Source organism: Mya arenaria, chromosome 17 (assembly GCF_026914265.1).
Source record: "Mya arenaria isolate MELC-2E11 chromosome 17, ASM2691426v1".
Classification (NCBI taxonomy): Eukaryota; Metazoa; Mollusca; class Bivalvia; order Myida; family Myidae; genus Mya; species Mya arenaria.
Genome location: NC_069138.1, coordinates 36,280,643 through 36,352,731, shown reverse-complemented (window position 1 = coordinate 36,352,731; position 72,089 = coordinate 36,280,643). Strand labels below are relative to the sequence as shown.

The 72,089-nt window shown below is 35.2% G+C and overlaps 5 protein-coding genes across 8 annotated transcripts in view; 2 read left to right on the top strand and 3 right to left on the bottom strand.

The window, feature by feature from the left end:
* Positions 1-4,710: 4,710 nt before the first annotated feature.
* Positions 4,711-10,162, bottom strand: LOC128222827 (uncharacterized). 3 transcript variants are annotated; one of them, XM_052931960.1, is made up of 3 exons: positions 10,055-10,162; positions 7,914-9,010; positions 4,711-6,522 (listed from the first exon to the last, which is right to left on the bottom strand). In XM_052931960.1, the coding sequence occupies exons 2-3, from the start codon at positions 8,958-8,960 to the stop codon at positions 6,505-6,507; spliced, it is 1,065 nt and encodes a 354-aa protein (XP_052787920.1). In that variant the 5' UTR covers positions 8,961-9,010; positions 10,055-10,162; the 3' UTR covers positions 4,711-6,504. The 3 variants fall into 3 exon arrangements, with proteins under 3 accessions (XP_052787920.1, XP_052787918.1, XP_052787919.1); XM_052931958.1 differs by having other exon boundaries at positions 10,007-10,150; XM_052931959.1 differs by lacking the exon at positions 10,055-10,162 and having other exon boundaries at positions 7,914-9,127.
* A 4,751-nt stretch (positions 10,163-14,913) lies between these two features.
* On the bottom strand, positions 14,914-23,600 carry LOC128224886 (6-phosphogluconolactonase-like). Its single transcript, XM_052934976.1, has 5 exons — positions 23,468-23,600; positions 20,135-20,335; positions 18,301-18,443; positions 17,556-17,696; positions 14,914-17,001 (listed from the first exon to the last, which is right to left on the bottom strand). Exons 1-5 carry the CDS (start codon positions 23,592-23,594, stop codon positions 16,882-16,884), a joined length of 732 nt encoding a protein of 243 aa, XP_052790936.1. The 5' UTR covers positions 23,595-23,600; the 3' UTR covers positions 14,914-16,881.
* Positions 23,601-23,771: 171 nt separating this feature from the next.
* Positions 23,772-53,726, top strand: LOC128224108 (parafibromin-like). The gene is made up of 15 exons (XM_052933784.1): positions 23,772-23,911; positions 39,629-39,734; positions 40,422-40,554; positions 41,020-41,078; positions 42,532-42,617; positions 43,157-43,245; positions 43,598-43,731; positions 44,211-44,309; positions 45,026-45,092; positions 45,425-45,598; positions 46,070-46,157; positions 46,685-46,822; positions 50,238-50,329; positions 51,654-51,795; positions 52,315-53,726. Exons 1-15 carry the CDS (start codon positions 23,781-23,783, stop codon positions 52,349-52,351), a joined length of 1,575 nt encoding a protein of 524 aa, XP_052789744.1. The 5' UTR covers positions 23,772-23,780; the 3' UTR covers positions 52,352-53,726.
* LOC128224109 (zinc finger protein 862-like) lies at positions 28,471-30,269 on the top strand. The gene has a single exon (XM_052933786.1). The coding sequence runs from the start codon at positions 28,487-28,489 to the stop codon at positions 29,978-29,980; it is 1,494 nt and encodes a 497-aa protein (XP_052789746.1). The 5' UTR covers positions 28,471-28,486; the 3' UTR covers positions 29,981-30,269.
* Positions 53,727-66,060: 12,334 nt separating the features above from the next.
* The window catches only part of LOC128222762 (uncharacterized), an 18,747-nt gene continuing 12,718 nt past the window's right edge, over positions 66,061-72,089 (bottom strand). For both annotated transcript variants that reach the window (XM_052931873.1, XM_052931874.1), the window contains 6 exons: positions 69,626-69,748; positions 69,058-69,177; positions 68,717-68,774; positions 68,258-68,364; positions 67,325-67,434; positions 66,061-66,757 (listed from right to left, as the gene is read on the bottom strand). In XM_052931873.1, coding sequence (XP_052787833.1) covers positions 66,365-66,757; positions 67,325-67,434; positions 68,258-68,364; positions 68,717-68,774; positions 69,058-69,177; positions 69,626-69,748 — 911 coding nt within the window. In that variant the 3' untranslated portion in view covers positions 66,061-66,364. The remainder of the gene's footprint in view (positions 66,758-67,324; positions 67,435-68,257; positions 68,365-68,716; positions 68,775-69,057; positions 69,178-69,625; positions 69,749-72,089) is intronic.

Here is a 72,089-nt window from a genome sequence, read left to right as displayed (position 1 = left end):
CATAGACAATAAATATGCTGTTTTCTTTGCAAAGAGTTAATATATTGCGTATCAAAAACAATATATTCGTTAACTATTCAGTGGGTACGTGGGCATATCAATATTACGGTCAAGATAAGTATTTTGGATTAAATCACCCGTGGGCAGTATATCACCTTATTGGCTGCATTATCTGATGTCATCCGACAAATGTTCAAAAACATCAAATTCATATAGTTCGGAATCCCTACTCCTATACACATTCGATCCTTCAGATGCAATATAAAATGAGCAAACATAAATATCATTATCGGTACTAAAATATTATTTGTCCAATTTAAACCAGATCAAACCTTTGCTATCATTAGAGACTACTTTGTTTTATCACAATATTTCTCTTGGAAGTAATCAATCACACCGCCATTGTGGCGTTTCGCCTTAAAGCTGCACTCTCACAGATTACCATTTTCACAACTTTTTTTATTTTTTGTCTTGGAAAGAGCAAATTTTTGCGTACATATCTGCAAACCAATAATAAAAGATTGCTGACAAAACATCAGTTCGTAGATTTTCATATTTTCATTCGAAAATGAGTGTTTTATGGCTTAAACCGTTACTAGAAAATGCATAAAACATTAACTTTTTAACTAAAATAACAAATCTTCGATCTATTTTTTGTCAGCAGTCTTATATAATGGTTTCCGTGAATTTTCGCAAAATTTGGCTCGATTCAAGACAAAAAATAAAAAAAGTTGTCGAAACGTTCAATCTGTGAAAGTGCAGCTTTAAGGTGTATTTAGGTCTAGGACAAGAAAATAAATAATTCAATATCAGTACTTGATATTTTAGAATGCAATGTGTCTGTAAAAATCAAAATGTCATAGTTATTTATAATTACAAAATTCAAAAAACAGAAAAGCTTAGCTAAGACGGAACACCATGGACATTCTAAAATATGATTCGCAGCTGCTTCTGCTCGCGTTCCTATGACCGGGCCGGCTGCTGGGTCGTCTGATTAGAGCCCCTCTCGGGAAGTGGTCGTGGACGCCATGGCGAGAGTTCGGGTAGGGGGTTATCACAAGTATATCACACCCTTACTATATTTATTTAATGACTACAAGTACTAACTTCATTACACAGTCCAAATATTGGCCAGGCTATATATGATATACTAGAAGTACTTCTTAATTGAATAACGTTTCATCACAAATTACATTTCTACGAAATGTCCTCTATGAATATAAAGTCTTTACCAATTTGTTAGAACTCAATTTTTTAGTAAAATGGTAAAAATAATGCCAGTGATTAGCGGTGATCTACATCGAAAACCCGTTAAAAGTTTGAAGCATCAGAGGTGAAAAAAAATAAAAATACTTCATTAAGCGGACTCTTTTACAACAAAAAAGCCTCGTTCGGGAGAACGATAAAATTTTGTTAAAGTGATTGTGATGTGAACATACTAGACCTGTCGGCAGGAAGCTAGACCACAAAAAACATACCAAAGGTTGATCTTGGTCTGCCGATTCAACGACAGCACTGATAATATAGTGTCATGTATTGCCATTCTGATGACTGAATATCTCGTCTAAAAAACGCCCGAAAATTGTTGAAGTGTAATCAAAGATACATTTAACAAAGTTGTAAATGAGAAAGTCGAGAGAAATTATAAATTCGATGTTATTCAATGAATTCTGGCCAACCAAAGTAAAATACTTAACCAGTTGTATACAACTTGCTGCACAGCCCCTTTTCAATAAAGATAGTAAGGCCTAAGGGCGGAACTACTTTTTTGACGTAAACTACGGTTTTAATAAAACTATCGCAAGGACTGTTATAGCAAAGATCCTGCCCGTAACTTTACGGGTGACCCCGAGCTCTCTTAAAGGCCTAGTTTAATCCTTCTATAAGTGACCCCCCCCCCCCCAAAAAAAAAAAAAACCGTGTATTTGTACACAACCTCTGTGTATTGATCTTAATCTAATTGCCTAATTGTCTTATCAGATCTCTGATCTGAATATATTGCTGTGCAGTTTAAGAGCATATATCTAGCATGGTTAAATTATTGGATCTACTTATCTGAGGTGGGAGAAAAGTAGATCCATTAATTTAACCATGCTAGAAATTCTTATCTTGCCCACGGGCGAAGATAAAATGCCCGTATGGAACTTCTTTTAATGGTCACCACATTGTAATTATCTCCCTTGTTGAAGAATGTCGTGTGTAGCGCATCATGGAAACCTTGTCTTGTAGCAATATTTAGAACACTAGTTAATTATTTCTCGCTTCAAAAGTCACCAGAAAACAGTTTTCACGCACCTTTCAAGAAATAATGCTTCAATCTTCTTAGAACTATTTAAAGACCGATCAGACCATGTACATACTCTGAATCACTGCGCGAATATCCATGACAACCACGAATTATCGCATATCCGTACGCAATTGTTTTCACAAAGCACAAAAGAGTTCCAGCAAAAAAAATACATTTTTACTTAATTTTGTTTAACTGAGGTGGGAGAAAAAGCATCTACCATAGCCGCTCGTGTAAGATAGGTTCTCGGTAAACCTCGTTTCCGTAAAACACCCTACGCTCGGGTCGGAATGAAGCTATCTTACACTCTCGGCCATGGACGATACTTATACTCTTAACCTTTTTGTACATTTTAACCCCTAAAATGCATTTATCGCAATAAGAAAATGCAACAATTTTAATATAATCTACATTTAGCGCTCACAACGTTATTACAAAATGTGCATATCACGTGACTTTCTGAAAACCTAAATTTCTATGTTACTTTATATACAAAATTTGCCGTTTACGCATCTGAAAAACTTATATAATCATTATATTACTGTATGGTATCAAAATTGCAATTTTAGTTTGGTGCCAACCCCGGTCAGTAAAGTCCAGATAAATTGACCTTAGGTTAACGTAACCTGATCCACTCGACCAGCAGGACTTTCTTAAAACCAATTGCTATTTTGACATGTTAACCATGTATTGATTAAATCGCATGATAATGTTAATCAGCCAATTACGCATCACCAAAGCTGTTTACACTCAATGAAAGTTGTAATCTTTAACTAGAACTCCGCGAGTCGGATGTGCCGCCTGATGAATTATTTACCGTCGACATTATAGCTGTTAGATTGGCATTTTATTCATTTATAGACAATGATGTTGCCATTTAACTTTCAAGTGTAGGTGGAACTGAAGGTAACAACGTTAAGCCGGACAAAAATTAACAACGAAAATAAACAAAGGGCAATAACTCTAATTATATAGATGCAAGAGTAACGGTTCTTGTGCACTGCACTTGCCCTAAATGAGATATATTTAGCTATGAAGTTTCAAGTTGATACCTCTTATATTCTTCAAGATATGCCCCGGACAAAACTTTAAGCATGAAAATTAACAAAGTGCAATTACTCTAAAACTAAGAAAGCAAGAGTTACTGTTATTGTGCACTGCACTTGTCCTCCATGAGATCTATCTAAATACGAAATTTGAAGTTGATACGGTTCTTGAGCATTGCACTTGCCCTCAATGAGATCTATATACATATGAAGTTTCAAGTTGATACTTCTTATATTCTTCAAGATATGCCCCGGAAAAAAAAATATTTAAGCATGAAAATTAACAAAGGGCAATTTCTCTAAAACTAAGAAAGCAAGAGTTACTGTGATTGTGCACTGCACTTGCCCTCCATGAGATCTACCTACATATGAAGTTTCAAGTTGATAACTCTTATATTCTACAAGATATGCCCCGGACAAAACTTTAAGTATGAAAATTAACAAAGAGCAATAACTCTGAAAATATGGTAGCAAGAGTAACAGTTCCTGTGCACTGCACTTGCCCTCAATGAGATCTATTTACATATAAAATTTCAAGTTGATACCACTTATAGTTTACGAGATATGCCCCGGACAAGTGAAAATGGGACGCGACCGCCGCCGCCATATGTAACCCCTATATGTCGCCTAGTCAGACGACACAAAAACGATATTTGAACAATTATCAACATTTGCTGAACGGTTCCGGCTTCTGGTATCTTAGTATTAACACTCCTTATGGTGTACTACTCTTTATTTCGTAATACACAAAAAAATGCAATTTAAAAAAAGATTATCGAGTACCATTCTGCCATTGTTCACTACTGTAAACAACATTGATAATTATTCATGCAAAAATACTTGCATTTCATTTATTTTAGGAATAGGAGCTTAATTTAATTCTTTACGTGAAATTTGATTCGACAATGTTTATTATTCTTTGGTTATTTTTTCAGTCCATTCCGGCAAATTCTCAGGTACTGTTTGCAAAGCACTATGCTCCGCCTTCTTATCTACCTAATTAGCATAGAGAGTCTGTGATCCAGTTTGGAATTTTGTTTGTGTTTCCAAAACATTTTATTACTGAAGTATAGTGTGGACCTCAGGTATATTTTTTTTATCAGACATTAATGAGACTCTATCAGTCATCTGCTCAATTTTTTCTCTAAATAAAATATTTAATGTGGCACTGGGGCTTAAAAGGACTTTCCATCGGTGTTTGTTAAAGTTGTGGACTATCATAAGGACTTCGGTAGAAAATTACAGTTTTAAGGGCAAAAGACCCCAATGTGTTTATATTCCTCATGATAAAACATGATTCATGTCAAGCTTTTGGTGATCGCTCGGTGAAATATATTGCGATCTTACACCAGAACAAACAATAACCCTTTATGTCCATTTAATAAAAAACAGAAGGTTTTTCATTTTGATAACAAATGACACTAAATATATGTATAATACGTGAGGCTTTGTCAACAATGTACCTTTTGAAGCTACCCAATTATTTAAAAAACGAGATTAGTCAATGTAAGTAGACTAAAGAATTGATCACCATATGGAAAAAAATATATAATTCAAAATTTACATATTTCGAAAAGGTTTTACATGCTTAATAATAGACGCAGTATTTTTGTACATATGTCCATTTGTCATGTATGAACAAACGGTGGACGATGGACAGGTAGTCTTTTACGATAATTGACCGTACAAGAAAACGTCAATCCTCGGATACTCGTTCTCATATAAGATTGAAATATATGTCACTCTCGGTTCTGATGTAACACATTAAGTAATATAAACTAGAAAGACACGAAAAAACCTATACATGTATGCTTGCTTTAAAAAGAAATCATAAATGTTCGTGTAGTTAATGTTCTAAAAAGATATTATCAAAACAGCAGAGGCAAGCTCATGTTAAACCATAAGTATGTTTAAAGGCACACGAATCAGTACGGCCAAACGATACAAACTACAGGGACATGCCAAGTACCTTAAAGGAATACCACAATCACGTTTAAATTCACACGGATGAAGGCCAACAACTACAGCGAGAAACCAAGAATCTTAAAATATTACAATGATTCTATTTAAAAGGCACACGGATGAAGGCAAAACAATACAAACTACAGCGACATCTCAAATGAGTGATCATTTCATATTTGCAATTAAATGAGTTTGAAACAATTCGTATTAAATGACAAGGAATTTGAGATTCTATTCATATCATAAATACTTATGTGCCATTTTACAGCTTTAAAGACATAAAATGTCGCTGTGTAGGGCGGATTTTTTCAATGCTATTTTAATGGCCAAGCTGACGTCACACTTTTTGGCTAGTTATAACACTAGTGGTATACCAAAAAACGCATAATGACATTATTTCATGATGCTGACGTCAATTATGATAACCAAAATAAATGGTATAGCAAATCGATGACATGTTATCAACATCCAGGAATTAGTGTGTGTATACCACGTGATAAATTGCGTCATAAATGCTACGTCGGAAGGCAATATCTTGCTTCGAATGAAGGCTTTTAACAAAGATAACTTTACTATTTCTTCACCATTTTAAATGAAACATAGTGCAGTCTACGCCGCTTACGGCCCCCACCTTCGTTTTTTTACCATAGTTTGATTGAGAACTTAGTTTCTTAAAACCTTTCGACAAACCTTTTCATAATACGGCCGTCTGACGGAGCACTGTCAAAACATTATTTTGGTAACAGGTTTGCCATGTGTTTGATGAAACTCATCACCCTATCAAACTTCGGCAATAAAACGATGGCGGGGCTCTTTAAGCGGCATAGACTGCTCTTTGTTTTATTTAAAATGGTGTAGTAAAAGAAAAGTTATCCTTGATTTAAGTCTTTATTTTAAGCAAAATGTTGCCTTTCGAATTAGCTACAGACACGATGACGAGAGAAACATACAATGCGCAAAGACAACACATATTACACCAATATTGATGTATCGCTATGAATAAATTCTAAGGTTACCACCTTGGCACCGTCAATACAAATCTCTTGCCACGGAGGTTTATTTACACAACAATCATCAAGTACTTAATATTTTCATTGATCTTCACTTGCAACGAATCCCGATATGTACAGCTATAACCACAGTAATAAATGGTCGTTCTCCCGTCATGTCCCCTCGTAGCGCGTCCCTTTGAGCGTTCCGTTTCCCGTGCTATTGAACCTCCGGCATCTGGAAAAAAAATATTAAGATCAACCAATGATATTGCATATTAAATACTAGGCTGGATCATTAAGAATTTCATCTTTCGCGGGTGTTTAAAGTTCCGCCTACTGCCACGCAATCTGATACACAACCCTGCGTCAGATTTTGCATTGACAATGTGTCAGCCAATGAGGTACGCTACGCTCATTCCGCACATATTTAATCATTAGGATTTTACTTCATGTCATCTTACTATGACATATCTTAGTTTCTAGCACACAGGCATTTCCGGTGACGTCAGCCGTGCTGGAAAATCCCATCTGGCATCCCCCCATGCCAGATGAGTCACGCGCTGTGACGTAATACTTTCATTTCTTTTATTATATACTTTAAGTAACCATAATTATGAGATTTCAATAGATGAGTTTCATAAACATTAACTTTGCAAAAATATATCTTTACAACAAATCGAAATAACCCTTCAACGACTTGATATCGAAGGAACTTATTGACGTTGACAGTGAATAAAAATTACTGCGCGTCATGACGTCAGTAAATATTATCGCACGCTTTTTGGTGAAATGTACAAAAATGAGCTTTTTTATGCAGTTTCTTCACAAAAAAAATTAAGGTATGCTAGAAAAAATATCTATCATGTGTATCCGTTCCGGATAGAAAAATCCGACCCTCGGGTACGCTGCGTAGCCGGTGCCCTCGGGTCGGATTTTTCTATCCGGAACGGGAACACATGACAGATATTATTAATCGGGTGGAATTTATAGATGCGTTATTAATATTTTGTAACTGATGTTCATCTCATCTAATTCGATATTGGTCATATTGATCACATATATCGTTCAATATATATAGATGTATATCTATAAAATTGCACCAAATAGTAATTCTGAAGAAATCATTTTTAAAGATAACTATTAAAACATATTAAATGTTACATATTTAGTCTTACTTCAGTTATAAAGAAATCAACTCTCAAGTGTTAGATTTAACTATCACTACTCTTAAAGCTGCACTCTCACAGATATACCAGTTTTACAACATTTTTATTTATTGTCTTGTAAAGAGCAAATTTTTGGGTTAATATCTGCAAACCAATGATATAAGATTGCTGACAAAATAACAGATCGTAGATTTTCATATTTCCGTTCGAAAATTAATGTTTTATGGCATAAACCCTTACTTACGGTTTAAGAAATACACATAAAACTCAATTTTTGAAATTAAATATAAAAATCTGCAATCTTATTTTTTGTCAGCAGTCTTATATAACAGGTTTCCATGGATTTTCGCAAAAATTGCTCGTTTCAAGAAAAAATATAAAAAAGTTGTCAAAACGTTCAATCTGTGAGAGTGCAGCTTTAAAAAAAATACTTAATAAGGTTTAAACAATCAAGTCGTACCGCTAAGCATGATGACAATGCGGACCGTATTCGATTTCCAAGCCACACACCAACAAGCATTCCAATAACGAGACCGAAGAAGCCTCCTATGACGCTTCCAATGAAGGACGAAAACAGTACTCCAAACAAATAACTGAATCCGGCACCTAGGCCGGCACGACAGATGAATTCTACTATTCTTCCAACGATCTGTATGGCTTTGTCCTTCACATCAACACTTTCTTTTCCTTTTACAATATGATATACATCATATAAACAAAGAATAAACTCAGTTATCACAACAGCTACAGCTCCAACTACATTGGAAGCTTTTAGCGTTAGTTCTATTAGTTCTGCTACGCTGACCTCGCCAACATACTGAAAGAAACAGCGAATCGCTGACCCCCACCCGAAACCTTTCAGTTTTTGCTTCAGCAATTTCCACTGGTAGCTTATGCTAAGCCCTGTCTTGCAATAAGTGACGAAGTTTTCACAGTTGTTAAGAAAAAAATTGTAGCAGTACTTTCCACGTTTCGAAAGCGAGCAATAATTCTTGGCCCTGGCTAACACTATCTCTACCGTGTTGGCGGATGGAATGTCTCCATAATTAATTCGGTATAATGGTCCTTCTCCCTGGAGAACATCAAAGTCTGCTTGATATACTACTTTTACTTTATTTCCGCCACTTTCTTTATCCGATTGGAAATGGTAAACGGAAAAGGTCCTATTTTCCCTATTCACCCCAGCTATAAGAGCATGGTGCCAGATCCCCATTTTCCTCAGCCATGCTATGTTATCTCCTTTCTTCAGTATTGACAGATTCTCGGCTGTTATCACGTCGCGATCTGGTTTTGTTTGGAATATTGGTGTTTGATCCGGGTCCTTAAAGGTGTACTTATACAGTGTTTTGGCCTCAAACACAATGCTCTGTTCCCGTTGGTCACCAGTTGTTAACCACTCATGTCCATATTTTTTCTTAGTACAGCGAACACCTATCAACTCATTGTCTTCGTCCCGGTATTTATAAAACTTAAATTTGTTACACCTTGAACATTCTGTCTGTGCCATTTTGAAACATTTAACCGTGTAGATACGCGTTGAATGTTCTCACATCTTATCTGAAAACAACCAATTTCCATAAAAAAACACTCTAGACTTTTATTTCATTCAACTAGCATTTTAAGAAACTTTTCCCAACCTGGACATCGAATAGTACTGTCAGTACTAAATAACCAATAGTATAAAACAGTGTGTATTTCAACACGCCAGCACTGGAATCCCGCCTTAACACGCACTGCACCTGTCAGCACTGGAATCCCGCCTAAACAATGATAGTATTAAACACACAATCACTGGGAACCCCGCCGTAACAATATACTCATAAGATTACAACCTACATTTACGGCAAAAGAAATTGCAGAAAGGCAATAATTAAGTACTAGGCTTAGCCATTAAGGATTTAATCCCAGATCTTCAGGTTTGGCGTTGACAATGTATTAAAAATATAAAAATTAGCCAATGAGGTTGTTTTTCAAGTCATTTAGATGATCTGAATTACAATCGTAATCATTCACTCCGCCCATTCTTAGTTATTTAAATTTTGTTCATATCGTCTATTACTTGTACACCCCATCACTTGAAACCCTTCCTTCAATATCAGCAAAATGCATTTATCAGCATTTAAGTATCTTCCATGATCGGGATGAACTTGCCTATCTTACACGAGCGGCCATGGAAGATACTCAAATGATAAAAAAAAATATATAACAATATATTATAATGGTTCGACCTTTACCCCTAACAAACACGCCTTGCTCGCAAACAAATAATATCAAACAATTAAACAAGAACAAAATAAAAGTAGGCCGTTTTGTCGGTGATAAAATAAGTCCGTCGTGTTGGATCAGTGTCCGCCATGTTTTTTTTCAAAATGAATTAGTTTTCAAATAGTACGAACGGACAAAACCACCGCCAAAACGTCCCTTCCTCTAGGCCCTTAATAATTCCTGGTATACGTTTGGCAATACTTTGTATACCATATTCAATATTTTAAAATTCCTTTTTACCTAAAACGAAATTTAGTATTTACCAAAACATCGCGTAAATATTTTAACCTTGCTTGCATGAACATCGTTGAGTTTCCTCTCGCTAGATATACATACAATCTGTCAATATATTATACACGGTAATTATAGCTTTAACAGTGTATAAACTGTATCCGTCTACCACAAATCAAATCTCAATCACCGACTGTTTTCCAAAATTTCGTGTTTTTCCAGAATGCTATATTTAAATCAGTAAAATTTCCCGAAAATTTGATGACCTTGCGTTATTTGTTTCTAAATATAGAACAAAGCATGCGCTTTTAACCTCAAAAACCAAATTTGTATTACGCAGTTTGATCATGTTGATATTGATTTGAAAAAAACAATAGAAAACAATGAGATAATAAACAAGAATTGTTGCAGACCCAGCTTGACTTTAAAGTTAATGTAGATCTACCTTTGATTCACAGTTGCAAACTCACTGAATCGATATATGGGGCGGTATAACTAAAATACGCTATTTTCGCAAAAATAACTTGGTTTTAGCCAAAAACTAACTATATATTGGTCAAAAATGGTATTAAGTGCCAAAATTAACCCAATTTTCAGATTTTTATCAAAATCGTATTTTCGCGAAAATAACTTTATTTTCGATACCTTATTTTCGTATTTTAGTCAAAAAATGTTATTTTCGGGGCAGGTCTGATTTTTGTTTTGTAAAAATATTAAATTGCAATTTCTTTTCAAAACATGATTAGGTCATCTAACATTATCTGTAGATTCTCTTTTTGAACTTATGCAGTATGTCGAATCTGATTTGAAATTTTCAAAAAATTCTTTCCGCATGGAATTAAATGCATAGGATATACAAAAAGTCGCAATATCTTTCGGCAATGTCAAATGTACTTAAACAAATCATTACTTTATTTGTTTAAGTACTTTGCATATTATAAATATTGCATTTCGACGATCATGTTTGGTGTGCCTGTAATGTATATGTGTGCGTATGTGTTGTTTTTAAACCCGTGATGATTATATATAGCTGCTGTCTTTGTCTTTCGTTTGGCTATAGTTTATGTAATTGTTAAATGACATGAAGATAATTCTTAATGAATAATAATGGGCGGAGTGAGCGTAGAATGTCCCCATGATCGGGTGTCAACCCCTTGTAAAAGTGAGTCACATGGGGTAAAAACTTGGTCACTATAGGTCAAATCTTGGATTGGTCAAATTTTGTTCATTTTGGCCAAATTTTACCTGAAACATTACGTTAGGAGATAGCAATAAAGAAACTCCCAAATGTGCGCTGTTTTTTTACAAATAGGGGAGGGGGAGGGGCTGTTAGATGAACGGCATCGGTTTATAAACCAATATTTCCCTTCAAATGTAATGTTTGCGAATAAAATAAACTCAAAATGTACTAGTAAAAAAGCGCGCAGTGACAGTTTGAGCCAGAGACGGTCTATTTGTATCACATTAAACCCCTGTCACACTAGGACCGAGTTCCCACGTCATCCAAAACATTATCCAGAACGCGGATCTGGGCGCGATAGAATCGCAAGCATCGCCGCAGCAATGCAATGGCATCGCCAGTGAACGTGGTGGGGTTGCAAAGAACGCCCAGCGCCGGCGCTTACTTTGACTGTGTTTGAGCATGCCCAAAACAAACGCCGTCGTTCAGCGTTCTGACAAGAGCACAGAAGGGTTGCCTTAGCAGGGCAGTAAAGTCTCCTACAACGCCACAAGATCGCCGCAGTTGCGCACAGAGGTCGTAGTGCGAACGCAATGGTTATCGGTAGCACCTGCACCGCGATCATAGGGCGTTCTCCAAGATGACACTGCGTCTCTACCGTTCATATGTGAACAGAACAGAACAGAACAGATATTTTATTAGACTTATACAATTGTACATCGTCTTAATACATATAGTTATACATAAGTTCATGTCATTTCTCTAAACAAACTAAGAGGATTTTTTAATAAATTTAAGGCATGTTGTCAAGCAAAAGTCAAGAATTGATTTCTAAGTAACTAACCTTATAGTATGTATTACTTGATAACATTGGCAGTGAGGACAATTATCTTTAGTAGTGTACTTATGTCATGTTATTAATTATTGAGTTGCGTATAACAAATGCTTGTTTCATATATTTACAGACATTCATAATTTCAGTCTTGTCATACGAAGTCAGTAATTTATGAAACTTAAAAACAGATGGGTTTACATAATACAGTGGTTTTATAAAAAGTTTACGTATTTGCGAATAGCACCTACAAACACAAATGAAATGAAATTCATCTTCAATATCTAAGTCATTACAACATAGGCAATAACGTTCATTGCGAGATATATTGTTGCGTGCATATCTTCCGGTTTGTATTCTCAACGGATGTACAGAAACTCTAAGCTTGACAAAGTATAAACGTAAATTTTTAGGCGCTAAATCTAGATATTTTTTCATACTCGAATGAGGTTTTAAATAGTCTATACATGTCTAAAACAGTACTCTTACTTATATTTCCGTACCACTCTTGTTTAAAAGTATCTATCACTCTACACTTAAATTCGCATATGAATGTGTTAACACATATAGCACTTGGGTTATCAAAAACATATGCAAATCCATAATCGTTTAACAATTTTTTAACATTAGAGACCCAGTTTACACACCCTTTATTACAATCATTAATAGCCTGGGTGTAAACATATTGGATAATAATATTAGTACTACGATTAAGTTTGAAAAAGTATTTTATAATTCTGACATACCTATTGATATATAAGGGATATCTCCCGAGTTCTCCATATACTGTAGCATTACATGTGTTTATTTTAACTTGCATCAATCGCTTACAGAATTTTAAATGTATACGTTCTATTTCTTTTGACTTAGTATAACCCCATATTTCACATGCATAATTCAATATCGAACCAACAAAAGCATCAAATAATTGACAAAACAGTTTAGGACTTAGGTCATATTCTTTGCATTTATATAATAATATATTCATAGCTTTAAGGGCTTTCCCAACCAAATGCTCTTGGTTAAATGTATAACTTCCAGTATAATTTATTACAGTTCCTAAATAGTTAAAGTTATCAACTACTTCGATAGTATGACCATTATATAACCAATTCTCATCTTGACGTAGTCCACCGCGTTTACGAAAAACCATTATCTTAGTCTTAGATGTATTTACTTTTAGACCCCATGCATTGCAATACAAATAGAGGTTATCTAAATGGGATTGGACTTCCTGTGGAGACTTGCCTAAAATGGCCATATCATCTGCAAATAGCAACATAATCAATACAATATCATCAATATTTAAACCAGAATTATTGTTATCTTGCATGAATAGTTCTAGGTCCTCCACGAACAAAGAAAAAAGTATCGGGGACATAACCTCCCCTTGACGCAGGCCTACAGCGTAACTAAAATAGTCAGAGTAAGATGCACATGATTTAACACCTGACTTAACATTTTCGTACATATCTTTAACTACTCTAAGTAGTTTACCTTTTATACCAGTATTATATAGTTTTAGCCATAATGCATTGCGATAAATACTATCAAAGCATTTAAGCAAATCAACATAAATTACATATAGTCGTTTATTTTCATTAATATACTTTTGCACAATAGAAATAAGAATATAAATAGCATCAACAGTTGAGCAACCTTTTCGAAATCCGAATTGCGCATCCGAAATAGTGGCATTAGCTTCGCAAAATGATTCGATGCGTTTGTTTAAAATTGTTGTAAATACTTTTGAAAAACAGCTTACAAGTGTAATTCCTCTATAAATGTTAACGTCATCAATAGATCCTTTTTTATGTAAAGGAATAATTACACCTTCTGTCCACTTTTCCGGATAGAAACCCGTTGATAAAATGCTATTAAATATGTCACAACAGTGGCTAGATAATATATCAACACATTCAATAAAATACTCATTTAAAATACAATCGCTACCAGTCGATTTATTACGTTTCAAATGTTTAATTGCGCAATTTACTTCGTTGACTGAAATAGGTTCATCTAACTCTGGAAATGTTAAGTTACTTTCGTCAAAGTCGTGATTCGAACAAAAATGTTCAGCCTCAGCATTATTACAATCAGACGTATTGTTACTAAGATTTTCAAAAAAAATCTTGAAATCTTCCAGAGAAATATTACAATTATTTAATTTATTTTTTGATTTAAAGAATTTCCAAAATTCTTTAGGCTTACTTCTTCTTAAGTTTTCAATTTCTTTCATTTTGATTCGAAAGGCACAACTTTTCTTTTTACGAATTAAATCTTTGTAATATTTCTTTCGTGAACACAGTGCAGACCTATTTACCTCAGTCTTATTTGTATTAAAATTACATAAAGATTCTTGGTACAAATTCCTTGCATTAACACAATCATTATCAAACCAATCAGCACTTTTAATGCAACTTTCCGTTTCAAAACACGGTTTATTACTGTAATTGCATTGCTTTGAAAACAACGGATCCGCGACACAACGGATTGTAGCGGTAAATCTATCTAATGTGTCATTTATTGATACTCTATTTAAACAGTCTATATTCTCAACAATGTCATTGAAAACAGGTAGTTTTGTGATTATACCTGAGCGAAATTGTTCGCGTAGCGAACTGTTCCATTTATATTTAACATCGGTGTATGTTTCATACTGAGGCGTGAAATTGTTACAATACAATACATATGTGGCGCGTCTACAGTGCTTACATGAGGTTTTATTTTTTCTTGATCTCCTTACCCAATCTCGTGACCGAATCACAAACATACGCACCAAATTTGGTTTTAGCCTTTAATATTCATTTATTTTTATTTGTTCATTTCGGTAAAAATAACTAGCTAACAAACTACCATACATACCTCCCTACATACACCTTAATATGTGGGTATGAAAACGCCAAACAAAAATTAATTATCTGCGGACCAAGACAAAAAACAACAACTAACTCCCAGCGCATGTTGTATTATGGTGAAACAGTAAAATATAAAATTAAACATTTTCTTTTATATATAACTATCAAATACGTAGCTGCTACAGAATAGTGCAACTATGTTGGTAAGTTGACTTTGCCTATAGAACTAGCTGTCCTACATTGGCACATGCCAAGTACACACATTTGAATTTAACAACCAAAAACATTGATAAGTTTACGTTTAACAACATTAAACATATAATGAAATCTTAACTTCCTCTAGATGGGCTAACTTTTGTATTAGCTTAGTAAAATGAATCAATATAATAAATGGGCACATACTTTTGCATGAGATAAGACATTGTTCCAATATATATATATATATATATATATATATACACTGACAACAAAGGTGGCATTTTTTCATTACTTCCACATTTAGCTAAACTACTACCAATGAGGGAAATTACTATGAAAACAAAATGTTTTAATTTCCCATAAGATCTGAAATCTATTAAGTTCACAGAAAGTATGGATAGCACAGCATTATTTTGCACCAATATGCCAATGTCATATTGACATTTTTCCATGTTTATTGGAATGATTGTATTGTATTCATATACTAATATATGACATGAATTAAACATGAATGATGCAACACCATAAGTCCCGAACTGGTCGACCTGTGACCCCATAGTTTTCCATATTGGGTCTCCAATATTTATATTGTACAAAAATTGTGACTACTTGTGACATAAAAAGACCAATGCAAACAGGTTGTTGACATGATATATTTGTAATAGGGTATTAAAGTTGATAACCGATATGGTATATACAGGGAAGAGGAAACCATATTCAATTTTTAGCTTTGCTCTCACCCGATATGGTTCCCTTTGCCCCATATATACCATATCGGGTCACCTACTAGCCCCGTTACTTATAATACGTATACATATAGAGTTGATGCCTTAATACCAGATTTCTTTTATGCCGAAATACAAGACTCTAGCACAGCGCATAGGCAATTCCGGTGAATTCAGCCGTGCTGGAAAATTCCATCTGGCACCCCCCCATGCCAGATGAGTCACACGCGGTGACGTAATACTTTTATTTCTTTTATTATACACCTTATTTATAATTAATAATTGTGATTTCCATAGATGAGTTCCTTAAAGTTTAACATTAGTTTTACAAAAACATACCTTCAAAACAAAACAGAATAACCCTTAAAAAGACGTGATTCTGGAGGAACTTCTTGACGTATGCTGTGAATAAAAATCAGCATGACGTCAGTAAACATCATCACACGCACTTTTTGGTGAAATGTACAAAAATGCGCTTTTCTAGGATTTTGTTCACAAAATATGTGGTTAAAAGTTTTATTCTAGAAAAATAACTGTCATTTGTTTCCATTCCGGATACAAAAATCCGACCCTCAGGCACGCTGTGTAGCCGGTAACTCGGCAAGCCTCGTTACCTGGCAACAAAGGTGCCCTTGGTTCGGATTTTTCTATCCAGAACGGGAACACATGACAGATATTATTAATCTTTATTTAAAGTCGGATATATGATAACAAGAAGCATTAGCTCAATGAGCTATTTTCCAACAAGAATAACAAACATACATAACATATCTAAACATAACAAAGAGCTGGTGACCTGTTAAGAAAAGCATATAGCTTTAAATAGGTACAATATTGGAAAAATTATATACAAAAGCTGTTTCTTAATATACTCATGCATTGAATTACAAAAAGTATGATGGATTAGAATTTGAAACAAACATGAATAGAGTTTAGCACTTGTTTTTTAATTTGATAATTATTACTCATATTAGAAATTGCCCACTGAAATCTTTTCTGGTATTTGAATTCCACATCTTGTCAAGTGGGTGTAAGCAAGTAAAGAAACACTAGCAAGCTTTTTGGTGGCTCCAGATCATGTTTATTGAACTGACAGGGTTGTTTCCCCATTTCCAATAGTTCGGTATGTAGAATATATATCACATCTTATGTTTGAGTTTGCTTGCAGCACCAGCATCCAGGAACCAGTGCAGCTCTCCATCTATGGGCCTCACCCGGGCTGCTGGCAGGGGCGGGCTCTCACCTCCCTCTAACACACGCTGTAACCAACAAAATTAGTTTGGTTAAAGTATCATTTGAATATAGCAAGGTTATGATAGAGTTGTCTGCTTGGTTATGATAAGAGCGTATTTCTTATATAATGATCATACTTCAGTTTGATTCCTGCATTGGGCCAAATACTGGTGTTGCTTAAAGAAGTCATAAACCAATGGCGACCACTAAACACTTGAACCACTATACTAATTATGTAATAAAGTTAATTTAAAAAAAAATATCATGTTACAAGAAACATATGATATATACCATGATACTGTAGACTGAAATATTTTCGTATTGTGTGCAAAGCATGGCAGACATATAGATATTATATGTATGTTGCTGTGGTTGCTGGCGTTGGTGGCTTTGGTTCTAGACAGGCCACACATCTGACTTACGGAATGCTTGGTTCTGGCCAATTTTACCATGTTAGAAATTATCTAACCTATAAAAAGGAACCGTGAATAAAAAATTAAATTTGACCCAAAAAGAATTCTGAAAAATGGTGAAAATAAGAACCACATGAAATGAAAACAGAATACTGTGTTACACACACCTGAACCATATCAGCCTTGCCCTCACCACAGGAGGCAAACACAGCACAACGACAGTTGTTAACCACAGGCAAGGTCATGGTCACCCTGGCTGGAGGTGGCTTAGGGCTGTCCGATATCGGCGCTACTATTTTCTCCTTCTCCTGTTGAAATAGACAAAATGTTTGAAGTTGTAATACAATCCAGATAAAGGGATTAAAAGGCAAATGACACTTAGTATGTATTTTGATTCAGAATAATTTTAAGTCAATGCGTTCCAAAGATCACCAGTCCCTATCCTCTCCTCAACTTACACAAATAGTCAAACCACAATTACAGTCTACCTCCATGAGTGGTTGTCCAGGGGAGATAGAGCTGGTTTGGCCCAAGCAAGGAGCAGCATGCCAAACTTGGGCCAACCATCTCCTCTTGTCTACTTACAGAGAGGGACAGCATATAACATAAGCCTACCTGCAGGACAGGGTTTCCACAGAAGAGGGAGCAGGTGTGGCCATCTGGATCCATCCTAAGGAGCAGCATGTCAAATAGGGGCAGACTCTCATTTCCTCTCCTGACCACACCTCAACTTACAGAGATGGACAACACAAAACACCAGCCGACCTACAGGAGTGGGTGTCCAGGAAAAAGGGAGCAGGTGTGGCCATCTGGATCCATCCTAAGGAGCAGCATGTCAAATAGGGGCAGACTTTCCTTTTCTCTTCTGACCTCATCTCAATTTACAGAGGACAACACATAACACAAACCTACCTCCAGGAGTGGGTGTCCAGGAAAGAGAGAGCAGGTGTGGCCATCTGGACCCATTCCAAGGAGCAGCATATCAAACTGTGGCAGACCATCTCCCGGGAAAACCTTCCTTATTTTGTTTGCATAGTCATCCGCACATTCTGAAACTGTATAATCATGATAATGACAATCTGTCAAACACTGGTATCTACCTACTATTGAAAGAATATTAGAAGAAGTGAAATAGAAGAATATTGTTTCATGTTTAGGTTTAGAAAATCCATTGTCAATAGAATTTGAATATATAGATAATTATTGTAGCAATTTTTCTTTAAGGGACTAGACAACAGATGATACAATTGCAAGAAAATAGAAAATGGAAAACAAGAGCTGTCACAGAGACAGCGCGCTTGACTATTCCGCCACTTTTCGGTGTATGGATTGAAAAGTTTTGGGGAAACATGCATGGATCACTGTTAGATTAGATTTCAATGCAATACATGATGTGCTGAGATATTTACATAAATTGAATTGGAAATTATTTGAGGTGGTACGCAAACTTTAACCTAAATTCTAAGTCGAAAAAGGGGCATAATTTTGTCAAAATGCTTGATACAGTGACCTCCTCCTGTGTACAGGTTGGTGGCATGATGGTGAACAAGCGTGCAAAGTTTCAAAGCCATATATGAATGGACTTAAACCTAAATTCTAAGTAGAAAAAGGGGCATAACTTTGTCAAAATGCTTGATCGAGTTACCTCCTCCTCCTATGTACAGGTCAGGAGCATGATGGTGAACAAGCGTCCACAGTTTCAAAGCCATATGTCAATAGACTTTGAAAATATTTGAGGTGGTACTCAAACTTTGACATATAGTCTAAGTAGAAAAAGGCGCATAATTTTGTCAAAATGCTTGATAGAGTTACCTCCTCCAGTGTAAAGATTGGAGGCATGATGGTGAACAAGTGTGCAAAGTTTCAAAGCCATATGTCAATGGACTTTGAAAATTATTTGAGGTGGTACTCAAACTTAAAAGTAAATTCTAAGTAGTAAAAGGGGCAATATTTTTTCAAAATTCTTGATAGATTTACCTCCTCCTGTGTATAGGTTGGGGGCATGTTGGTGAACAAGTGTGCAAAGTTTCAAAGCCATATGTCAATGGACTTTGAAAATTATTTGAGGTGGTACTCAAACTTAAAAGTAAATTCTAAGTAGTAAAAGGGGCAATATTTTTTCAAAATTCTTGATAGATTTACCTCCTCCTGTGTATAGGTTGGGGGCATGATGGTGAACAAGTGCGCAAAGTTTCAAAGCCATATGTCAATGGACTTTGAAAATATTTTAGGTGGTACTCAAACTTTAACCTAAATTCTAAGTAGAAAAATGGGCATAATTTTGTCAAAATGCTTGATCGAGTTACCTCCTCCTGTGTACAGGTTGGGGGCATGATGGTGAACAAGTGTGCGAAGTTTCAAAGCCAGATGTCAATGGACATTGAAAATATTTGAGTAGGTTCGCAAACTTTAACGTAAATTCTAAGTAAAAAAAGGGGCATAATTCTGTCAAAATGCTTGATAGAGTTACCTCCTCCTGTGCACAGGTTGGGGGCATGATAGTGAACAGGCGTCTGAAGTTTGAGGTGGTACCCAAACTTTAACATAAGTGGTTACGCCGACGCCGACACTCGGGTGACTAGGATAGCTCTCCTTATTCTTCGAATAGTCGAGCTAAAAACTGACAATTCTAGGCTTGATTTGTGGAAATTATATATTTGCCACTTTTTGGACCATCTGGTGTCTAGCCCCTTTAATAAATTACTATTATTTTAAATGTCAAAAAGGAAAATTAATGCACACAAACCTGACAGGGAAGGATCAATTGGGAAAATGTTATCAGGGTTCATGTTCACCTTGTCCACTAGGCCTTCTTTGTAGGGTGTGTAGGTACAATCGGCACTGTCATATTGGACGTGCCTCTCATCACAGAAGAATACCCGCCACTTTGACCAGTCTGTGCTTCTTCCAGGTAGACCGCCACATAGGTATTTTACCAGACTTCCACCTGAAAAGTGAAAAGAGGCATAATAGGCAGGGGCATAACCAGACAGAATTAGATTTCTCTTCTTGCTTGCCAGTCACAAGTTTGTTCCCCTATGGTTTTTTTCTTCTATAATGCCCCTAAAAGCTATTTCAGTAATGTCCACACAATTTGAAGTATACTTTTATATCTTTACCTAAAATAAGCCAGGGTGCCAGAGGAAAGAGGGCAGATAAGCAGGGTCTGAGGGGCCGTGGCAGCCCCATGAGGACAATCGTAATAAGCTTTTTGGGCACAGGAGTGAGAATTGCCATGATGTTCAATGCTTCACCCTTTTTCAATGCCTATAAGGCTGGCTTTACTGATTTAATCTGTCAAGCTTTAAATATAAAAAAACATCTTCTGATATAATTATAAACATTGAAAGTACATGATGCATAATTATTTTATTTTATAAATTAGTATTGTATGATATTTGATCTCAAACTAAAACAGATATAAAAATTATTTTATACTGAATATACATTTCCATTTTATCTGATACGTTCAAAAATGAATCATTTGTTTTGTTCAAGTAAATACTCATGCTTGTGCAATATATCAGGAAGTATATAATGTATTTGTGATAAAATTATATATGCATGAAAAAAACTTCTGAAGTTTGGATCAAATTTCATTTTGGATGATCTGATGCATAGTTTCTTTAAACAAACAACAAATTCCACAATACATTTACATAATTAATGCAATAAAATATATAAAAACAACAACAATGAAAGGCCAACTTGGACCATCTGAAATTTACCAGTCTGATATGGTAACTGGGCCAAATTGATGCAATACCAAGCTTTAACCATCCTTCCTCAGCACAGCCCTTGATATACATGTGTGTAATCTTTATGCTGCTATAATCATTAAATAATGCTAATTTTAATCTATCAGTAGATAATAAATATTTTGACTTACTTTAAATAAACAGTACTTGTTTTTAAGACAAACATGTTGTTAACTAAGCATTTATTTAATCATGATTCCCATTAAAGACTAAACCATGAATGAATCTATATAATACTGCCAATACTATAAAACTTAATTCAAAATTTCAAAATAATGCCCTCAGTGTAAATGATGCGGAATTAATAACCATTCTTCCTTATAAATGTATACAAAATAGTTAAATATGTGTAAAGAAAAGAATGGGACAAATTTAGAACTTGAATTTATTTTGATCTACTGAGTAAGTTATATACTGTGTTGAACAACCAGATGTTGAACAACCAAAATTAAGAGTTTGCATTACATCCTTTTTATCTGACTATTTTATTTGTTTTCTACATTATGTTTATAAATATAACAATTACTTGGAGTTATGAAACCTTACTGTGTCATAACCGTGAACAACTGTGTAAAGTATTAAGTCGATTAAATGAACGTAATTGGAGATGTGAGTGAAAAATTCAAGCTCCCCTAAAACTTTAACCAAACTTCCTAAGTTGATCAGTGGCCATAATTTGTTTATAGGATAATATGGAGTAATGCAACCTAATTGTGTGATGGTCCATAACAACTGTTATAAGTATGAAGTGAAATGAATGAAGGGTATTGAAGTTATAAGTGAAAATCCCAACATGCCCTAAAACTTTAATGGCACACAATTTGCCCAAAATCTTTAACCTAAGTTCCTAACTCAATCAAGGGCCATAAATTGTATTTAAGATAATATGGAGTAATGAAACCTATTTATGTGATGGTCCTGAACAACTGTTTGAAGTATTAATTGAACTGAATGAAGTGTATTGATGTTATTAGTGAAAATCCCAACTTTAACAACACACAATGTGCCCTAAAACTTATGTTCCTAAGTCAATTAGGGGCTATAACTTGTATCTAGGATGGTATGGAGTTATGCAACCTAATTGTGTGATGGTATTCACTTCAGAACAACTGTTTGAAATTTGAAGTGAATTGAATGAAGGGTATTGAAATTATAAAGTGTAAACCCAGACTTGCACTAAAGCTTTAACTGGATGCTGACGCTGGGGTGAGAAATATTATAGCCCTCCTTATACTTCGAAATAGTCGAGCTAAAAACATTTCAAACTCTATCATATTTTATCCATTCATACTTTTGTATTTTAATTTAACTAACATTTTGTGGGAAATGAAGTTATTGCAATTTTACCAGGCCAAAAAAAAAAGTCTTCAACATTTTTACGCTCAAAAGTTGTACTCCTCTACAAAAATGTTAACATAAGGACAAGGGGTCACCAGACAAATAAATCAATTTAATGTAGAAAAATCAGATACCTTTAGAATTTGTGTTGAGTGTGGATTTTTTTGTTTTAGCATAAGAACAAACATTCTCAATTATAAAAATATAATATGTACATTATAAGTTTTTGAAAGAATGTTGAAAGACAATGTTGACTGCATCCCCAAAACTAATTGTATAGTACAATTTACAGCACAACAAATATCCATATTTTTCAATTAATTACTTTTTTCTGAAAAGTTTTAATTTTTAACTTACTCTTACATACGAAAAACAACTTTGGGTGGATACATCTTTATCATATATGCATTTAATGTTAACTAGAATTGTGAAAGAACAATATGCATACGGTAATTAAAACATGCAACATGATTGAAACTTTTGCAATAGTCATGATTCAACTTTTTTAAAAATGTATTTTATTATTTTTATTCTTGATTAATTCTTCGTTAATATGAAAATATATTATGAAATAAATTATTGTTGGTTTTGTTTTATTATCTTTCCAAAGGTAAGTAATCATTGGTCATTTATTGTTAAACTTTTTTTTATTGTTTTTATTCTGATATATTATTCATTTTGAAAATAAATTATGAAATAAAATGTTATTCTTTCATTTATTACTATGTGTCATTTATTTGATTTGAAATGTCTTCGTTTAAGGGGAGGCCTAGGCTTTTTAGAAGTTGAAATGACAAAGTGGTTGGAAAGTCTTCAAATTTCAAAAAGAGAAAGTGGTTGAAATGTCTTGTGGTTGAAAAACCATGCCCCCCTAAATGGTTTAGAGTAAGCACAACAACAAAATTATAACGACTGGTCAAGAGTACGAATAACTAATCGGCAAATTGACATATTTGCATTGCTGTGAGCTTTCAAAAATTTACCAGAAAATCCAACTGTAAATATACCACGTTGTTCTATTGCTTTGTTAGCCTTTTCAACGACAAAAGAACACAGTTTTTCTGCTACAAGTTTATCTGTTTCGGATACCGAAATAATGGGCGCCGCCATGTTGAAAAATAGTCTTTAATCAAAGCGACTACAGATTTTAAATATTCAATTAAACATTATTACAGAAAAAGAAAGACACATAGGATAAAGAAAATATCAAACATCTCTAATTATATAAAATACCGTTCTATTTAAGGAGTATTTCCTAAAAAATTATTAGATTATAGACTATTTTGACCTGCCAAGATGGCTGATGTTTTGAGTATTTTGAGACAATACAATATCAACAAAAAGGAGATAATTGAAACGGATGGACAAATTATATTTGGAGAGTTTGCATGGCCAAAAGATGTCCGGACAAATTACCTTGTTTGGGGGTAAGATCGCTGGCATGTTTTTTTCAAAATCAACGATTTTTCACGGTCATGCTGCTTGCATCTTGGATTTTTTACCCAGTTTTTGTCTGAAATGATATTTAAGTCATATTAAATCCAAATACTGACAACAATAACGAAACTTCAAAACAAGCCTAGTCACAAATACTATCTTAAAATAAGGACTTGCACTACAGACATTTCAAAGTCAAGTTATTATATTTTGATCTCTGTTTATTTTTAACAAACAGAAACATGGTACATGTACCACACCAAGAGTATACAGTTGAATGATGCTGCCTTTAACTAAATCTTACAATGATATGAGCTATACATGTCTTTTTCGTGGTATCCCGAACCTCTCCTCAAGCCTATTTGGCTAGTTCTACGTCTAGTCCAAATAATTGTCTAAAATAATAGATGTGTTTTGGATTCTTCCAATCCCTAACGTCTAAACGGGAATGTGCAAAAAACGGGGGTGTTTTAAAAATATTGAAATTCTTTTAAGTGAAGTATTTTATGGTTGAAATTGATCATAAAGATTTATATTCTTATTTTACCATGTAAGTGAAAAGGTCGACTGATCACCCTCGGAGGGCCTTAAATTCAAACTCCGAGGAACGCGGACAGTCGATAAAATCATTGTGTTGTCCGCGATAGCGAAAATCTGCGGAGGGAAATGGAAAGTGGGTCTAACTCATTGAGTGTACTGTACATTTTTAGCCTACACTCTGTTATCAGCAGTGACATCTCAAATTGTGAGAGCGTCAACATAACAGACATATCCAGTATTTCCAGGTCAACTAACAGCACCTCCTGTATTGAAACCATCCATTCATCATGCTCAAGTCAAATTCTTCCATCTGACAGCAACTACACCAATCACCGTAAGGATAGACCTGACAGCTATGGGGGGAGCCTGACATTCTTATTAAGGAGAACATAGTGAACCAGTTGAGGTCAACACTCCATGTGAGATCCCATTCCTGAAAATTAAATGTATCAATAAAGAGACTCCTATCAAAGGCTCAGCTTTTAGAATGCTACTATCTGGATTGCAGGTGGCTTCATCTACCAGATTTTGATTGGTCAAACAACTCCTCCAATGGACACCAATACAGAAAGGCCATAAGTGAAAAAAATGTAGAACCTGAACTAGGCCGCACACAAATTGTTGACCACCCTACTAGTGGCGACAACTCTCTCGACCTGTTCCTCAAAATGACCAAAAGAAAACAGTGTTCAAAATTGACCTACCAGATTTTACATCTGTAGTGCCTGTCATTTTTAGCTCATCTTAGCACAAAGTGCTGAAGGTGAGCTATTGTGATTGGTCTATGTCTGACAGGTGTCCTTTGTCTAGTGTCTGGCGTCCAGCATCAATAATTGTTTATAGACATGATCCAGGTTTGTCATTAAGAGCCGGCCGCCGGCCAAATTGACCGTTTCAATCAAGATTTGCGCCGGCTCAAATCTTGGGGGATTTTTTTTTTTTTTTTTAAATATCGTGACGACGAGGATATTTTTCATATTTTCATTCGTTTTTGTAAGGACTGTACCGGATGTATTGTAACCTAAGAACCGGTATGTAAAGTATCTTCTGATTGGTTGACTAGTTTCGCTTGCCCAATGGAGAACTCGGTAACATAATACGGAACTGCGGCAGATAACAGACGACGATACAAACATGAAAAAAATACAAACATGAAAAAGAGAAAGATTGACGATTTTTTCGCCCGTGTGTCCAGTAAGAACATACTTTACAGTGTTACACTATGTTCAGTTTGGATCCGTGTGGTTTTTTTAACTATTTATGTTGAAAGCGTGCTTTGACTTTGCATGTTCATGATGTTCATATTATTTTCAGTGAACTGTTGAAGTTGATATCGTTCGGTTTTTTAACTATTCGTTGTTCCTGCGATGATATTTTATGAAAGTCAGCAAGGTAAGTACAATTCTTTTGCAACATTTCTCTGCACAGGAGGGTCAGAGTTTCATTAGGATAAATGGAACTCTGGAGCCCCAAACTCTCCTGATTTTTAACTTGTATCCCCCCTCCACTTATAGTCATTGTATAATGTTATATAGCCATAAGAAAAATGCCTCGGCTAGGGGAACCTATGCTCAAATTTTTAATCAAACGGCCTAGGCTAGGGGAACCTATGCTCGAATTTTTAATGAAACTGCCTAGGCTAGGGGAACTTGTGCCATTTTTTTCAGAATGAATTGGCTTTTGTTAGGGTTCAGGTTATTAAGTATAAGGTTTAAATAGATACATTGTTGTGACTGAAACATTGTTGAAAACAGGTGACAACCAAACCAAGACGTATAATATACTAGATATATATTTTCTTTTTGCTTATCTGGCAATAACCATACATTATTTATAATGCCTGCCCTGATGTATTTCAGATGCATCCAGTCATGATGCAGGTAGTGGCGGATCAACACCCACATGCTCATCCGAGACCACAAAGTCTTCCAAGTCAACTGAAGAATCATTGGGTACATAATTTATGTTTTAATCTGCATGCAGACTATTTCTTCTTTCCAATACCTCATCAAAAAATCTGCACGGAAGACATAACTGATTAGGAAGGCGAGTGGGTTGTTTATTTGTGTGGTATCAGGTGCTCCAATAAACAACTATCTCTTTAATAATAAAGTATGTAAAGCAACGGAAATGCATTTGTACTTTATAACACAGGTGGAAGGAACATACCTTTGTGTTTTTTTTCTCTTAAAACTGATATCTTAATAGATCTCTAAATTAAATTCTATGGTAAACCGCTAAGAATATATTGTTATTTTAATTTTATTATGAAATCAGTTTTAAGAGAAAAAAACACAAAGATATGTCCCTTCCACCTGTGCTTTATAAATGCGTTCTAGAATGGCTAAAGCTGCTGGATTGTTTTGTTTTTAAAATAAGCTTTTAATAATATGAAATTTCTTTGTAGTTATGTTGGTTGTTTTGCATATGGTATCGGTTTAAATAGTGATATAAACACTACTTTTAATTAATTTTATAACACGATGGAAATGGAAGAAAACATGAAACACAAATGATAATTACAATATCTATATATTATTTGTATTATGTTTATTTCCTTTTGGAAGTAAGATACCCTTTGAAGCATTTCACTTTCAAGTGCTGCTGCATGAAGAATGCTCTTGCTGTGAGATTATTTGTTACAAAGGAAGCTTCAAGCTTATTGTGTCACTTTCGGTCTACTACCTGGAACAAAAAAATAGTACAGAACATTACTTGTGTCTGTTTTAAGTTATGACATGGTACAATTTAATATTGCCTTAACCCTTTCGGACCAAATTTAAAATTGTCGGTTGTAACTGGTTTTGGATCAAATATTTTAACGAAATAAATAACAGAAATAATTAAATAAACTTTGGCTTTTCCAAAACCCTATATAAAGACTAAATTTTGTTGCAAAACAGTGAAGTCCCTGATCAGACGCCGCCTTCTAAGGCGGCGTCTGATCTGGGACTTCACTGTTTTGCAATGTCGATTCAAGTCGCCTATGGCGGTGAAAAGGTTAATGGGTTTAAACTTCTCTTTCAGACAATGTCAAAAGGCAGTCACCTATCACCCAGACAGATGTTGCCAGCAGCACAGAACCAGGTGGTTCTTGTCCTGTCAGAGAGAATGATGCCAAACCAGCTTGTAAACCCTCATGTGGACCTTGGACTGGTGATGAATGTAGAGAAGCCATAGAAAACCTTTTTGACTCCTCCAAAACAATACACAATGTATTCCTGTGCAGTAAGATAGACTGCACTAGTGTAAATTTACATGAGCAGCAGAGACTTAAGCCAAAGAAATTTCAGCACAGTTGGCTGAATAAAGAACACTGGTGGCTTTGCTACATTGAAGGCGAAGGAATGTTCTGCCTTGCTTGTCGTAAACATGATATGAAACACCCACAGAATCTTAAGGAGGTTTTTGCAGCTGCCCCAAGTGTCCGTTTGAAAGGAGATGCCATTAAATCCCACAGCAAGAGCATTCTTCATGCAGCAGCACTTGAAAGTGAAATGCTTCAAAGGGCATCTTACTTCCAAAAGGAAATAAACAAACGGTCGGACACACAAAATGTAATTCTAGAACAGGCATTCAGTAGTGCTTATTTTATGATGAGTACATTCATAGCAAACAGACAGTTTGTTCCATTGCTGAATCATATAGAAAAGGTATATGATGTAGACAGTTTGAAATACTTTGGGCATAGATCCAGGGGAGCCCAACAGGAAATCTTTGAAACTCTAGGTCAGACTATGAAGAATGAAGTACTGCGTAAGGTGAGAGCAGCATCAGCATTTGGTATACTTACTGATGAAGTATCAGATGTATCAGTAGCTGAAAATCTTGTAACTTTCATACAGTACTTTTGCAAAGAGACTGGTCATGTTGAAACTCAGTTCTTGGCTTGCCAGAACATTCTTGAATCTTTTGAGTCTGCAGATTCAAATGCAATTACTACTCTGATTCTTGAAGAACTTGAGGAGCGTGGAGGGTTGGACTTGTCTTCTTTTACTGGGCTAACCTCTGATGGTGCTTCCGTGATGGTTGGCAAACGCTCTGGTGTTGCTGCAAGACTGAAACAGGTCAATCCTCTACTGTTAAATGTACATTGTGTTTGCCACCGTCTTGCCCTTGCATGCACAGATACCAATCATACCTTGAAATACATCAGCAATGTAGAGCTATTGCTTAGGCAGTTATGGCAGTACTTTCAGAACTCGCCAAAAAGAATGGCAGCATATTTGAAAATTCAAACCCAGCTGAAATCTGTACGGCTTGAGGGCAAAGCTGTAAAGGGTGTAACCAAACGCCTGAAAAAAGCATGCCACACACGATGGTTGAGTTTTGAAGCTTCGGTAAAAGCTGTTCATGAAGACTACGAGGCAGTTCTCCAAACGCTTGCGCATTTCCAAGAGAGTGATGCAATAGCCTCAGGTTTGCTGACGAAGATGAAAAAGCTCAAATTTATTGGCGTCATCTACATTCTTAGAGACATTCTTCCCATCCTTGGTGATCTGTCCCGTCGATTCCAAAAGGGATATTTGAGTTTTGCAGCCATTGTACCCGCTATAAATATGACAAAAGATAGGCTACATAATCTCGTTGCTGATGCCAAACCAATGGAAAGTCTTAGTCGGGACATTGAATCATTCACTGACATGTGTGCTGAAATCAAAATGAATCAAAATGACGCAAAGGAACTGCATACTCTATTTGAAAAATATGTCAGTGCTTTGGTTGAGAACATTGACAACAGGTTTACAGATAGCTCACCAGTCTTGGAAGCATTCAATGTTTTTGATCCAATGCTGGTGCCTGATTCTGGTGTTGAGATGAGGAGTTATGGTCACGGTCAAATTGAAGTGCTGTCTAATCATTACTTCAAGGAAAATCCTGATAAATCAGACAGACTGAAAGCAGAGTGGGAAGGAATGAAATATCATTTGAGAGATGTCATCAAACCTAGCATGCCTGATTCTGTTAAATCAGGCAAAGAACAAACAGAAACTACTACTGAATGGTGTCTTCTACAACTGCTAAAGAATATTGCAGTGAGGCAACTGTATCCCAATGTAATCTACATTGCAGAAGTGATAGCCTCACTCCCAGTTTCTAATGCATGGCCTGAGAGAGGTGCTAGTACACTGAAGGCTTTGAAAACAAGGCTGCGTAACAGACTGAGTACATCCATGTTAGAGTCTTTGCTTCACATTTGCATAAATGCTCCTAAGCCATCATCCCTGGAAGGTCAGCAGCTAGTGAAGGCAGCTGTAAATGCATGGTTAGAGAACAGAAACAGGCGTAAACTTCCAAAACAGTCTGGATCAGCAACAGTCACAGCTGCTAGTGCTACAAGTGTCATAGATGTTGAGGATGCTGGAGTCCAGACAGATCCATATATGGATGTTAGTGAAGATGTCATCAGGACAGCAGTTGACATTGCTTTAAAAAAGCTTAGCCTTGACGAGTATGATGCTGGCGACTCAGATTCAGACTGGTCAGATGACGAAGATTGTTGTTCCAAAAATTTGTGACTGTGCAGTTTGGTAATACTTCAAGTTCTTAAACAAATAATAATCAAAAACTGAGTTTTAAAGTAAAGTTCACAGGTACAGTAGTTATTAAGTGTTGTTACTTGTACCCGAAATCGCTCTAGTGCCAGAAGTGCATATCATTATTTTCAAAATTTTCCAAGAGATGGCATGCTTCTCCCTGCAAAGTCATGACATCTTGGGTTTTTTTCTTCAGTATAACAAACCCAGAAAACTAAGTAAAAAGTAGTAAAATTTAGAGACCAAATTCGGACGATTAATGGGCCCACAACTGCTCAAATGCCACGATTTGGCACCGTTTTTTTGAAAAATTTCCGGGGGGGCATGCCCCCGAACCCCCCTAGCAAACTCGCGTCTTCGACGCTCGGACGTTCAGCCGCCTCAAATAATATTTCAGCCTTCTACAATGAATATTAATGACAACCCTGGACATCATCTCCTCCTACACCTCTTGGACAATTTTCTTGAAACTTCACAGGGATGGAATTTGAGTGGTGCCCTTTCGAAATAGTTAAAAGATATAAATTCCATGCATAACTCTGGTTGTCATGGTTACCGAAAGGAGAAAAGAAGAAATATTCTTAACTAAAACCATGAGGCCTACAGCTAAGATATATGATGTGTTACATTGTCTAGTTGTCTTCTACCATGTTAAGTCAAATTGTGCCTTGTGGGTCAAAACTTTCCCTGCCCAGGGGATCACAAGTTTCTAACATACCGGTACTAATAAAGGGAACTCTTTAAAAATATTCATGTCTGACACTGTTAGATGTAGTCCTTTTATTTTGATGTGTATACTCATATACGAGATCTCCATGAAGAATGTTTAAATTGTGGCCTGCATGTCAAAACTGGCTCCATGAAAATCATTTTGTTAAAATCTGACAATAATGACTTTATTCTTAAAGGATGGGCAGCAAACTAAAGTAGTGCTTACATTGTTTCTGGATCAGAACTGGTCTCTTCTTGGGGGCAGAAAATATTGCTGTATTGTCTCTTATTGTGTCAGTGTGCAGACACACAAAAAAAATCCTGTCAGTGTGCAGGTAACAGAGGCAACTGCATAAAGTGCTGTCTGACTGTGTGCACACAATTTATCAAGTCCTGTCTTTGACTATGCAGGTGATATGTCTGATCAGTATGCATGCAAGAAGTCTGACAAAAAGTCCTGTCAGTGTAGAGCAGGGAAGAGTTTCTAAATGCCTCTTTGAACATTCTCTAGCATTCTTAGTTTAAACATCCTTCTTGATGTGCGGCAACCAGATATAATATATTATTTCCATAATCAAAGATTGGCTGAATGATAGTCCTTTTAGTATAAGCAGAGTTTCTGTGTTCAGAAAGGAAAATGACCATTCACAATCCCTACAATTTGGTTTGCTTGGTTTGTTTTGCAACTTGTATGTTTGTTGGATCTTAAGTCCTCCTGAACCTAAATTCCCAGATCTTTTTTTTCAGTGGTGCTTAGAACAGACTAAGAGAAACCATCTTTATCAGTCATTTTGTATTCAAAACATGGGTTGTTTTTGGATATGCATCACTTTTCACTTTGCAACGCAATGCAAGTTCATTAGCCATTTGCTTGTCTATTCATATTATTTTGATGTATCTTTCTGTATACTTTCAAAATCTTCAATACTTTCATTTGTTGTATATATCTTGGCATCATCAGCAAAGATTTTACAGTATGATTTAACTTGTTCTGGTCATTCACATACAAAAGGAACAAAATTAGCCCTAACACTGAGCTTCGAGGCACACCACTTGTAACATCTGTCCACAATGACTCACATCCATTTACCTTTACTCTTTGTTGTCTGTTTGTTAGAACATTTGTAATCCATAAATTTTAAGTGGTTTTTTCTCTATGCTAAGTGTTTTAACTTGTGTTAAAGTCTTTTATGAAGAACACAATCAAATGCCTTTCCCACATCAATGAATATTACATCCAAGGGCTTCCCATCAATAACAAACTTAGACCAGTCATCAAAAACTTTCATTGACTGAAATACATCCGCTTTATTGTCTTAAGCCATATTGTGAGTCTGAGAATTCATTCTTGTCATTTCAGTGAAAATCTATCACATCTTTGATTATTTTTTCAAGTAGTTGCATCGTATAATGAAAGGTCTATAGTTAGAGACTGTTGTCTTATCACCATTCTTTAAAATATCGATGTGTGGCAGTAGCCAGCCACCTTTCATTAGGAATACCCCCTTTAAACTTATGGAGTTATTGAAAATAAAAGTCATTGGCAGTCTGCAATGCTATCTGCAGTTTCTTTCAAAAAATCTTGTGTGAATTTCATCTGGACCAACTGATTTAGATACATCAAATCCTATCAGAAGTGCTTTAACTTTATCAACAGTGACAACTATTTGCAATCCAAACTGGTTACTTTTGGAGAACATTCAGGTAATACATCATTTTCATTCTCATGGAAAACTGAATAAAAGAAATTATTGAGTTTATTAGCTTTGTCTTCATCACTTGTTGCTTTTAACTTCCAGAGAAATTCCTTTTTCATTGCTTATTTTACAGCTCAGATGCTCTGGTAATTCTGTTTCTAATTTGGCAGTACTTTTGAGAATGGTCTTTCTTCAATTATCTATCCATAAAGGGTTTTTCTTGGTGGCTGGGATATGCTGCCTCTGCGACATTTTCAAACTTCTTATAATTTCCCATGAAAAAACAAACTATCTTTGCCTGCATCTGCGCAAATGAATTGTGGTACACCACAAAAATATATTGTATATTAGGGCCATTTAGGGGGGTAATTTGAAGGTTTTGTGTATCCACTGCCTTTCTGATGAATTTTCTGTTCCATCTGATATATTTGGCATGAAGAATATGGCTTGTTCACCTCCATGAGCTTAGAGTTTCAGTTCATGATTAAACTTTTTGTGGTCATGACATGTTACTTCTATCATATTTTTTCTTTGTTTTCTTTCCAAGACACAGAGGATTTGTAATTGTAATCTCCAAAGCTTCAACTGTCATAAAATTGTTAATCAATGTCATTTCCTTGTTTGGGTACTCCTCTATTGGGCCAACACTTCCCTTCAGATTAAAGCAATAAAGCCCTTAAGTGATCTCTCTCCATGTCACTATGATCCAGGATTTTCTTTTAATGTTTTTTTCCACAGAGAATGTTTGAGCTTTCATTCATTTTCAATTTTCGTTTCGGTTTTGTCTTTCATGGAACCCAATTTTTTAATGATTTTCTTAACTCTTGGTAATGCTGTAAGGCAATGACTGCAACGCCACATTACACAGTCTGGTGAATCATGTAATGGCTGGTAGACAGCCTTTTTCAAATTGCCACAAGCTTGACAATCTCAAGTTTTCACAAAAGTCACAACAATTTCCACTTCCAGTCTTGGTCGTGTTCTTTACTTTTACATGGTGATGATTTGTCATCTTTCTACGTTTCACTTTGACTTGATGAGGCTCTGCTGTTTTTAGTATACATGCATGCTTTTTAATGTATTCTTGGTGGGAGGGGTACGCTTCCTCTGCTACATTTTTAAGTCTTATATTTCCTCAAGAAGAACACAAACTATCTTTGCCTGCATCTGCACAAATGGTTTGTGGTACACCTCTGGAATATTGTTTATGGGAAGAATTTTGAAGGATTTTTGTATCAACCGCCTGTCTGATGAGTTCCCTTCTGTTGCATTTGATACTTATTCACCTTCATGTACCGGTACCTTGAAAGGCTCATCAAACCTACACTTGAATTTTAACTATGACTATAGTGGTAAACTGGTTCACTACTAATATTTAACTGTGAACTTTTCCCGGATAAACTGGATCACTATTAATATTTAAATGTTAACTTTTCCCTGTGAACGGGTAGAACTTTTTTCATAACTTGGTGATGATTTGTCATCTTCCTCCATTTCACTTTTACTTGATGAGTCACTGTCATCTTTAGAATTATTTTACACACTTGCAATCTAAGGAATTCATGGTGGGTGGGGTACGCTTCTCTTCCTCCATTTGACTTTCACTTGATGAGTCAGAGTCATCTTTAGAATTATTTTACACACTTGCAATCTAAGGAATTCTTGGTGGGTGGGGTACGCTTCTCTTCCTCCATTTCACTTTCACTTGATCAGGCACTGCCATCTTTAAAACTTTTTTTTTTTTTACAAGTATTCTTGGTTAGGTTGGGAACTCTTCCTGTATGACATTTTCCCAGAGCCATCATTGCCTGCATCTGCGCAAATGGATTGTGGTTCACCACAGGAATACTGTTTTACAGAAGAATTTTGAAGGTTTTGTGTAGCCACTGCATGAAACAACAAACAAAAAATATTAAAACATAGAACTGCCAGTCTGCAAAATAAAAAATCTTAAGAATAGGCCAATTACCTTAACAAATCCTTCGGCCCAAATCATGTATTATATTGTTAACTTTTCCCGGATAAACTTGTTCACTATTAATATTTGACTGTTAACTTTAACAAAGTCTTATATTTACCCATGAAGAAAACAAACTATCATTACCTGCATCTGCGCAAATGGTTTGTGGTACACCACTGGAATATCTTCGGTTGCATCTGATACTTTTTCACCTTCTTGTTATTTATTAAAGGCTCATCAAACCTACACTTGAATTTAAACAAGTACTAGAGTGTTAAACTGGTTTACTATTATTTTTTAACTGTGAACTTTTCATTTCTGTTGCATCTGTTTCTACTTCACCCAAATGTTCATTCAAAGCTACACTTGACTTGAAACAAGTTTTGTGTAAAACTCCTAATCTACACATGTTTTAGAATCAAACTGTATACTTTTAACAATCCACTACTGTGCGTCTGAATAACCTGGCGTGAAAAATATCCCCACAAGCTTGAAATTTCATTTCTTGATTACCTTTTAGGATTTCTCTTTTGTGATCATAACATTTAACATCTATCATAAGGCTTTCCCTGTGATTTCTTTCCAAGGCGTAGAGTTTTGTAATTGTTATCTCCAAATCCTCCAAATTCAGAACGTTGAAGCTTTCTTGAATTTTCAAGAGCTTTCTTTACTTCTTGGAATTCTGTAAGGCAACTATGGCATTTTTGAATCAGCTAATTAAGGTTGACAGAACCAGTTTTCACATAAGTAACAACAAATGCAACTTTTATATGGCGATGATTGTCAGCTTCCTCAATTTCACTTTCACTTGATGAGGCACTGCTGTTTTAAAATTCCTTTTTTTTTCACACATGTATTCTTGGTGGGTGGGGGATACTTCCTCCAGACATTTTCCCAGAGCCATCCTTGCCTGCATCTGTGCAAATGGATTGTGGTTCACCACAGGAATATTGTTTTCGGAAGAATTTGGAAGGTTTTGTGAATCCACTGCCTGAAACAACAAACAAGAAATATTAAAACATAGAACTGGCACTGAATCTAAAACAGTCAACAAAAAAATATTAAAACATATAAATGAATCTCATACAGTCTAAAGCACAAATGAAAATAAAGTTGCTTCAAGACCTTGATCAGTTAAGTTCTACTTAACATTGGAACAAGGTGCGTGCTTAAAGACAATCAGCCCTATAATTGCCAAAGCACCCACAAGGTTCACATAGTGTACTAACAAACAAGGACAATATAGTGGAGGTCATTGAAGAATATTCAGGATCCATTCCAGTTTAATCTGTTCCTGTGTCACACAATAAGGACCTACCACATTCAACTACTGCACAATTCAGAACATAAGTGCTTATGATAAAAAAAGTCTGAACATGACCAGGTCTCTAATCAGTAGTCTTGGAAGACTTCGGCAAACATTGGGGCATGTGATAATATGCCAAGAAGTGTAATATTCTTTGTTCAAACTGTCAAAGAATATAATAATTATTGTACTTGTGTGGACATATATTGTGAATAGTTAACCCATATCATGGGATGACCATTTCTCAAGATCTTAAAATTGATCATCTCATATCAATGTAATCATATATTACCGGTGACATAAAATGGCAAGTTTGGCCATGGTTCTTATACAAAGAAAATTGAAGAACTGTCCGTATGACTGCTTGGAAACAACATCTATCACTATTGCACTATGCATCCATTATCTTGTACTCAAAAGACATAGGCACAATAACAGGTGTCAAGTCTCAGGCAAGCTGCAAATTCATCACGAATACAGAAACAGGGACCTGGGCAGGGTTTTACAGTTGTTTGCCGACCTGAAACTATCTCTGCTCAAAGAATGCCCTAAAAAGAAATAGAGTGATATAATCCCCCGCAAAACACAGCTCATCCTTTGCTCATCTGCCTCCCCTCCCCCCCCCCCCCCCCCCCCCCCCCCTTAATAAAAATATACAAATTTGGCTGCAGTTTTCAGACATACACCTAATATTTGTTTACTTTTATGTTACTGTTATTTCCTAATGTTTCTGTCACATAATTAAGATGTGAATTGTCTCTTTCCTTGTTCAGATGTAAATCTTAATGCACCAGTCAATTGTAACCATGGCCCCCCCAGGTCTGGGGAATAGGGGGCACTTTGACTTTTGGTCCAGTCAAGCCCAGGTAAAATCCCCATCCGGCGGGGACAATCTACTGGTAAAATCCCCGCCAAATGCCTCCGCACCCCAGGGATCCTAAGTAAGGCCCATTCCCAGCTATTTTTGGCACAAAAGACAAAATCACCGCTGCGGGGCCACCATGAAGGTAAAAACACGGCCCAATTCCCCGAAGTCATCAAACATTCAGAATATGAAAAAAAATGAATACAACATAAATGAACAGGGCTTTCAACAGGGTCTCGAGCCCAATGGTATTTTTTAAAAAGGAGAAAAATATTTTCTGATTCTGATGAATATATTAATGTTATATTATTATTATTCAATGAATGTTGAGTTAATCAATCATTCTGCATGTACTATTTGTCATGTTATCTGACGTATCTTTTCATGCACCAGTGATTGTGTAATGTCATTTCACTTTTCTACTTTCAGTTTCACTTTTAATTTCCCGAAGTAAACAAAAAACATTCGATGTTTCTATTGCCAATATTACTAAAATTGTTATTTTATTATTTTATTATTTTGCAAAGAAATAAAAAGGTATATCATGGAACATAACTCTACTGTTTACAGACAATTTTTTTTGTCTAACCGTACTCTTTTTTAGCTTTCAGTTGCATTAAAATTGACAGTTAGTAAACAGCAAAAGTTTCCCATGCTTTTAAGACAATGTGCGAAAAAGTTTATTTTAATGTACATGTATGTTAAAAACTTATATATTTTTTATTATTTTTAGCTTATAAATAAAATGTATTTGAATGAAATAAATTGAATATCAATTTTGATGAGTTGGCATTGTTGTTTTTCAATGCCGTCGTAGTTAACAGTCTCCATTAATAATAATTTACATAATAGGTTGAGTTTTGTAAGTCATTGAGTTTGACTGCGGCTAATTGACACAGTTACTGCTCAGAACCAGATTGACAATTACTTGTCACTGGGTAAATATACAAAGTTAACCATGTCAAATTATTGGACAGCTTTGTTATCAAAAAGCTGCCTCAAAATGCACTCACAAAATTTTGCGAGTGCTCCTCAAAGTTAAATTCGAACCCTGGATCATATAAGATTATCTGTTTGATTGTGGGGGTGCATACAGTATACAATGTAAACATTTGTGTATTTGAGACTTGTGTACTGGGCAGTACCTTATTGTCAGAAATGTGACAATATTATTATGAAACTGAAAATAACATTTTTAAAGAATAGGTCACTAAAGAAATATACATTTTGGAGTGCTAAAATCCCTGATGCAAAATGCCTTATTAAATGCATGTTTTTTGTTGTTTATAAGACGTGGTCTTGCTTTTGTATTTTGCATATACCGATAGTGATCTTGAAAGTAGAAGTTGAAAATTAAAAACATAGAATAAAAAAATAGCACATATATAATAATAATAATAATAATAATAATAATAATAATAATAATAATAATAACTATGATGATAATTATAATCACAAAAAAATGTACTGATATACATGCACATGTTTTTGAATGAATTATTGTAAAAGTATTTATTTTAATATGTGTGCTGTTGATACAGCCAACAATGCCTGGTATGCCTCCAAGGTCATGGCAGATGACACAGTAACTACAATCCAACTGACTGTACGCTTGGAAATACCATCCTCCAACCATGTTGGTTGAACCTGTGGCATAGAACCTAAAAAATGCCTAAAATTGCAGCCAGGGTGGAATTGCAACCGTTAACCCAGTCTGCTTGAATTCAAGATGAGCACATATCAAAACAAATGTGTGATTGGCGCATCTTTTTGAATTATTTTTTAGAAATCCACATTATTGAAGTAACTCAAATGGTTTATCCTGATCTTTTTAATATTGTCTCGGGATGTGGATTTCCTTTATTTGTTTCAGATCTCTGATATACCGGTAGTCCATCTTTTCTACTTGTCATGTACATTTAACACTCACACATACTCACAACCATAATATGAGGGCATAAGGACAAATAATCATTTTAATTGGTACAGTATTCAGAGATGTCAAATTTCATTTTATCATCTAATTAACAACTATGAGATGTGTACTATTAAACAGGTAGCATACTTTGTTTCACAAAAATGATCGCGATTGAAAAGAGATAAAACAGTCAGAAAGTAGGGTGGCACTATTATATATTTTTGGGCCATAGGCCTTTATTTACAATAAATTTGAGTTGAGTTGAAAAAAGCAGTCCTTGGGGACGGTTCAATCGGCCTAGCCCTGCACTCACAAATGACCCACTCTCATGAAAACACTTGAGTCTCACTCACCTGTGAATACGGAAAGACATTTTGATCGAACATATCTGACCTTATGTGATTACAGAAGATTAACTCATTGAGTGTGAGTGGTTTTCCTGAATTTGACCCTTAGTCGCTCCAGTCACCTGGTGAGATGAGCCCTGTAAGGTTGCTGAAGGTGGCTCAAGCGAACTATATTATGTAGTGATTACTTAACCTCATTCAGAAACAGAGACATGTAAAAGTGACTGACTTTTAAACATCGTAGTTCTATCATTTAGAGTAGAACAACTATGAATACTGATAGACCCTTCCAAGTAAAATTGTGCAAAATTGATAAATCTCTTTTATCATGAAACTTTTGAAGATTGGAACTATCTTAAATAGCTTGAACACTCCATGGTGGCTCTAAAAAAGGGCGCCAAAAGTGCAATCTCCAGCCATGCGTTCAGTAAACGTGTTTTCAGCAAACGTTTTCTGTTTGGTTCCCTGCTTTCAGTTTATGCGCTGCATTTCAACAGGGTAACAAAACAATAAATTTGCTTATGTTAGATAACGTTAGCCCTTACTACTGATCGAATGGCAGATGTCATTAAGTCATAACTGGCCCTATATCCTATAGAAGCAAAAGCGGAAGATAATTAACAATACAGCCATTAAAGGCATTCTTATAATATATTATTAAAGAAATTTGGTTATCAATGGCTAAGGCATACTTCTGTACATCTGGGTGTACAAATCAATTTTGGTTCCCCCAGATTGGCTAGTGCTTGAATCTCAAAATCAGGAATAAGAATAAAATACAAAGGGATTGCATCTACATTCACTTTTATTGATTTTTTTTTTTCAGTACTGGGAAAGATGGGTTGTCCAAGGAATACTACACACTGGATTGCATCCTGTTCCTGCTGAAGAATGTCCAGCTTGCTCATCCCCTCTATGTCAGAGAAGCTGCTGTAAGTCCCCACGGTCAGGATTCATGATGACTTATCATGGCTTTGCAATGATGTGTTTATAAAGCGCACCATAGTTTGAAGACTACACAAATAGATACTGAACACTTTTCTTACGCTTAACTACAAATGTACGTTCGAGATCTTTTTTGGCTGGATTTTTCATCGAAAATTATGGGTCATAGAATGGCGAAAACTGAGCTGGTGGACGGTTGTACAGGCGGGCGGTGTTAACAATTTTGCGTTTTTAGGTTTTTATTCCATGTCATAAACTCAATAGTTTTTATCCAATTGTTATGAAACTTTGCCAGAATACTTGTCTTCATGTTGTCTTGAACATTTGTGAATGTCGGTCACCTCAGGTCAAAAACTACTTCATTAGGTCAAATGTTACGAAACTTTGTCAGAATACTTTTCTACATGTTGTCTTTCATTATTTATGAATATGGGTCTCCTCAGGTCAAAAACTAGGTCAAATCTTAGGAAATATTCTCCCATGTCATCAAGTAAGTATATGTATATGGCTCATCTTGGTTTAAACATGAGGTCACTAGCTCAAATCTTACAAAATTGCATTGTCGAATAAAAATGATTTCATGATCAAGGGAGATTCCTAGATTTACACCTTGGATAGATTAACAAGTTAAATGAATTCACAATATCAATTTTAACATTATTGATACATTGCAGGCAAGCAGCGTACAGGTTGTGCGTCGTGCAGACAGAAAGGATCTGTTGGCCTTCCTGAATGGAGAAACAACCACCTCAGCCAGCATCGACAAGAGTGCACCCCTTGAAATCTCCCTACAAAGACCTACGCAAGGTGATTATAGTTTATACAAGTATATGTACAAATGTAGCTGACTAAAATAAAACATATAACTGTACATTGTGACAATGCTCTGCTATTCAATTCTTTATGATATATATTTATAGTCGTTAACATGTTGTTTTTCTTTTGCGCAATTGAATAAACAAACCATACATTTTCAAAAAACATTTAACTATTTATTCTTCCTTGTTACTTTTAATTTTTTGTGGCCAATATTCGGCCGTAGTTGAAAAATGAAATGGAAAGTTGCAGATAACTTTTACTGGCATGTTCACTTTTCTCTGTGCACTGTTTATTAACCAATTGTAAACAGTGTTGCCTGCAGATTTTGGATGAACAAGCAAGAATTCTTAATCTTGAAGTCGACAAACCATGCTATATAAAATCTGCGTGCCATACAAACGTCCAATTATGTGTTCCCATAGTGATAATATTGTTTATATCTTTTATCATCAGTGAAAAGAACCACAGAAGAAACCAGCAATGAACAGGATAAAAAGAAACCAAGACTTGAGGTGATATTGTCTGGCTAAGTAAAGTTGTATAGCAAATTGAGGTAATATTGATCGGCTAAGTAAAGTTGTATAGCAAATTGAGGTAATATTGTCTGGCTAAGTAAAGTTGTATAGCAAAGTGAGGTAACATTGTCTGGCTAAGTAAAGTTGTCTAGCAAATTGAGGTAATATTGTCTGGCTAAGTAAAGTTGTCTAGCAAATTGAGGTAATATTGTCCGGCTAAGTAAAGTTGTCTAGCAAATTGAGGACATATTGTCCGGCTAAGTGAAGTTGTATAGCAAAGTGAGGTAATATTGTCTGACTAAGTAAAGTTGTCTAGCATATTGAGGTAATATTGTCTGGCTAAGTAAAGTTGTCTAGCAAATTGAGGTAATATTGTCTGGCTAAGTGAAGTTGTATAGCAAATTGAGGTAATATGTCTGGCTAAGTAAAGTTGTCTAGCAAATTGAGGTAATATTGTCTGGCTAAGTGAAGTTGTATAGCAAATTGAGGTAATAATGTCCAGCTAAGTAAAGTTGTCTAGCAAATTGAGGTAATATTGTCTGGCTAAGTAAAGTTGTATAGCAAATTGAGGTAATATTGTCTGGCTAAGTAAAGTTGTATAGGAAATTGAGGTAATATTGTCTAGCAAAGTGAGGTAATATTGTCTGGCTAAGTAAAGTTGTCTAGCCAATTGAGGTAATATTGTCTGGCTAAGTGAGTTGTATAGCAAATTGAGGTAATATTGTCTGGCTAAGTGAAGTTGTATAGCAAATTGAGGTAATATTGTCCAGCTAAGTAAAGTTGTCTAGCAAATTGAGGTAATATTGTCTGGCTAAGTAAAGTTGTATAGCAAATTGAGGTAATATTGTCTGGCTAATTGAGGAAATATCTTTTGTTTAATTGGTGTTAAATTGTCTAATTCGTTAAAAGAGGTAATATTGTGTGGTGAATTGCGGTTGTATTATAAAACTAATTGAGGTAATATTGTCAGGCTTATTGAGGTAGTATTGTCTGGCTAATTAAGTGAATATTGTCTCTAGTTGAGGTAATATTTTCTGGCTAAGTAAGGTAATATATTTTGCTGAGTGACTGAGGTAATATTGTCTGGCTAATTGGGGTTATGTGGTCTGGCTAGGTGAGGTAATATTGTCTGGCTAAATGAGGTAATATTACTTAGCTAAGTGAATGAGGTAATATTGCCTGGCTAATGTGGGTTACATTCTCTGGCTAGCTGAGGTAATATTGTTTGGCTAAAATAAGGAAGAAAGATTCATTTATCGCTTTATCTTAGTCAGGAAACTAACAAAATATTTTTTATTTTATTCTTTTTTTCTTGCTAGTTCACGTTGAAATCATGGTACAAAGGTTACTATAAGGTGCAAATGAAAAATAAGGAATTCTCAATTAAAAGTCCTGCCTTTAAAATGTCAGTCCCTATATCCAAAACTGGTTTGTTTATGTTTGAATCTAGGAAGAGCAAGTACAAGAAGCCAAAAGAAACTGGATGAACAAAATCGACGCCCCACGAGAAACATCAGTGCTACCTGCTGCATTAGCGTAAGTCATCAACTTCCTTGATTGGGCCTGTCAGGTTGTCATTCATCAATTAGTGGTTTAAATATGTGATAAGACAATGACAGGGTTTCTTTTCACTGACCACTATTAGCTGATACAATATTATTTGCTTGTAAAGAGGGTTTTTTCCTTTCAAACACTTTGCATGAAAAATAGAAAAGATGTACATAGAAATGAAATTAATTAGTTATAAATGAAAACCTTTTCAACAGGGCGTGACCTTATCTAAACCCTTATGCATGTTAATGCCCTGTAACCTTCATACACAATCTAGAGTTTTAGGATTGGGATTTTTGGTCTGTTATAATCTTTTCTTTTTTGCCTTTGGCTTAGCCTTGGTGCTGTTCTTAGCTTCATCCTAAATAAAGATAATACCTTGGCCATAACTCTGTTCACATAAACCGTAGTCCCTTGTTTGACTGAGAATACAGCAACAGACAAGTGTTTGTGTTCCCTATGCTGTGCCGTTGTTATCAGTCTTGTTGACTGTGAATGAGGAGAACTGTTCATTTTCCTTTCAGTTCCTCCTCCCTCCATGAAGCCATGCCACTGGAAAAGATTGCCGCTATCAAGGCCAAACGTCTCAAAATCAAACGAACAAAGATCAAAGGTAAGGGCATGTATGCTTGAGTCTTGACGGTAATCGAGCAATGAATTCAAGGATTGAACTTGTACAGTAATCAGGCAGCAACCAGGCAATAAATCTAAGATTTGAACCTGTGCAGCTCTTCTGCTGATAAGCAGGTAAAGATTTTTGTATTTAAGTGTGATTTACTTTTGCTAGTTGGAATCCAGATTGTCTTTTATTTCATTAATGATCTATCATAACAGCTACACAGTCACATGAGACTGGGAGTACAGTTTTAAGTAATGTGACAATAAAGCAATGTATACAAATTTCACATCAATGAAATTTAAATTGAATATGAACTTAATTATATACAGCATAATTTGTGTTACAGGTGATGATGACATACAGCCAGGTGCTCCTGACCAGCGTAGTTTTGTGGATGCCGAGGTGGACGTCACGCGGGATATTGTGAGTCGAGAACGCTTGTGGAGAACAAGAACTACCATCCTGCAGAGTAACGGGAAGGTACGGGGAAACTGGATTTGATAGTCTCACTTTTGTCGGTTCTTTCTATTATTTTGCTGAGACTGTGAAATGTGCTTCATTGTTTAGATAAATGACCAAGCTATTTATTTGAAGGAACTGGTATAAGCATTTAAAATGCAGGATCTCCCAAACTGAAAGCATTCGAGACATATTCTATATATTTGTCTCATATATTGTGCATTTATTTATGTATTTCATTGAACTGAATAAATATGTTTAAACTAAATGTGTGTGATTAAGAACTTCAGTCTGCTAAATGAAAGAACTTGATTTACGGTACAAATTTAGGGGAAAAAAATTATTTAACACTTTTATAAAACCCCCACCGCCACCACCACCCCCAACTCTGCATTAATTAACAAAGTAACAATACTAAGTTGTCATGTCATTCCTCTTTACTATATATCTTTGTTTATAGGTTTTCTATGTTTTTCTCTTACAATACTACTGTATTTCAGCAATTTTCCAAGAATATCTTCAGCCTGTTACAGTCGATCAAGGCCCGGGAGGAGGGCAGCTCCCGGGGATCACATGGCGTACCTCACACACCTTCCGTGGTATGTTGTCATGTTGTATCGTAGTCAGCCTATAATAAGTTGTTAGTGTGCATTAGATGCAGTAAGAAACTGCCCAGGAAATCTGGTGGAAGTCTTTAATACTTTGTATTACCCTCCTGTCTATTACCCTCCTGTCATACAAACGTCAAAAATTTATCAAGAAATATATATATAATATGATCATTTGTGGATTCAATATTTGTGAATATCAAAGATATTTCAAATCATTTGGGTTAATCAGTATTTAATTCAGATTATCATACACAAATTATGAGCATTGAAACTGATAAATAACGAACAGATATTTAGTGTATATAAATAAGATTATGAGCAATGCTAACAATAATGTAAATTCTACAGAATTGAGAAGTAACAAAAAAATCTGAGTCTTTCATCTGTGCCATTATGTTCTGTGATGTCAAATTTGGTGCAGTGCAATTGGTCTTGTGCATGTCAGAAATGTGATTTATTGAGTCTCAGTAAAATTGTGAAGCCATCAGTATTCTTTTCTTACTTGCTAAATAAATAAATAAACTATGACATAACTGATAGTTCTGTCACTCCGGCTATACTACCTCTTTCTCGTCTGGTCATTATCTGTCTGAAAAGATTAGCAAATTATTTTAATATTTGTTAACTTCAAACCTTTATTTCTCTGGATTTCCCACTATCCCATACCTCTACTGAAGTCAACCAGCAAATACATTTACTTTCAGCCACAGCCTAAACCTCAGCCCACTGGATACAACAGATATGAACAGGAAAGCTTTAAACGGAAGGAAGGTAATGTCTCCAAACTTTTCATGTAATCAAATCCTTAACATTTTTTCTGTTATGAACAATTTTCCTTTAAAAAAACAACAAATAAAAACCACTTCTAGATCTTTTTATAATTTTCATCATGAAAGAAAAATTGTACCGTACTACGACTTATTTTGATTATCATGATTTATCAACATACCCTATAAAAATACAACAAAATTTAATGACATGTATTAAATATTTAAAAAAACACACCCTTAATCTAAAAGTGATGTGTAATATTTCTAACCATTGTATCATTAGATAAAATTATCATTTTAAAAGTAGATTGAAATGTGCTCTAAATCTTGCAGCGACGGAGGGTTTCAACATTGAAACTATGGGCACATACCACGGTATGACTCTTAAGTCAGTGACGGAAGGGGCCACTGCCCCAAGGAAGCCCGCAGTCCCATCTCAACCAACCCAGCCCACACCCGCCAGTCGCCCAATATCCCAGGCCAGGCCTCCACCCAGCCAGAAAAAAGGTCAGTAACTTGAATAATGTGATAATTATGTCTCCCCTTATAAATGGGAGACATATTGTTTTTGCTCCAGTTTTCCATCTGTTAGTCCATCACAAATTGTGTCTGCTCCATAATTCTTGAACCACTTGAAGGATTTTGAAATAACTCGCCACAAAATTTCACCATATTGGGAAGATGTGATGAGGGCCGAGGAAGAGACATCTATTTTTTATTACAAAAACAAGCATCCAGTTAAAGGTTTTACTACTTTACAACTTGACACCTACTTAAACAGGAAAACCTGTACAATTATAGATGAAAGCTTCATTTGATACAAACGCAAAAAATACTTTTCAATAATGTATTGCTTTATATTTCCTAAAGTGATCTTATTCCAAAGTAAGTGATATGCTATCTCCTAGCAATACACTTAAAAAAACTTGTTTTTAAATCCTCTCAATACTTGTTTTTAAATCCTCTACCACATTTCAGGTTCACGGACGCCTATCATCATCATCCCAGCAGCCACCACCGCTCTCATTACCATGTTTAATTCTAAAGATGTTCTCCAAGATCTCAAGTAAGCCTGTCAAGGACACCTTCATGCTTGTTTGTGCATTTCTCAAAATTTCATACATTTCAACAAGTGGAATTTTTCAAAATCAATTTTTTGCAGGTCACACTCCACAGAATGATCAGTCATTTTTGTTAAGACAATATACAATAGGGCTCTATATATATATATATATATATATATATATATATACATACGTATATACACATACGTTGTTATAACTGCTGACTGGCTAAGTTTCAATGGCAAAAGTACATTATTTTCCCCAATTGGTCATTTTCCCATCTCATTCAGACATTGATTAGCAAAGGTTTTTTTCACAGACTTTTCAATGATAATCAACTGATAAGTTAAACCTCTTGATTTCATTAAATAAGTCCCGAGTTAAAGCCCCAATTTTAATATCCAGTTACGAACATTTCTAATTTGGCGGGTATGGATCATCTCCCAAAAATGGCCTCCAGCTATTTAAGTTTTAAGTTTGAATCTCAAATTCTTGATCCACCTGTTCAAAGTTATGTCTCCCTCTTCAGGTTTGTAAGTACAGATGAAAAGAAAAGTCAGGGTGCAAAGCGTGATAATGAAGTCCTCATCCAGCGTCGGAAAAGTGGAGGAAACACTGTACCATACCGTATCATCGACAATGCTCTCAAACTCACACCTGAGGATTGGTAAGTGTGAATTCTGTTAGGAACCCTATATACCACGTCCTTGACAATGCTCTCAAACTCACACCTGAGGATTGGTAAGTGTGAATTCTGTTAGGAACACTATATACCACGTCCTTGACAACGCTCTCAAACTCACACCTGAGGATTGGTAAGTGTGAATTCTGTTAGGAACACTATATACCACATCCTTGACAACGCTCTCAAACTCACACCTGAGGATTGGTAAGTGTTAATTCTGTTAGGAACACTATATACCACATCCTTGACAACGCTCTCAAACTCACACCTGAGGATTGGTGTGAATTCTGTTAGGAGCACTATATACCACATCCTTGACAACGCTCTCAAACTCACACCTGAGGATTGGTAAGTGTGAATTCTGTTAGGAACACTATATACCACGTCCTTGACAAGGCTTTCAAACTCACACCTGAGGATTGGTAAGTGTGAATTCTGTTAGGAACACTATATACCACATCCTTGACAACACTCTCAAACTCACACTTGAAGATTGGTAAGTGTGAATTCTGTTAGGAACTCTATACACCATGTCCTTGACAAGGCTTTCAAACTCACACCTGAGGATTGGTAAGTGTGAATTCTGTTAGGAACACTATATACCACGTCCTTGACAATGCTTTCAAACTCACACCTGAAGAATGGTAAGTGTGAATATGGTAGGAACACTGTACCATACCGTATCATCGACAATGCTCTCAAACTCACACCTGAGGATTGGTAAGTGTGAAATCTGGTAGGAACACTGTACCATACTGTATCTCTAACAACGCTCTCAAACTCACACCTGAGAATTGTTAAATGTGAAATCTGGTAGGAACACTGTACCATACTGTATCTCTAACAACGCTCTCAAACTCACACCTGAGGATTGGTAAGTGTGAAATCTGGTAGGAACACTGTAGCATCCAGCATCATTGACAGCTCTCTCAAACTCGCATTTGAATATTGTGAGTTTGAACTACAGTTGAAACACTGTACCATAACACATCATTGACCGAGATGTTGCAGTGTTTGTTTACGGCCAAGCATGGCAGTTTAAGGGATGGTTCATATTATGTGTGCTGTATGTATGTTTTCCAGGGACCAAGTGATTGCAGTGTTTGTATAAGGCTCAGCATGGCAGTTTAAGGGATGGTTCATATTATGTGTGCTGTATGTATGTTTTCCAGGGACCGAGTGGTTGCAATGTTTGTATAAGGCTCAGCATGGCAGCTTAAGGGATGGTTCATATTATGTGTGCTGTATGTATGTTTTCCAGGGACCAAGTGGTTGCAGTGTTTGTATAAGGCTCAGCATGGCAGTTTAAGGGATGGTTCATATTATATGTGCTGTATGTATGTTTTCCAGGGACCGAGTGGTTGCAATGTTTGTATAAGGCTCAGCATGGCAGTTTAAGGGATGGTTCATATTATATGTGCTGTATGTATGTTTTCCAGGGACCGAGTGGTTGCAGTGTTTGTATAAGGCTCAGCCTGGCAGTTTAAGGGATGGTTCATGTTATATGTGCTGTATGTATGTTTTCCAGGGACCGAGTGGTTGCAGTGTTTGTATAAGGCTCAGCATGGCAGTTTAAGGGATGGTTCATGTTATATGTGCTGTATGTATGTTTTCCAGGGACCGAGTGGTTGCAGTGTTTGTATAAGGCTCAGCATGGCAGTTTAAGGGATGGTTCATATTATATGTGCTGTATGTATGTTTTCCAGGGACCAAGTGGTTGTAGTGTTTGTATAAGGCTCAGCCTGGCAGTTTAAGGGATGGTTCATATTATGTGTGCTGTATGTATGTTTTCCAGGGACCAAGTGGTTGCAGTGTTTGTATAAGGCTCTGCATGGCAGTTTAAGGGATGGTTCATATTATGTGTGCTGTATGTATGTTTTCCAGGGACCGAGTGGTTGCAGTGTTTGTATAAGGCTCTGCATGGCAGTTTAAGGGATGGTTCATATTATGTGTGCTGTATGTATGTTTTCCAGGGACCGAGTGGTTGCAGTGTTTGTATAAGGCTCAGCATGGCAGTTTAAGGGATGGTTCATATTATGTGTGCTGTATGTATGTTTTCCAGGGACCGAGTGGTTGCAGTGTTTGTATAAGGCTCAGCATGGCAGTTTAAGGGATGGTTCATATTATATGTGCTGTATGTATGTTTTCCAGGGACCGAGTGGTTGCAGTGTTTGTATAAGGCTCAGCATGGCAGTTTAAGGGATGGTTCATATTATGTGTGCTGTATGTATGTTTTCCAGGGACCAAGTGGTTGCAGTGTTTGTATAAGGCTCAGCATGGCAGTTTAAGGGATGGTTCACATTATGTGTGCTGTATGTATGTTTTCCAGGGACCGAGTGGTTGCAGTGTTTGTTCAAGGTCCAGCCTGGCAGTTTAAGGGATGGTTCATATTATGTGTGCTGCATGTATGTTTTCCAGGGACCGAGTGGTTGCAGTGTTTGTATAAGGCTCAGCATGGCAGTTTAAGGGATGGTTCATGTTATGTGTGCTGTATGTATGTTTTCCAGGGACCGAGTGGTTGCAGTGTTTGTATAAGGCTCAGCATGGCAGTTTAAGGGATGGTTCATATTATGTGTGCTGTATGTATGTTTTCCAGGGACCGAGTGGTTGCAGTGTTTGTATAAGGCTCAGCATGGCAGTTTAAGGGATAGTTCATATTATGTGTGCTGTATGTATGTTTTCCAGGGACCAAGTGGTTGCAGTGTTTGTATAAGGCACAACATGGCAGTTAAAGGGGTGGTTCATATTATGTGTGCTGTATGTATGTTTTCCAGGGACCAAGTGGTTGCAGTGTTTGTATAAGGCTCAGCATGGCAGTTTAAGGGATGGTTCATATTATGTGTTCTGTATGTATGTTTTCCAGGGACCGAGTGGTTGCAGTGTTTGTATAAGGCTCAGCATGGCAGTTTAAGGGATGGTTCATATTATGTGTGCTGTATGTATGTTTTCCAGGGACCAAGTGGTTGCAGTGTTTGTATAAGGCACAACATGGCAGTTAAAGGGGTGGTTCATATTATGTGTGCTGTATGTATGTTTTCCAGGGACCAAGTGGTTGCAGTGTTTGTATAAGGCACAACATGGCAGTTTAAGGGATGGTTCATATTATGTGTGCTGTATGTATGTTTTCCAGGGACCGAGTGGTTGCAGTGTTTGTATAAGGCTCAGCATGGCAGTTTAAGGGATGGTTCATATTATGTGTGCTGTATGTATGTTTTCCAGGGACCGAGTGGTTGCAGTGTTTGTATAAGGCTCAGCATGGCAGTTTAAGGGATGGTTCATATTATGTGTGCTGTATGTATGTTTTCCAGGGACCAAGTGGTTGCAGTGTTTGTATAAGGCTCAGCCTGGCAGTTTAAGGGATGGTTCATATTATGTGTGCTGTATGTATGTTTTCCAGGGACCGAGTGGTTGCAGTGTTTGTTCAAGGTCCAGCCTGGCAGTTTAAGGGATGGCCCTGGGATGGTAACCCAACAGAAATATTCTCCAAAAGTAAGCAATGGAATTTACAAAATATAAGTAGCGATCTAGGTATGTAATGTACATAAAAACCTTTTGTTTAATTTGACTTTATATAGAATTTTGATGCCTAGTTACATCATCTAATTTTGGTATCACTGGAAAATTGTATAACTGTTGGCTGAGTTCAAGAAAGATAAAATTATGGCTGTTAATATTTTTTGGTCTTTATTCAAACTGAAATCAGACGTCATTTGATCAATTTTGCAATCTTTTAAGGCGAGAAAGCTTGATTATGATTCTAGTATCTTTAAAATGACACCAATACATATAAGTTATTAATGTGAAATATGTTTCAGATGTACTCACATATTTAAATATAAACAAGTACAGCTGAAACAGTTGTCTCAAAGCTTGTAAGAATGATAGCAGATCACTGTTGTATCCATTAAGCTTTCAGTGATATAATGATATTAAATAGAACCATGATGACGCTAACAATGTTACTAACTTCAACACAGTTCTGAAGAATTGGCCCAATATGGTGTTACTGGGCATCCAAAAGTAACATAACTGTACATCTGATCCTGTGATGTGCTCTGTTTCTGTCTAAAAGATGAGCTATTTTAAATGTCATTTAATTGAAAGGTATCAAAAATGTACACCAATTCTATTGTTTACATACTGGTCAAGATATTTCTGAAATGCTGTCATTAATGTCTTTGCCCCAGCCATGTGAGTGATAATGTTTTTTTGTTGAGATGGCTGAAGAATATAAAATGGAAACTTAATGTCAATACATTGCTTTAAAACAGTGAGATAACAATAATATTTAACTGGTGGATTTCTATAAACCACTGAATAGCATATAGTAAAATGTAGTGTTTTTCGTTTGTTCTTCTGTATAAATCCTGTACATCCTAATTGTCCTATATATTTCCTTAAATATTTATTCAACAATGTTAACAAGTGCAACTTGAAGATGTTGACTACATTGATTTTTTTGGAGTACAATTTACTGCTTTTTTATGGCTGTTTCCATTGCATTTTTTTTTTGCATTTTCCCAAAAATTCGTGATAAATGTATAATGCAAAGTATTTCTTAAAAAATAAACAAAATCTTGCTATAACCAGCTTATTTACAGCATAATGAATGCATAAAAAATTAAGAAAATGTATATTTGCTCTTACCAGTATATTTGCTATTTTAACATGATTTTGTATTTCTTCCAAAACCAGACAAAATCCAAATTTGAAAGGAACAGGGGGTGAAAACTATTACACATGGAAAATCAATGGACTATTACTTGAACACAATGGTAACAGATTTTACACAAAATATCCTCTTTGTTAACAGTTAAAGCCTTCCACCTGAAATGGTCAGAGTTACCCTTGGACAACAACGTACGCAAATGGAATGTTACAGTGGTAAATCTTGACCGACACAGGCGCCATCTGGACCGTGCAAGTCTTCAGGTCGTTTGGGAGGTCCTTGACAAGTATGGCCTAGCTCTTTCTTAACTTGTTTCCATAGAAGAAAGGATTAATATTGTTTGCATAGAAGAAAAGTTAAATAAGCTCTTTTTTAACTTGTTTCCATAAAAGTTATGTTTAATAAAGATTTGTCAAGTTGCTCATCCTGGTCACGGCACCAAAACATCTATATATATATATAGACAGATGAAGTATTGACTTGACAGTATGAATCCTTTACTAAGCTCTTCTTCTGTAAAACAACAACATCATTATGTCATATATGAACATGTTTATGACATTTTGGGTTTCCAATATTTAAATCCAATTTCTACAAAGTCTTGACCATTTCTCATTCCTGGAAACTCCATTCAAAATTTGAAATCTCATGTTTTTCAGTACTGAAAAAAGCTTGTTTTAGTAGTTAGTACTTTATGTGAAATAAAGCATAAAGACAAAACTCTTTTTTATAGTCAATTTATTGTTATTGTTTTATAATAGAAGGTTATGTGTCTGTAAACTAAGAAATGTTGAATCTTTTGCAGGTTCATGGCCAAGGATAAGCCTCATCTTAGATTCTGAGCTGCTGATTTTATCTCGAATAGAGATAACATGTACATGAACTGAATTACTGAAAGTATTGGCACTCAGCCCTGTGTTTAACCACGCTGAGTGACAGGCTGTGGGCCTATGAAATATGAGTTTACTGACGTTTCTTTTGGAAAGGATTAAATTCAAGCAAGTGGACTGATGTTTCTTCTCTAGGTGGCAGAAATCATGTGTTAAATTCACATACTTGTCATTTAATACTGAAGAGTGGTTGATTTTTGGGAGAGTTTAAGATTCAATATTACTCGAGGATCGATCAGGTCACCATTTTTTTAAGTTTCCAAAAATTGTCCAACAGTTAAATAACACGAATCTCAAACCTTGCAAAACTGATCACTAGCACACACAAAAGTCTTTAAAACATGAGCTCATAACTTAAACTACAGAATCCAAGTTCATACTTGAATTTACTGTTAATTTGTCAATTTCAGGCCTTCTTTTTGAGTGTATTTCAAAATATTGTAACATCATGATCAAACATTTAGATTTAATATGAACTCAGTTTTACATATGAAATAAATGTTGCCTTTTTAAATTTGTAGTAATCAAATCCAAATTTATATGTATGTTAATGTCTTTCCTGAACTGGTAACTATATTATTAATCAGCATTTACTGTTGTTGTTTTTAATAAATCATGTTAATCTATTGTGGATTAATAAGCTGCAATAATGAAATGAAACGGACAAATCGAGCAAATGTGTTTAATGATTGTATAAGAAACCATACCATTGCTTAGTAGACCTTGTACCAGGTCACATTGCCATGTTTTAGTGCTGGTGGTGTTAAAGGGACTAGACACCAGATGATACAATTGCAAAAAAGGGAAAATTTTCAAAAAAAATCATAAAACGAGAATCTTACTTTCTGATATATCACATTGCTTACGACATATGCAACTTTTGCAGTATTTGATTTTTTTTAATTCGAAATTTATTGGGGTTGTCTTGCACATAAATCCCAGTTAATTTAAAAATAGCATCGGTGTATGTTTCTGTACTGATCACATGACTTTCACATGCTAAATATACACTTTAAAATGGGAAACCATTATGCACTTATTTTAAATGGGTAAACTCAGCTGAGACTGTGACAAAATATTGTATTATCGCCCTAAAGCTTGGTATGTGGAAATAATTTATTCGCCGATTTTGGGACCATCTGGTGTCTAGCCCCTTTAAAGCCACATTTAAATATCTGATGCAATAATAACCTGTTTAATGAGATACAATGTTTTCACATTTATGTATAAGAATACAATTGTAAACAGATGATATTGTTATGAAATGTGTTAATACATTTTGTCTGTGTAATAATGTGGAATAAAGTCATATTTGTACCAAAGTGCACCACAGTGTTGTTGTTATTGCTATGCATTTGACAAGTGTATTACGTTTCATTCCAAATCTCTAGCAAGTGAACATAAAAGGTAAAATCCATATGATTCCTAAATTAAACACATACATCTATCCATTTAACATATTTTCAAATTGGCAATTATCCAAAGATTTCTTTACTTGTAAATAAATGGTAAAGCACACAACATGTACACTATGAGATTTGGCATGTACAACAAAACAAGACTGTCAAAAAAGCGCATTTTGAAGGGACATCACGGTTATTTGTATGCCCTGAGTGAAAAAACTTCACAGGAACAAATAGCAGCAGCATTAAAATGAGGCATTATAAGAACAATGAATTTAGTGTTACACTTATCTAGATGGGTATAATTTGAGAAAGAGTCAGAAACCTTCATGAATATATAAGTAATACTTATATATTCATGAAGGCTTCATGAATATATAAGTAATACTTATATATTCATGAAGGTTCAATTTAGTATGCATCCAAAGTACGTCTGCATGTAAAGTTGTGCATCAGGGGTCAAGATCATTGTGAATATAAATAGAAAACGTTAAAAAAACGTTTTATGCGCCAACTCGTTCGTTGTTAAACTGGTAATTGTAATGCACTTTCATTGACTATGGGCGGAAGAATGGCCCTTGCTTTTGTGACAAAGAGTGCCACCGCAGTTTTATAAGTCGGGAAATCATGAATGCCTTTAAATAAAAGTGTTATCCACAAACATACGCTTTTTATACGCCCATCTTACGATGGCCGTATTATGGGAACACCCATGGCGGGCGGGCGGCTCCACAATGTTGTCCGCTCTCTAACTTGAACATTTCTCATCCAATTTCCACCAAACTTCATGAAAGTGTTTGTTGGTGAAATATCTAGGTCAAGTTCGATAACCAGCCAAATCGCTCTAGGCACTCCAGAGTTATGGCCCCCTGAATTTGTCAAAATTGGGCGGGCGGGCGGCTCCACAATGTTGTCCGCTCTCTAGCTTGAACATTTCTCATCCAATTTCCACCAAACTTCATGAAAGTGTTTGTTGGTGAAATATCTAGGTCAAGTTCGATAATCAGCCAAATCGCTTTAGGCACTCCAGAGTTATGGCCCCCTGAATTTGTCAAAATTGGCCATTTTAGCTTTGTCCGCTCTCTAACTTGATCATTTCTCATCCAATTTCCACCAAACGTCATGAAAGTGTTTGTTGGTGAAATATCTCGGTCAAGTTCAATAACCAGCCAAATCGCTTAAGGCACTCCAGAGTTATGGCCCCCTGAATTTGTCAAAATTGTCCATTTTAGCTTTGTCCGCTCTCTAACTTGAACATTTCTCATCCAATTTCCACCAAACTTCATGAAAGTGTTTGTTGGTGAAATATCTAGGTCAAGTTCGATAACCAGCCTAATCGCTTTAGGCACTCCAGAGTTATGGCCCCCTGAATTTATCAAAATTGGCCATTTTAGCTTTGTCTACTCTCAAACTTGAACAGTTTTTATCCGAATTTCACCAAACTTGCTACTTTAAATGTTTGTTGGTATATATTCTTGGCAAAGTTCTATAACCAGCCAGGCTCTTCAGGATTATGGCCCTTGAATTGGTCAAAATTTGCCATTTTCACTTCAACTATATCTGCTGTTATTTGAACTATTACCATAAGTACTTTAAAATCAAGGGTTGAAGTAAATTGTGCTGCTGTTCAACAGAGTTATAACCACTACCTATTAAACCAGTCTTTATGTGATTTGTGGTTTTTATGGTCCTTGTATTTTTATGAAAGTATTATCTTTGTTAGCTTACGAATTGCAAGCCAAACATTACATCATTTCATCCTACATTAGTCATAGAATCATATGTAGTCTACTGTAGCATACTAGTCACCCATAACTTTAGCTAGATGTATATATGTTGTGTGTGTATAATTTGCCTGCTCTGATTGTTGTGGTCTACCTCCCCGTGGTGGTGCCCGGTAACATCATTGAAAGCCTTCAGTTGGTTGAAAGCTTTAAATGGTGGCTAAAGACCACATTATTGTATACTACATACTCACCAGAGAACTTCTATTAGACAATTTAACACTTCTTTTGGACAATTCAAACATTTTATGTCTAGTTTATTTTATAAATTATTTACCAATTATTTGATAATGAGGTCTTTTTACAAACTTTATAGTCATTGAAAACTAAGTATCGATGTTTATATTTTCATCACTGTGGTAATACCTTAATTAAGTTTTATCAAAAGCATTGACTGTATGTCTGCCTTATAGAAATTGGCCATTGGCTGGTTCGCTAGATCAAAATCAAAACAACACGAAATGGTTTATTTAATGATTAAATAAACATCATAGTATGCCTTCTATGTGTTCCACAGTTCTGAGAGTTAATACCATTTTCATAAATTAAGCGAAGTCTGTTTTTTTAATTCTAAGGGAGGTTACTTATAAAAAAAATAGATTTTTATATTTTGATAAAAGTAATCCATTTTTTTTTTTCAAGATATAACGTGTTTTTCAGACATGGCCGGAATTAAGAATTTGATAAATTTAGTTCGAAATAAACATTGACAAAAATCAATCTTAACGATTTTCGTAAAAGGGCAAGTTACTCTTTTTCATTCAAGGTTCATTTGCGTTCGTTAACCAAGTCTTATTTTTAAAGTCTCCATTATGTATTTCACTATTTGTTTTCAAGTAAAAAGATAATCTGACAACTAGATTTAATATTGATAAATCATATGTTTTACGATTTAAGACATTTTTGATAACGCTCTGCATACCCCTTTAATATTGTTATTACTTCCTGGTGTGGGTTTTTTTAAAATCATTTTACAATATTGATCTTGCCTTATTTATACAGCCATTAATGCATTTTCTACAAACCATACATATTAGATATAGAAATAAAAAAAAACACAAAGAGAAATAAAAGGGAAACCATGTGACTAGAACCTATTTTAAATGACGTATTCTGATTTTCTACTTTCGTTTTCCTATTTCAGTTCTTATTCATAGTGATATACAACTTTATACAACGCATCACGTTTCGGCTGCTTAAATATTTCTTACGAGACGGAATTAATATGGTAACATTTTTATTTATGTTTTTTTTCTGTTTATATCATTTTTTCTCCACATATTTATGCCTTTGTTATCTTTAATATCTTGTTCTTTTCCATTCACAGGGCTTATAATTAATTATGCTTATTTATGCTCTCAACAATTTAGCCTTTCAAAACAAATATACCACTAAAATTTGCTAAGAGTCATTTTTTTTCGGGTAAAAAATATGTATATGTGTCTCTGTTGAAAAAACGGTGGTTCTGTCATTGCTAAAATTATCTCTAAAACATTATGTTGTCAAAACCTCTGTATCAACTAAGCACGCAACAAATTCCACATTTTTTTATATGGCAGATGCAAGAGTGTGTTCTCATTGTAATGGTAATTTAATTTTAATTTTTGGTCTCTACTCCAGAATCTATATTACGTAACCAACATTTATTGCCAATGTAAATTGTCTGCAAATAGCGTCTGCGTATTTCATGTTTCAATGTCATATTACGCAATCACAAATAATGATTTATTGAAATAAACGTTGAAACAATGCATGTATTTGCAAAACTTTTGTTGCTGGTATTACTGATAGGATACCAGTGCATTTCATTCACTAGTGCTCAATGAAATAGAATAGATAAAAACTTCATTCGGTACTGTACTATTACATGTATATACTTCCTCTATCTGAATTGTTTTAACGAGATACCCACAATTTACTTCCGTAAAACTTGCGGGGGATTCCTCACTGACGACATTAAAAACTTACATTCATGATTTAGTTGGGGTTGATCCTAATATGTGAGTAGGATTGTTAATTGGTTCCAGTCCTAACTTATTGAACTGTATTTTTTCAGACCGAGACATCGAGACGTGAACGTCGAGATGCTATTGAAGGATGCTTGGAAAACCTGCGACACGCCGTCCATTGCCACGATAATGGATGTACACTTCCGAGATGCTCAAAGATGAAACGTGTTGTTGCCCATACTCGTCAATGTAGACAGTCCAAGAGAGAAAATCCATGCGCCATATGTAAACAGCTGGTGGCGCTGTGTTGCTACCACGCCAAGAACTGTCAAAGTGCTCGGTGTAACATGCCTTTCTGTGGACAGATAAAGAGAAAGCTGGAAGCGCAAGAGCTTGTCAGTCTTTACAGCAGACCCCGGGCTGTTTAAACGTTTATGCATATTAACACTACTAATAAGATTTAGATATATAACGTACAAAGCCATTTCGAAAAATCAATCAATGTTTTCTCGAATTAAGACTTAAAATCATACTCCCTATTGTGGTGAATAGTTTAACTAAACTTAAAGGGCATTCAATCCCCGAATTGCTATGATCTACATTTTATCCTGTCTGAGTGTACTATTTAGAGGAATGAACCATTCTTAAGTAGAAGATAGAACTAGGAACTCATATCCCAAAGGTACTTAATCAATGCTCAAACTCAAATCACACTTGTCTATGCGTACCACGTGGTGTCTAAAGAACATTGGACGAACAGCATGGCCGCAAAAAAGTATGTCTACTTTGTCTATATGTATGTCCAATTACTTGTTTGTTAAGGTGTTATTGTTCTGATCACATGATTGTAAAAACCTATGATTTTAATAAAATATTGAAATTTTGACAGAGAAATAAGGGGTATGCTCATTGTTTCTGACAATTTAGGATCTGCAGAATAGCCGCAGATAACTCGCATAGTAAAATATACATACGTGCAACAAACCAAAATACCACTCGAAACTTATCACGAAGAATGCATTGGCAAACTATGGTACTATTATATTTACTAGATAGCTGGATAATTATCCTTGAAATTAAGTGGTTAACACGAAACAATTCGCGAACGTTAACAGGTTATCCAATAGCAGTGTTATGCCATCATAAACAATAGAAATCATTGCAAGAAAAGCTTCTGTCGGTGCTAGAAATACCGAACTTAAAGACAAGTTCATGGCAAAATCAGTTTGGCTTGAGATTGATTCTCGTGTAATTGGGACCAGACCAGAGCAGCCACAGACGTTTCATTTAGACTTGTACAAAGTACACCGTCTATAACTTACACATTTTATCATATAATTGTTAAATGCCTATATACATGATATACAGCGTATACAAGACGTACAGAAATCATTGCAAGATAAGCTTCTGTCGTTGCTGAAAATACCGTACTGAAAGACAAGTTCATAGCAAAATCAGTTTGGCTTGAGATTGATTCTTGTGTAATTGGGACCAGACCAGAGCAGCCACAGACGTTTCATTTAGAATTGTACAAAGTACATCGTCTACAACTTACACATTTTATCATATAATTGTTAAATGCGTATATACATGATATACAGCGTATACAAGACGTACCAGCACATGATTGTTGCCCTTTGCATGTGGGGTATTTCATTTATGATATTACCTGAACAATTTACTGGAATGTGACATAAACAGTCCCCTTTTTGTACCAAGTCGGGAGACAAATGCCCCACTTTCTTCATTTTTTAACTTAATGCTGGATTTAAAATTACTACAAAACGAGTACATGTATACGGTTTTCATCATATTTCCACGTATTCCGATAAGTAAGAAGAGGTTGTTACCTCTCACCAAAAGGTCAAAGGCCTTTGCAAAATTTCCGTAGCAAACATTACACTTTCAAACAATTTTTGGTTTAGAATATGTTCAATGATACCATTAAGGACATAAATATTGTCAACTGTTCCCATATTTTTCCTAAATCCTGCTTGCGCTTCAGTGTGAATGGAATAATTTTTGGCCCATGTGTTTTATCTATTACTTATTAATCTTGTAAAAAGTTTACCTTCAGTGCTTAGTGAGGTAATTTTCCTGAAATTTCCTGGAAGGTTTTGCCCCCCCCCCCCTTCTTAAATAATGGTATAATATAGCCTTCCGTCCATTGATTAGGTGAGTTACCTTGTTTCAATACATTATTAAATAGCGCACTGAGATAATTCTATAAGTATGGAAAACCATATTTAAGGTATTCATTTGATATAAGATCGGGTCCTTCCGAGCGCCCGTTACTGAGTTGAGAACATGCTTGTTTTATTTCGTCAATTGAGATTTCAATGTCTAACTCTGAGAACATTATTTGCAATTCCCAATTTAGAAATATGTTATTGAAAGATTCTGTATCTTCATCCTCTTGATAGAAAACATAGTTTGGGTCGTTGATAGATTTGAAATATTGCTCACACTGGCTCAATGTTACATCCTTATTTAAAAAAGAAGACCCATTCAAAAGAAAAACTATAGACCTGTCAGTATTCTCCGTACTAAATCCAAAGTCTTTTAGCAGCCGGTTAGTGATTACATTTGTTTTCATTTTAAAAATATTTCATATTTTTATCTGCTTTTAGAGCTTAATTTGGATGTCAAACAACTCTTCGCCGATTGATTTGGGATTGGATGAGGGCCCTGGACAACCATAAGTATATAGCTGCTATACTGATGGACCTGTTCAAGGCCTTCGACAGCCTCTCTCATGACCGTATTGTTCAAAACTTAAAGCCTATGGACCCTCTAATCAAACTGCTGACATCATGTATGATTATCTGCCAAACCACAAACAAAGGGTAAAACTGGGTGAAATTTATAGTGAGTGGATGTATATATCAAAAGGTTTACCACAGGGATCGTTCATGGGACCTTTGATTCTCAATATTTTTTATATATTTTACTTCACTCATCAAGCCAAAGTTTACAAATAAGCTGATGACAATACTTACTCTCATTGTGATTCCAACATCAACAACCTAAAAAAAGTTCTTGAATCTGAAAGTGCTATTCTAATCATGTGGTTTGAAGATAATCTCATGCAAGCAAATCCTGATAAATGTTTTTTCTCCAGTGTCTTATTTTTATTTATTTTTTTAAATGAAGCCTTTATTTTATTGAAACTTATGTATTAATATAATAACATGTGATATTATAATCTTGAATCTTTTCAGGTCTGATGTTTGTCTGCTATTGAATAATCTGTTATGTCGGAAAATAGCTATCAGTTAGTGCTATTTATGTTTATCATAACCGACATTCAATAAAGATTATCTATCTTACCTTAAATTGAGATAGAGTTAACGGTTGAAGAATTCTGTTTGTGATTTGGCAATCTTTTAACATGTTACATTTTTGCATTTTTATATCTGGCATGCACTAGCTTCTCGGTGACGTTTGTGTCGAATCGATGCGTTTAGACCGCAGTAGTGTTTTATATTCGATTCTAGTTTTAGTCATAGCTGACCTATTGTTTGTCGAATCGTTGTTTCTATATTTATTAAGTTTTTCTAAAATATCTTTGCGTTTATCCTCGCATTCATTATTAATTCATTGATTATTTTAATAACTGGACGACCTGTTCCGATGACCTGTTTTTTTTCCTTTAAAGAGGGTCACATATGTTACCAAACTCTATTGAGGTTTACTTCTAGGCTTTCTGTTTTAGTTACTCTTAACAAATGATTTGTTTATGTAACTAATTTTAATATGAAAGCTTCAGTTTTCAGAGCAGATTGGAAATTTTCAATTTTCATCAATATATCCCATCTATAAAAATAATCTATATTTCGATTTGCACCATTTACCTTCCCTTTATTAACAGTGTCGCGATGGTTTGTATTTGGTCCTCTTAGTAATATAAATGATAATGGTCACTCATAATGTTTGGATCGTGTATAGTGAATGACGATATTGTGGCGATATACACTTCCCCGTGTTTTCACTGTGATATCCCTTTACCAAGTTTGTGGTAATACACATTTTCTTGTGTGCTTTTTACATCGACATACTTTACCCATGTTTTCACGGTAGTGTACCCTTTCCACTCTCGCTGAAATACCCCAATTCTCCAATCCACTATCTGGGCCACTTGTACAAATTACCAAACAGCTCTCAAATCACAACTACATGCTTTCGGAAATGTTTGCATGTACCGTGTTATATATAAGAAGTTCGTCTTAGATCAGTGTTGAATCTTCCCAGTTGCATTATGCAGTGCTCAGCTTGGTTGAGCCAACTGAAAAGAAACTTTAATCGCTTAGCTTTCTCTCAATACGGGATATTTAGAAAAGAAAAGTATCAATGTCTTTATCCTTTACGAGATTATTCTTTGTACATGAATCTGTGTTAGTTCATTTTTGTGTAGCATTTCTTGAAACTTTAAACTTTAAAACACAAACCATGACTGTTTTTTTCAGTCTTGATGATGTAGATAATGATACTGTGCTGTTGCATACACATTTGCATAAATTCTGTAACATGTGTCCACGCTACTCAAGCGTCTCTCATATCTCTCGGTTTGGCGGCGTTTCTCTAGGGGCCGATAGATAAGTTATCAACCTGTAGCATAGTTTTACAACTGATGTATGTAGTTGAAAAGGCATAACATGAATGGCCATTTACAACCATATTCTGGTGTGTTATAATACTAACTAGCTAGGGATATGAGAGTCATAACTAAGCCTGGCATAATACATAAATACGATTTTATTAGACATAAATGCATTTATGTAGCTTGCTATGACAGTTCATTCATTTGTTTGGTTATGCAAACTGTTTTGTTGTAACGACACGCATATAAATGATTTGTTTCGTGGTCTTACTGCCAATTTTATTTCACCTGGTTCATAAACCAGTCAAATTGTAAGGTGGGCAGCTCTTGAGATGCTACTGAAATGGCAATCGCCATTTAGTCTTCGTACAAAGCTAAAATTCAATAACAACATCCACTTCCTCCTCCTCCATTACTTTAAAGTTACAATAACGTTTGTCGACCACGTGTCAAATAGCAATTTACAAGTATTATCCATTATGATTTTATTCCATTTTGTAGTTCTTTTAAAATTTATATGTTATCTAAGTTATCAGTAGAGTTTTCATAACTGCATTTCGGCATAATGTTGTATTTTGTTTTACATTTGTCTTGGATAAGAGACTCATAACTTAGCCTGGCCTAATACGTATAAGGCATTCATAAGCATATTTAAAAAACACTGAAACTGTTGTTCTTAATGTTCTTAATCAGTGACCTGTGTTACACATTGATCAGTGCTCGATTACGTTTTAAGATGTTCTAAATCATTGGCTTGTGAACAGAAATAAGTTCGGTTATGATAACCTGTACACAGTTGAGATTCGGTAATGCCCTTTTATGTTCAAATGAAGCGGCCTGTTTACTCTATGTTCTAACTTAGTGACCTGGTTATTCCGTTGGTCTTAGTGACGTTACTCCGGTGACTCATGTCATTTATGTTCGAATTCAGTTACCTAAGTACCTAGGTGAACCCTGTAATGGTCATTTATGTTCTCAATCAATAACATATGTACACAGTGCGCGGTTGTTGTTCTTTATGTTCTTATTCAGTGATGTACGTACAACGTAAAGCACGGTTATGTTCGTTATTGTTCTTATTATGTGACACGCATACTCAGTTGAGTTACGTTTCCTTATGTTCTACAGCCATAACCCGTTAACACTGATTAGCTCGATTATGATCCCTTATGTTCTAATTCAGTGACCTGTGTACACATTTGAGCTCAGTTATGATTATGTATGTTACTGATCTACACAGTTATGATCCTTACTGTTCCATTTCTGTGATTAATGTACGCATTTGACCTCAGTTATGGTTCTGCGTGTCCTTATTCAATGACCAATATTCACTGTTGAGCTCTTTTATGATTTGTTATGCTGAAGTCAGTGACATATGTACAAAGTTACCACGGTTTTGTTCCTCTATGTTCAAATTCAGTGACCTATGTATACAGATGAGCTCTTTTATTTTCTAATTAGGTGGTCTGTGTACTTAGTTCAGCTCGGTTATGGTCCTTTAACCCTGACCCTTGGACACAATAAAGACCAGTAACGACCCTTACGGTACGTTATTTCTAAATGTCAAGTGGCCATATGTGGTCAAGAATGCAATTTATTGAAGATTGAGCATGTTACTGCACATACCTTATTGTTGTTTTTCTTTAAATACAGGTCAATACCGTCGATCGGAAAGAAAATAATCATGAATATCTTCTGTTGATTTTTTTTGCTGGACTAGAACATGCTGTGCGCTTACTGCCGGCTGATGTAACATGGAATCCGTGAAAATAACGAGTAACAATATCTTTAAAAGAAGAAGAATTTTCTCAGGAGAAACGTGATATACCTGATAATTTGGAATCAATAGGGTTTGAACTGACTTTTAAGGAAATGTACTGTTGGCATATTCGTGAAATACTAGAATTATAAAGTGTTTCCAGTTTATATACAAATGTATAGAGAAACGAATTCGTAGTGTATTACCTAAAGGGACGAAACTGCCTAGTTTAAAGTGTCATATTTGGCAAGAAATGTACTGAATATCATATTTTCTGGCACATTATCACTATTAAATGCGTTTATCTTGTCCGGTTCATCCATCAATATATGCCATTTCCTGGTTTTTACAGTGTTCACCTGTTTCGTTTTTAAAGCCGTCTGTTTTTTCCACGAGTACGCAAAATTGTCCAAATTGTTTTAAAATATGTCTGCAAGTCCTTAAAATATGTGTAAAGACGACATTTGAGTTCAGGTTCCGCTGGAATTACAAAATATGGCATTTGTGATCGAAACGCTTTAAATTTACACGCGTGCATGCGTTTGGATGACACACAGTGAATCTAGAAAACCTCACATAGCCCAGCTTGTGTTGGGCGTATTAATATATATATATATATATATATATATATTTCGACTTGTAGGATGATTTGTGTTTAAAACATTATCTACATTGATAAATTGACAGTTTTTTCCAGTGGTTGTTTAAGTTAATAACAATGACTTCTACATAATCAGTCATAATTGATTACATGATTTGTAGTGCTTGGAAAGCAATGTAAATATATATGCAAAAAGCTACAGAAACATGCTCAGTAGCAAAAAGTTTAAACATAAACCCGGTTTAGTGGCAATGGGCAAACGCCAAAGACATAAAACACAAAATCACAAACAAGAAACATAGAACAGCACAAAACTCTACAAACAGCACAGTGCATGAATACTATATATATATATATATATATATATATATATATATATATATATATATATATATATATATATATATATATATATATATATATATATATATATATATATATATATATAATTGGTATGTTTATCAAGAATTGTTAGGTACCGCCTTGGAACGGTCAGTAAAATGTAAATTTACTGGGGGTTTAAACCAGTTTATGTGCACAAACCTCACTCTTATCCCAACAATTCTTAATAAAGATAAAACGCAAAAGGTAAATCTTATCAAAGTATGCATTAACTTGAGGAAACTTATCAATAAAACAAATAATAATAAAAAGCGAAAAGGTAAACCCCAAGTACTTCAATGATTAGAGATCCCAACTCTATCTGCAGACGGAGGGAAACAATTCAGAGCACCTAATGCAAATACTTTTCAAAGATACGATGCAGTCATCGTTAGAAACCAAAAACATCACACATAGTCTGCCTTATAAAATAAAAGGTTTAAAACTGTGTGATCATAGAGTTTCATAATGAAAAGCATCATTGTACTAAAACTGGGAACAAATAAAGAAAAACAATATTAAAAATAAAAGCGACTTGTATATGCTATTCTCTCCTTCCAAATGATTTTAAAACGTAAAATATTTGAAGAAAATTAAGTCACAGCCAAAACACTCGGAGTCAGTCAACACGTGTCCGCAAAAAAAGGTTTTAAAGATAACATGAATTAGCAAATTCTTCATAAAAATCAAAGCACTGAAAGTTTAGTTATGAAAGGATGCTATATTCAACCCAATATTTTGTTTTAGGTACTCATCTTCAAAAACAAGAAGGCAAGTGCTCTTCAAAATATTGCCTTTATATCCACGGTTTAAATAAAATCCAAGTAATTCATTAAGTTTATTTGCCCAACTAACTGCTGGAAACATTCTAATTTTACGAATTTTCTTTAAAACATCACCATAAAAATCGGGATGAGCAATGAGCGATTTAAGACTACTTTTGTACTTTGATATGAGATTATAATGACCATTAACAAATTTTGAGAAAGTTTTCCTTAATTTAAAATATCGGAAACCCTGTTTTAGAAGTTTTTGCGTCATAAGTTTACTGCGAGAGCTATTTTTTTACATCTGTACATATTCTAGCAAATCGTATCAACTGTGCAATAAAAACACCATATGATGGTGAAAAAGGAACATCACCATCTAAAGAAGGGTAATTAATTATTTTAAAATTAAAATCATCACGTAAGTCGCCTTTTTATTACAAGAACAGTCATAAATATTGCAGAATATGTTTTCGATATTGGTATTACTAAGAATGTTATTCGAGTCAACATAAATAACAAAAAAAAATCATATAAGAATATGTATTTCAAGCATGTAATGCTTTTGATGGTAAAGTAATTTTCAACAAATAACAAAGCATGTCAGGTGTTGTTGTTTTTCGATAATTGCATTGCTTTAAAGAGTTGTAGACATGCGCCCTAAATAACGACAGTTAAACCCTTTAAATTTAAGTTACTTTGAAAGCAGGTTCAATCGCAATTACATAACAAACACTGCAAAGTAGTCAGCAGTTCCATACAAGCCATTCTTCCAGAAGGTGTTTGAGTTGCTCTCCGAATAAAGAATCATTGGAGTTTTAGCATGTTTATCCATCCTACATTTGTTCATTTTTGATTCATCGATGATCACAAGGTGGCCGATGTCACCATTACAGCCGTCATATACCTCATTGATGAAGAACCGCCTGTTGAGCTTCCCATTTTTCAGGTCACCCTTGATAGAGAAAACGTTGTACATGGCTGCGGGAGTAAGGTCCGACCATGTTGACTCCATGATCCGTGATGATTGAAACCAGTTTGTGTAGTTGCTGCCAACCCCATTGAAGATTATATAACCGACTTCTCGATTGTTCTTGTACAGGCCAACTTTTACCTGTATACCACATACATGTAATATAAATAACCAATTCTTCCTAGTTTTGCGTGATCATGTTAATATAAGGACACTCTAATAAGCATTTAGTTAAATCATAGTAAGATTGATAAGATTGCATGTTTAAAACTTGACTTACGGCCCCAATTTTTCGAAAAATTTTAAGTCCCTTATAACAGGATTAAGCTAACCCCACTATTTTTGTCTTTCAATATTTTTAGTTTTATATAGTCCTTTTAAAGTGTTAATACTTTAGATAGGAATTATCGTTACGATTATCACAATAAACCATTTTTTCATTTACAAAAAATCACTATAAGTATGTATTTTGGCCAATTGAAATAAACAACTTAAGCCTGTTAAGCTTAAGAAGTTTCGAGAAATTGGGGCACGTTTTATAAAAAAAATTCTGCTGATCAATAGAGACTGAATGTAAAACTACAACTTGATTATTTAATTGTAGCAAGGAGGTTGATTCATCTCATTTTGTTGACTAAATTAAGCATCGGGACAGACGGGTCAGGGACATAATATTAAAACACGATGAAAGAAATATCGTTAAATAACCTTATTGACGACGAGACCATTGTTCCAAACGGTCTCAAGCTGTCTTAGTCTGTAGTGGCTGTCGTAAGACCTGTCCATGTCGATCGGTTTAATCGTTGTCGTTTGGTAGCCTGTAAAATTGAGTCCAGTGATTAGTTCATGCAGCAACATGATGCCTTTAAATGACACCATGGTTTTTAAGTTCATGAAGTTAAAAAACATTTTCAATATCACGCACTGTTAAACTTGTTACACTATCATATCGTAACTGAACCTGTATAGGACAAAAGGATAATAAGACACTTATATGATCCAATTCACATGCATTGTCTTTGTCTTTAATACAAACTATATTAAAAAGCGCTCTAGTCGGAAATTATAAAAAAAATATAAACCCTATTTAGCGACACAAGGCGATGGCCAAAACGACGATGTACTAAATACATAAACACTAAAGCGCCATAAACAGAATACAAATATTTAATGAATCCTCATCAAAAGTATCATCAGGACTCTATTTTTGTTAGTATTAATGAAATTCGGAGGCACAACTTCCAATTTTGCAATCTTTAATGAATACACTACACCAATTGGATTCTGTTGTCGCTGTTGGTAAAGGGGTGTTATGTAAGAAAATAAACTCTGCTAGAGTTGTACAACATGCTAGTTTCGTGTCCATTGCAAATATACGAAAACAGGGTGAAACTCCAAGCAGTCATTGTTCAAATCCTGTCCATTTCACAGTTATTCTTCAGCTATTCAGTTTATCTCAAAACCAATTTTATAAAGCTGCGCTTAAAATGATCCATTCAGTTTTTAAGGCTTTAAATCATGGCCAAATGTTAAAATGTTTGAAAGAGACCGACTCCGGCAAAAATAGCGACAACAGTGAAGCACCCATATATAATACATTGACTGTATTGCTATTGTCTAACAGACAGAGAGATAATTTACCGTTTGCATACGCTGGATAGACTTGATTACCATTCGCAGACGTTGCCCTAAACACCATCATCCAACCATCACGTTCCAAATCATCAATACGAAGTGGCTCGTTACAGCTAAAATACATGAACTATTATACCAGTGTAATATGTGAGTTGTCTTCAACAACATTATATTGTTTCTGGTTTTGATTGACAACAAGCAATCCCTCAATCAAGCTATCAGTTAACCAGTGTCTTGTAACATAATGAAAGCAAAAGGATTCATTATCGTACGGATTAACTGACAACCGTGTCAAATTATTGGACAAGATGCATGATCGGGGTGGCGACTGCTCATGTTACGAAGCGGCATCATGTCTGCAAGCATATCACCACAAAGCAGTTAAAGCATCGGAGCACATGTACGTAGCAGTGGGGCCATAATTTGACGTAAAACTTAAGCTTGGGACCAAACTCATTATAATACATTTGGCGTATCAGATCTCGCAGTCGTTGTTCTGTTTCTTCAGCTGAAGGGCCAGGTTCTGTAATGAAAATTAAAAGGAAAATATTTGCAGTTAAAGGTTGTACATTTAGTATTTTTCTTCACTGGTAAACTTTATCATGCTGAATTAAAACATGTAAATGCAGTCTAGTGTTGATTTTAGTCGATGCATAAAACAAAACGCATTTTCATTTTAAGATTTCACACTTTTACGACATTATGGTCAAGAATCACTAAATTATTATTAATTATCATTTAAAAATCCCGGACCGCAATTTAAATACGTTGCAACTATTATGTGGTTATTTGTAACCTTTACATACCTTTTTCAAAGGCACAGTTTTGTTCATCCTCTTTCCTATCACACTCAGTGATGTTGTTGCATACGTTTGCGCAATTTCCAGTCCCTGGGCATATTATCTGGCCAAACGCACACCGGCTGACTGGGAAAGTTTTAAGTGATAATGGTTTAAAGATGATATGTATATTGAGAAGATGGCACTTTTTTGTTCGTGCCGGACCATATTATTATGTACCAACATTTGTTATTCTGAGAACATTCATGTAAAAATGTTGCAATTTAAGCACGGTCACTGAATTATACGACCTACTCTACAGTTATTCGGAAAACAATCTTAACACCTAGAAACTCGGTTAAAGATTTTGCGCACGGTTTTCTGTACATACTTATATGGCGCTCAATGAAGGTTGTTAGCAGCACCGCCGCCGTGAAAAACTGCTATGAAAGAATTGCTGGGAACAAGACGCACGGCTGTCCTGTTAGACCATGTCTTATTTTTCGCATTCATCTGAACCCGGTGTATACTGACAGTATGCTTTATGATAGGAGCTTAAATATTCGGATGAGGCAATATCATATTGAATACTCACAGCAGTTTTTTTCATCATCCCCGTCCGGGCACTGCTGTTCACCGTCACACAATTTCCCTTTGGGGATGCATGTCTTATCGTCATCACACAGGTAGTTTCCGGCAGAACAAGAACAGCTGGAGGCTTTAATTAGAAGTGATTGAAATAACCACAAAAGCAATGTACGTCGAAAGTATGAAAATGATAATACAATGAAAAATTCAGGGACATTACTAGTAGTCTAAGATACAAACTCCAAAAACAAACTTCATACACAAATACAAACACCACAAACAAATGGACGATAAGTTAGTTCCTTATTCCTTATTCCTTTTTCTTTCGGATCTTCTCCACCACGAATATGGCCTGGTGACGACGAACATGGTTGAAACATTTTGAAATTCAGTATTTTTTCGTAAATTCTGTTCCTTATTCGGTTATTAGTTATTTTGTCGAAAAGTGATCAAACGAGTAAGTTAACTTTTTGACGTTTTCAAGATTTCTGTCCCTTATTCGGAGTTTGGTACTTTTTAAAGCTCTTTAAATACTAACACTCTATTGAATATACAATGCATTTCTTTAAACTTTTTATGTAGACTACTTCTGCATAGTTATTTGATCAAAAAATGTCTTTTTAAAAAAGTTGAAAATTCACCGTTTCTGTTCCTTATTCGAGTCTGAATAAGGAATAGGGAACTAGTTCCTTATTCCTTATTCGACTAAGTGTGCGTTATTAAGTAATTGAAACTCTCCATCCCTTTAAATAAGTCAATGCATTTATTCAAATTGTTTAATAAGATCAATTTTTGATATTCCGTCAAAAATGTGCAAATTAAGCACTTTGAAATTGAGTATTTTTCGTAAATTATGTTACTTATTCGGATTTTGGAGCGTTTTTAAAGCACTTTAAGCACCAACACTCTCTTGAATGGACAATGCATTTCTGTAAACCTTTGATGTAGACCAATTCTGCATAGTTATTTTTAAAAAAAAATGTTTTACGTAGAAAAGTTTTTATTCCTTATTCGAGTTTGAATAAGGAAAAGGGAACTAGTTCTTTATTCCTTATTTGATTTTTTTTCTATGTTCGTGCATTATTTTATTTACAAATTTGTTTAATTGTTATGAAATTACAAAACACATAACAAAGAAGGGATTTTATGCATATCTACAATTATTTATTTTGAATAAGGAATAAGGAACTAACTTATCGTCCATCACAAACAAGCCATACTCTCATCAAAATTTGCATTACCGTTAAATGATTGCACTACCACCTTGAAACGGTCAGTGAAAAAAGAGTAGTGGGGGCTTAACCTAGTTGGTAGGGCCGAAAACTCACGCTTGTCCCATCAATTATCAACAAAGTACGAGTAAACATCAACAATCGCAGCTCGGATGACAACAAATCATGTACAAAACCACTCAGTCTATTAAGGAATATAATATATTGTCAGCAGGAAGTAAAAGCAAAAGTGATATTTTTACACGATTGTATCTATCTTTGATGAAACATACGTCAATGAAGTTCGGCGTCACCGCTCTGGCACTCCTTTTTGCCACACATGAGAAAAAGACATGTTTTTCAGCCAGACATCACTTTGCTCGCACACATGAGAAGATGGCAAACATATAAAGCTCATGGTAGTTATTTTAAGTGAGTATTAAGTCGCTACAATAAGCAAAAATGATCATATACATATCTCTCGAGAGGTTGCATTTTCGCACGATTGTTTTGGTCGGGTATTGGTTAATACAAGTATCAAATTGGACAAATCATTGGATCAAGTATGGGCTATAAAATTTCGATTTCCATAAAACTGTTAAAAGTAAATTACTGATTGTTGATTAATTGCTATTGTTTATCACATTTCATTCGATACATTCAATATTTGTAATGTTTGATATAAAAGAAGTATTAAACATTTCTCTAAATGCAACTTGTTCACGACCTTTTCTTCGCATTTTATGTTTCTTTTTAAAATACAAAAATACGCGTTACAACAAGAATACGTACTCAAGACACATTCATTTCTGACTTCTCCCGTTTTCCGATTCAATGAAAATACCGAAACTTTGAAAATATTTTCCGCAATATATGATATCTAAATCCTTCAATCTGTTAAGCAGTCATGAATTTAATCTATATAACCAATTACGAAATAAAATCATCGCAAGAGAAGCACATTGACTAATCGTTGTTCAAGGAAGAATATGTTAAAATCTTCCCGTCGTGTCATAAAATGTTATTTTGGAGGATACAGACCTTCTCCTGTGTTTTGATGAACAAAACAGTAATACTAAGAAGGTCCACGCCTTTCCTACACAATGGAAGTTAAATATAATGCATTTTCGAGTATCACAATGTTCAATTGAATGCTGCATGTTTTCCATTCAGTATCAAAATAGGAGAGCATATGTTTATATCAAGCTTTCATTGAAATTAAGGTTTTAATTTCCTATACCGTGTATTTTTTTTGTTCAA

Coding starts and splice junctions, on each gene's coding strand:
- LOC128222827 (XM_052931960.1), bottom strand. CDS start 8,960: ATGGCACAGACAGAATGTTCAAGGTGTAACAAATTTAAGTTTTATAAA.
- LOC128224886 (XM_052934976.1), bottom strand. CDS start 23,594: ATGGCGGCGCCCATTATTTCGGTATCCGAAACAGATAAACTTGTAGCA. Junction 17,697..18,300: donor CTGGACACCCACTCCTGGAG/GTAGGTTTGTGT, acceptor CTATTTCAACAG/GAGAAGGAGAAAATAGTAGC. Junction 17,002..17,555: donor GCAAGGCTGATATGGTTCAG/GTGTGTGTAACA, acceptor TGTTGGTTACAG/CGTGTGTTAGAGGGAGGTGA.
- LOC128224108 (XM_052933784.1), top strand. CDS start 23,781: ATGGCTGATGTTTTGAGTATTTTGAGACAATACAATATCAACAAAAAG. Junction 23,912..39,628: donor ACAAATTACCTTGTTTGGGG/GTAAGATCGCTG, acceptor TTTTTTTTTCAG/TACTGGGAAAGATGGGTTGT. Junction 40,555..41,019: donor CCTACAAAGACCTACGCAAG/GTGATTATAGTT, acceptor TTTTATCATCAG/TGAAAAGAACCACAGAAGAA.
- LOC128224109 (XM_052933786.1), top strand. CDS start 28,487: ATGGTTGGCAAACGCTCTGGTGTTGCTGCAAGACTGAAACAGGTCAAT.